The sequence below is a fragment of the Cucumis sativus genome, chromosome 6, assembly GCF_000004075.3.
Source record: "Cucumis sativus cultivar 9930 chromosome 6, Cucumber_9930_V3, whole genome shotgun sequence".
Taxonomy (NCBI): Eukaryota; Viridiplantae; Streptophyta; class Magnoliopsida; order Cucurbitales; family Cucurbitaceae; genus Cucumis; species Cucumis sativus.
Genome location: NC_026660.2, coordinates 21,430,836 through 21,490,332, shown reverse-complemented (window position 1 = coordinate 21,490,332; position 59,497 = coordinate 21,430,836). Strand labels below are relative to the sequence as shown.

The window sequence follows — 59,497 nt, the reverse complement described above, 5'->3', positions numbered from 1 at the left end:
ATTTGGTAGTGGTGTTACAATTGGCTGGTGTTGTTTCTGTGTTGGAAGAGTCTCGTGGGTTTAAAGCCATGGCGAAGAGTAGGTTGCTCTTGAAGGAAAATATGGTATCTGCCACAGTCATCGTGTTGACGATTTATTCTGGTTTTGGGATTTTACTATGGCTAAAGGCTCTTACTAAAAAGATGCTTTTTTCACCATCAACGGTGCCTATTTGGATGTATTTGTTGGGCAGCTTGTCGTTAGACTTTTTGATTTTGGTTTTCCTATTATGGAGGCTTGTGTCAGAGACAATGATCTATTTAGTGTGTAAATCATATAACCATGAGAGTATCGACAAGACGACTCTCTCAGATCCTGATCCAGTTCTCTTAAGAAGCTCAGAGTGTTAATTGTTTATTTCTATTGTGACATAAATATATGTATGTGATATTTAATCGGTAAAACACCAATGTAGTTTCATGAAAAATATAAGTCTGTTGAGATTGGAAACTCTCTATTCTCTTTCAACTATTATGCTCCAGTGTGTATGTCCTTGATGAACTTTATGGTTTTACCCCAATTTCTGTGAGGAAATAAATAAGAATGGTTTGTATGTTTTTTTACGAGGAAGTATTGAATTTGGATTTTATTTAATCATAATGTTAAAATGATTGGCCAATAATCTTCTCAGTTCTCATGTTTCGTACTACAGTGAAGTACTTAGACATGGGATGACTAATTGGAGGTGATTGGAGAATCATGCTAGAAGTGGCCAGCTTCACTTTGAGTGTTGTATATAAAATCTCAAAATGAAGAAATTGGGAATGTATAAGCAATAAAGATTGATATATACTAGATTTATGTGCTTTATTTAATAATGTATTATCTACTGCAGTCATTATGATTAAGGAGGAAAGTTGTCTTATTAACAGGGAGATATAGATATATGTAGAGTGTTGAGATTGTACTCACATAAGAGTTATGGTGTGCGGTGGAGGGTATGTCGAGGTCTTGAAATAAAAAAAGCAATCTACGTGAGTTTAGGCGCAAAAGCGCTTGCCATGGCATGATACTCGGCTTTTGCTCTTGATCTTGCAAAAGTTGTTTGTTTCTTGGAAGACCATGTAATGCAGTTTGAGCCAAAATAGACACAAAAGCTTGTGGTGCTATGCCTTGTTTGGTGCATCCGGTTCAATCTGCATTATCACAAAAGACATAAAAAAGACTAAAGATTAGAATTACTATTTCTCAAAATGGGGAGACCATAATTCATGGTTCCTTGTATGTATCTGCAAAATTCGTTTGGTAGCTAGTATATCTTTCTCAATAGGAGTTTGAAGATGATGACTAACATGATATTAACAGACTGTGAGAGATCAGGACATGTGAATGTCAAATATTGCAGTGAGTCCAACTAAGCTATGGTAAGTTTGAGCATACTATCGGAAGAATGAGTAATTAGGGTGGTAATAGTCATTGGGTATACTAACTTTGGAGCCATTGGGTACTAACTTTGGAGTCCTCCTAACATATAACTTTTATGAGTATTTCTTTGGCATAGAAATATACCTTGGTGAGTTCTAACTACTTCTATTCCATGGAAGTAATGGAGAGGACCAAGGTTTCTCAAGGCCAATTCTTTGCCAAGGCTAGTGATGAGTTTTTAGATTTCAACCGGGGTTCATAGCCAGCGATAATTGTTAGAAGAGAAAGGGAATGTGGATGACACAAATGTAGAGAAAGTGACGTATGTATTGATCTAACTAAACATGTGCCTTTATATAGGTTTAGAAAACGTAACAATAGAATTTGAATGGTTAAGAAACCATATAAATATTACAGTTTAATCTTCATATCTTCTAAAAACTTTCAAAGAACTCAATAGACACACTTGGATATAAAAAAACCAAAGTTACAAATTGAATAAAGAGACCTAACTCAATTTGAATTGAGATATAGAAATACCTATACATTGGACAAATACAAAGAACCTACCACATTAGATATTAAGCATGATTTGTATACAAAAAAATTAGATTGTAGAGAAAATAGAGGCTTACTCTCGTTCACGTCTCCGTATCTACTAAACACCGAAATCAATTCGATGATTTTTCTAATGGTTTTTTTTTCATTTATCTATTCTTCGTTCAAAACAAGAGAAACAAAATCAACTTCAACATACTTGGTAGAAGAAGTTTATGACTCTAGCTCTTCTTTTGTCTATCTCTTGGTAATGAATAACTTCACAATTCAGATTGTTCTTCTACTATTTTTTCTTGCTTATTTTCAACATCTTGGCTTTCAATTTCTTCATTTGGAATGTTAGATTTTGAGTTAGGAATGGACTCCACTCCAGTTTGAGTAGAATCGTTCTTGAGATTTTCTTCATAGTTAAAGAGACATAAACATCTCGATGTTCTGTGAAATTCATAAGTAAAGACTAAGGTTGAACTCTTAAGATCTAAAGTTCATAGCTGTCAGGATCTAAAGAATATAATTCACTGAAAATTCAAAGACACAAGCAAGTCAATAAGCGAGATCGATCAAATATAATCATTTAACTAAATATCAATCATCCAAAAAATATCAATAAATTCAAAGGTCAATTCTTCAAAAGATCGACAAGTCAAAGGTTGATCCAATAAGATCAATAAATTCAAAGGTCGATGATTCAAGAAGATCATCAAAATTAAGATTGATTATCCAAAATGATCTACTAGAATTTTAGAAAATAAATTTGATTTTGAAAAATGTCGTCAAACATTATTAAATTTTTGAAAGAACTTGCTTTTTCAGCTTCGTGGAATGAGATAACAGTGTACTAATTTATTGCAATATTTTAGAAAAAAATAACTTTCTTTTCGGGCATTTTCTTTGATAAATATTCATATTTAATTATATTTTTCTTAAGGAGATTTTGTTTATACGTACGTGTGTGTATATATTGCAGTGGTAGAAAGAGTGAATTGAAGAAGAACTATTGAATGGTGTGATTTTCTATATGAACATTATTTCTCTTTAGATATTGGGATTTGCAAATTCATTTAAATTTTGTTAAATAAATGACATTTTTGTTTTATTCTAACCATAGCGATGGCGTGGTGAAATAAAATCGTGAACTAAACTCTTTTAACATGTTGATGTAAGAATAATAGAGGTTAATTAGTTAATTCCCCTTTTACCTTAGTTATAATAAACTCTACAAATATATGAGTCTTCTCCTCTTATATCAAACACATTATTATTCTAATAAAATATCTACAATGAGGATTACTTCTTAAGATTACTTTATTTGCTATATCACATGTCATATTATCATTTGAGATAGATAACGAGGTAAGCATGAATATAGTTTAAGTTTAAGTGCTCAAATAATTAAAGTATATACAATCATGGTTAAATGTTGAATTCCTCTCACCTTCCCCTACACCTTTGGTGTTGAACTCAAATGAAATCATTCTCCAAAAAATGATTTCGAAATTAACAGTTACACCTCTACTTATACTATTGTAAGAAAAAAAAAGGAAAAGGAAATAATAATAATATTACAGTTTATAAACAAGCCCTCTATTTTAAGATTTTATATTCTCCATGAAAATAGAAATTTACATCATGGAAATTCATAACCTTAAACAAGAGCCAGGCAAAGCTGTGGTCTGTGGGCTTAAAAAGGAATGCTGTAAGACTTTGTCTTACACATTCAGCAGCACAGATACGGATCGAGAGACCATATTCTTTACGTTGGATTTTGGCAAAACTTAGTATTGTGGGGGTTTTACAAATTTGTAATTATATACTTACATTCATTTACTAATTTTTGTTTCCAGTCTTGTTAATAGAATTGGATCTTACTAGATTATAATTCTCCTCTGCCTCCAGATCCACATTCGAACTCAACGAATCACTAGGGAAATCGTCCAACGATAAACTGTGTGTAGGGCTCAATTGTTGCCAAAAGTGATTTCTGAGAGCTTTCAATTTGGAATTGATGGCTGAAAATCCTGGATCAGAAAGAAGTGCTTGAACTGGAGTTCGTCCTTCGAGCATGCTGACCACTTGCGACATTAGAGGCCGAAGAGTTGGGGATGCGTTGGTGCAGAGGAGAGCCACATTCAGCATCACCATTGCTTCTTCTGATGAATAATCTGACCCCAAGGTTGGATCCACCAACTCCAATAGACTTCCTTTTTCTTGCAGAACAGATGCCTGGAAGAAGCTTAAACATTACTATTACGAAGACTCATCTCGATACATTCAAAATTTGTTGCATTCAAAATTGTGATTGGGATGCACAAAAGTGAGTATAGTTTAGGAATACATTTGCTGTGTTTTAAGGGATTGGAGAGTGGAGACTCTTGATTTGGAGGAAACTGTTTATTTGTGAAATAGAGAACTACGTGGCATGCCCTAGTCAGTTGATTATAAAAATCAGTTAAGATTTATGTGAGAGGAAACATTAAAAACAAAATATTAAGGCAAAAAACGACTCAGCATGATCCGGTGACCATTGAAAGATGACTAATATTTTTAGAACCATGCACCATGCAGTCGAGGCCTCATATTTGTTATCTTTTCTAAATGAAAACTTCAAGAAAAGAGCAGGAAAGAGGCTAAATGAAATTGGAAAGAATTGTAAGGTAGTTGATTTTACCCAATCAAGAAGGTAAACAAAATCCTCTTTAGGCATGTAGTTGGTATTGCTTTTGCCACTGACAATTTCCAAGGCAACAACTCCAAAACTATAAACATCAGCTTTGCTGGTCAAGCATCCACGCATTGCATATTCAGGTGCCATATAACCACTGCAAAACAATGGTCCAAGAAACCTACATACTCAGCACCCAAAATTAAACTACAATGTCTACAAATCAAATCTCCTAACAAAGAGTGGCCAAAAATGTTTTAAAGTGATTAGGTGTAAAATGAAGTAACAAAACCTTTTCTAAAAAGTAAAAAAAGAGATAGATAGAGATAGAAAAAGACAAATTTTAGTCTTAGTTATACTTCAGTTGTAAAAAAAATAATCTACCGTTGGTTCCATACTCAAGTTTGCAGCCATGATTTAGACCATAGTAGAATTTAACACAAGACTTACATGGTTCCGGCAACTCTAGTACTGATATGGGTATTGTCATCTTCATGAAGCTTAGCCAAGCCAAAATCAGAAATTTTAGCACTGAAATCCTTATCAAGCAGCACATTACTTGTCTTGATATCCCTATGTACGATTTTCAGTCTCGACTCCTCATGCAGATAGGCCAAACCTCTAGCTATTCCCAGACAAATTTTCTGCCTGGTTGGCCAGTCCAACTTCAATTTAGAACCTGGGTCATTTCCTGTATACACAATCCAAGAGATGATAAGTATTTTTTATTTTTTTTATACTGATCAAACTTTTTTCGAACTAACAGACCTAAAAATTGCAGAGTGGAAATTTTACTCACTGAAAAGTGCACGTGATAAGCAATTATTTTCCATGTATTCATAAATCAACATTAGTTGGTTCCCATCAATACAACATCCATAAAGCTTCACAAGATTTGGATGTTGCAGTGCAGATATCATGCCTATTTCATTAACAAATTCTCGATTTCCTTGCTTTGATTTTGACGACAGCTGCTTGACTGCAATTATAGTACCATCTGACAAGAGACCCTGTATCAAAATGAAGAGTCCCAAAATCCCCATTAAATTTTGTATTCTAACCCCGACTTTCTCCAGCAGTTAATGCCATAGTTTTATTGCAAAATCAGCGTATGTTTGACAGACCTAAAGGGACAAACGTCCGTACCCTGGTCTTGATAATTTATGAAAATTATAAGTAAAACATCATATACTTCCGGGAAGTGTAATAAACAAAGTTAAGGAGCTTAGAGACGATGAAAAGGTGAAAGTCCTTTTTAACGGATTTCACCTTAAGTAGTACCTTTCAATACGATATGGATTTTTTTTTGTCAATAAGGACTTATCATTAAAAGCATATGATCTAGACAATCGAGATCTATAACCAAAGCCTCCATTTACCTTGTAAACCGCACCAAAACCACCTTCACCAACTTTGTTTGCAGCATCAAAATTTTTAGTGGCTGCTTTAATCTGTCTTATTGTAAATAATCCTGTTTGCAGATCTATACCTCTAAGCTCTGCATGAAACAAACTTAAGGTGTCTGAGAAAAATGGCAATGCGCAGAAGTTTAACAAGAAAACCACGTCCAAAAGGAAATTTAATTGAAATATAACACATAAAATCATATGCAAAAGCCAAATTTGAGGATGTATTTTACGTGATGATATGAACTTTATGGGATGAATGAGTCAAAAGTTAAAAGACATACAAGTTGGCATTTTGTCTATTTATTCAAAAAGGCACAGAACTCAGAATTAAACAGCAAACTAGTAAAGAGATAGATATCTTTGAAGGAGAAAAATTAAAAAATTCAACAATTCAAGATTTTTGGCATCACAAAATGAGTTCTCGAAATGACATGACTAACTACAAAGCACCAAATGTTCCAAAGAAGTAGATAAAAGAGATGAAATTACAGAGCATAGATTATTTCAGTAGCTTAGATCATGTTCTCTCTCTCTTTCGTGTAGAAAACTAAGAGAATTCTAGTAAAGATAATGTTTTCTTTTTCTTGTATAAATAAGGAAAAAAAATAACAAATAGTCAGACAACATATATCTCTAGTTCTGATGAGATCCAGGAACAATTTAAGTTCATATCAAATGAAAAATATATGCAGCTTCAGTTTCCATTGAAGCAATAAATATGGTCAATTTAATGAAGATTTTACCTTTATATACGGATGCCTTGCCTCCCAGCCACCCTTTCCTCCTCATAATACATAACACCAGAAGAAGGAGAACAAAAGCTGCTGCTGCTGTCCCAATAATTATGATGGTGAAATCCTTCTTCCCATGGTTTTTAGGGGGTGTAAAATCTGTGAAGAGAGAAATTTTCCTGATTCAGAATAAAAGATATATTTAAACATAACCTTATATTCTACGGTTTCTGCATGCCGAGCATTGAAATATAAGGAGAACTAGATGATAAAGCATATAGATCACTCCTAACAGCCTTCCCAGATTCCAGACTAACCTTGAAACCTTCCTCTTAAGGTTTTTGTAACCATCTCAATTTATTTGCCTACTTACTATGATTAAAAATTCTGCATTAATCAAGAAAACTACAAATATCTGAGGTCCATGCAGAAGAACAAGAGTGAAACCTGAATAGGCTATTGAAAATAAGATATTATCGCCAAGGGTGATAGAAGGCAATAGAGAACAACCAAATGAATTTCCCTACCGAACGTATATGAATCAAGGCAATCCTAATGGAAGTATTATAATCTCTATCAAAATAGAACTGAAGAAGTTGCAATCCTATGAGTTATGTTTATCTTTTAAGCACCCGCTATTACTGCTATCAATCGTGGCTCAAGGTTTGCGTGTATTGAAGCCACTCAATGTGCGAAAATAACAAATTTAATATATAGAAGAAAAAGGAAAAGTAGAAGGGCGTCTATAATTTTTCCATTCATCTAGAAATAGAAGGGAACAGGTAATGATTCCAATTTTTGTCACGACTAGGGAAAACTTACTGGGATCTACAGAAATAGCTGATATCAGAGGACCATAATTTCCTCTAAGTGGAATTCCTGTTGTTCCTCTTCCAGCCCAGTAGAAATGGATCTTCAATGTATGACTTGTGACAGCTACAGTAATTTTTTTTATAATGGGCTTACCTGTACCCCCTGCTTCATGTTCAATATCAAAATCTTTCAGGACTAGCTTTTCCTGCAATCGAACAAATGAAGTAGTTTTCAATATCCAACTCTACGATGAACTGACATTCTCATTGTCATAAATTTTCATTCACCAATACCTGAATGTACACATCAAAAACTCGCCTTCCCAGGCTGTTGAATGAACTGTCATTTATAAATACAATCTCTGCAAAGTGGAGTTTAACAGTATAATTCCCATTTATGAGACATAGCCCATAGTATGTAAGAGATTGAGGAGAGTTTCTCGCTTTTGTATACAGTTCTGAATAAGTCGCAGAGACGTTAGAAAGAGCAGATGTATTTGTTACGATGTAGTTATCAGCATCAACATCATTGTCCATAAAGCTTCCGGTGCTGCTAAAAGCCCAATTCTGACCAGTATAAAACATTGAAGCACCTTCTCTATCTGCTTCATACCTTTCACCCCTTATAGATGTTTCTTTACCGCCACAGTTAATGCGCAAGGAGTAGTGATCTGATAAAGTTTTGACAACTTAAAACAGTGAGAAATCATTGAATTCATGTTATCGTAATAAAAGAACGGGTTTCTTCAAAACTATCAATAAAACATAGGCTTTGAGTTTTTTTATGTCAGATTTTATACAATCACTCATTGATATTTTTTAAACAGGTTGTGTTCTTCCAACATAAAGATTTGATGAGTGTCCAAATTCGAAGCCAGAGTTTTATACTCACGCTCTTCCCTTGATGCAGAACATGGAAAGTTCCTTTTTAGGCAGGGATGGATTCTAGTTCTGTGAGCATTCAAGAAAACTGAGCATATCATTTCAAAAATAAGAAGAATGGAATCTAAGCGGTCAATAAATTTTCTTCCTGGTACAGAATCCTTACAATTTTTCTGCAGACGGTGAGTATGTCTCAACTAAATTTCTGTTAAAATAAGAATTTTTTTTCTCTTAGTTACTATGCAAGATAATCCACTGTACATAGAAAGTTAATGATAACTTCATAATACTCACACACTACCACGAGGACACTCAGCTGGGCTTGAGTTTTCCCAGGTGAAATTGTTGTTAGAGAGATCTCTGCATAAGAAAGATAAGAAAACGGAAGCAGTTAGCTAAGGCTAGGGTACATCAAATGCTTTCACAGCTGACATTTAAGTGAAGATTAAGTACGAAAAACTATTATAAAGGAAAAGGCATACACGTTCTTGTTGCTCCCTAAAATCCAACCAGGAATAATTCCATTGAGCTTGTTTGCTGTCAAAAATCTTGAGAAAGACTATATATATTATAACTACAATAATACACAAGGGGAAAAAAAAAAGAAACTCATGCTGAAGAAAGATAAATTTTCAAAAAGAAAAATGTGTCGTACAATTATGTTATTGTTATTGTTATTATTTTGGGTGGGATGGGTGGGGGCAAATTGGGAAGGATAAGTCCACTTACATGTAATCTATTTTATCCAGTCGTTCAAAAGTTGCAGGAACTTCGCCAGTCAAGTCATTGTAGCTGAGGTCTCTACATATAAATAAAGCAGGGTCTCATTCGACTTCTTAAAACTAAGAATCAAACCAGCAGAGAAATGGAAATATTACTGAGCGGTTGACGAAACGAAAATAGAAAATTAACATCTTACAGAGTTTTTAATCATCATCAAAGCAAATCTATCATTACTACTTACAAGTTTTTTAATTTTTTCATATCCCCGATGTATTTCGGGATTTCACCAAAAATGAAGCACTTCCTCAGTATCCTGCAACCCAGCATCGAAGTCAAGTCCCTGAACAATTAAGTTGGAGAGTGGTAGAAGAACAAAAGCAAAGTATTCAACTAACAGTGTCTTCATGGATTTTATATTGCTCAACGGCGGAAAAGGAGACCTTCCACCTTTTAAGTCAGATATTCTCCTGAAATTTCAATCAATTTAGAAATTACTAGTGGAACTCAACATGCTAAACGAATTACATTGTCAAAAATGCATACAGATCAGTTAAACTTGTCATTGTGGAGATACTTAAGGGTATAGGACCCTCGAGGGAGCAGCCTTGTATATGCCTGCAAGGTGGAATAGATTTTCCTGATCACCAATTATAAATATTAAATATCAGATGAAGCAGTTAAAAACTTAAAAGCCACATTCATGGAGCTTACAGTTTTTCAATCTGTGCCCAGTTACTAATGAACTCAGGTATCTTTCCAGAGAAGTTGTTGTCACTTATTCTCCTTAATGATATAAGAAAAACAACGATTAGTTAAAAAATGGGATGTAATAAAACTTGAAGCAACTTGCATGACTTCGCTGATCGAGAATGCCAAAACTGCTGAAGCATTGAGTACTTCTGGAGATCCTATTATTTATGTTGCATTAAAGAAGCTGAAGATCTCATGTGAAGGATGATCAAACTAATGCCAGAAATTTTTTGAAGCTTTAAGAGTATAGTACAAATTCAATTAATCCAGAAATGGATAGCTCGACATGAATTCGCAATTGCAACATTAATCTAAAAGAGATTGTGGATTTTTCATTCCGAGAGCAAAACTATTTTTTCAGAAGACAAATAATAGAAGATGGTTGCTTACATATCAGTTAAGTTCGACAATTTCGCTAGCCCTTTAGGCAATTCTCCGGTGAGGCCATTTGATGACAGAACTCTGAAGAGAGAACATCACGATGTTATGTGTGGGTTAAACATTTTGATATATGTGCGACTTAGCAGTCAGTATGTTTGTCCAACAGACTTACAATTTTTCCAAATTAACTAGTTTTCCAATTTCTGGTGGAATTCGGCCAGAAAATTGATTTCCTTCGATGCTCCTGTAACATTTTAGGACAAGAAAGTACCATGAATGTTTTGACAGAGTTCATCAGTGTCAACGAGTTAATGACCTTTGCCATTATTGGTTTGATGACACAAGTTATATGTATTTATATCATGCAAACAGAACCAGAGGCAACTAAAACTAATATCATATACGCTTACAGAAGATTCTAAAAGTTAAAGATTTGACATACAAGTTTCTGAGGGTGGTGATATTAGTAAGAACTTTCGGGAATGGCCCGGACAATTTATTTCCCATGAAAGAGCTGCAGTTCAATCGAAGAAAGCATAAAATCAAACGGCAGTTTCTAGAGAATCTTCAAAAAGTGACAGGAAGAAGTAACTGAAGATGCTTACAGTTCTACCAATCGCATGGTAGCCCATTGTGAAGGAACAAAACCAGTGAGGCAGTTTCGACTGAGATCTCTGACAAAAGAGAACCAAAGAAGGAATTACGAGTCTTTCAACACAAGTTTAACAGATTATCAGGTCCTATATAACGTATCAGGATACTGGTTTCACACTTTTACTTACAGCTGTTTGAGGAACCGAAGCTTGGAAAACTCTGGTGGCACAATGCCTGATAGATTCTGGGACTTCAAAGCTCTGAGGAAGAGATAAAACCAAATTAGATTGCAAATTTACAAACACACCGAGAAAAACTAGCCCAAGGAAGTGATTGAAAAGTCTACAGCCAGCAACAACAGAACGACAATGCAATCACGATGCGTATTTAATTATCAAATAAACGAGTACGAGAAGAAAAAATAAACTATAGATGCAAGGTGAAAATGCAGACATTAACATTCAGCAAGGAAATTTCAGCATCAAGAAAGGTAGTAGAATTTATTTCACTGGAAAGACTATGAAGGAGAATTGATAATCAGAAGCTACAACAGGAAATCTACAGTATCTACATCGAAATGCAACCACACGATACAAGAAGATGAAGAGTCAGAGTGATTACAGCATAACAGAACAATGGTTCAACGTTCACTTAAAATCAGTTCAAACGTCAAGAGCCGAAAATGCGATACACTGATCACAAAACCTATTTGTTATTAATAATGTAGCCTAAAACTGTCTTAATAAACATAAAAGCATGAACTCAATCTCACAGGAAGCTGAATTTGAGATATCTATAAGAGGATCTAAATGGAACTCCGACGGTATCAATATCAACAGAGGCTTCCGAGAAGCTCCGCCATTGCAACGCTCCATTTGGAGAGTGGATAAATCTCGTAAACAATTTGACCTATGTAAATTCATAAAAACTTCATTGATCCACATTCTAATATTGGTTTCTTCTCGATCTCGCGCGCCAATGCACGAGGTTAGTGATGGCATAAAACGCAGTTCACACTTCTCAATCATTAAGCAAAGTGGCTCAAATGGCGGATCACTTCTTTCGTATTACTGCATGCAGCAACCAAACTTTTCCCGGGAAATTTAGTCGGGTCAATGATTTTGATAATCCCAATATCAACGTGGGTCTAACACCGGTCCGTAAAGGGGTTTGGGTTCGGTTCGGTTCGGTTGGTTTGTTTGTTGATTATTTTTAAACCAACTACTCAGATACTTCCACTCAATTCGAATTAGGGCTGACTTGGAGGTTATTTATTAACTTTCACGTTTTAATAACTAAAATTTCTTAAAATTTAAATATTAAATATCAAAATTAGACCTATTATAAATTATAATATTTATATATATTTTTTACATATTATAAATTATAATATTTATATATATATTTTTAATAATATTAAAAATTCGAATTATATTGATCAACTCACACTTTTAAAAATATAATACGAATCCAACCTTATATGTAAAAAATATTTAACCTTACAATTTATATTGGATAGTTTGGGTTGTTCGGTTTTTTGAACAACTATGAACCTAATTGATTTGATAATATTTTAAAAGGTTATAATTTATAAGTTTTTATATAAGAGATTGTAAAAAGTGGCAAAATTGACAAAATACTTAAGAGCATGAATTTTGAATTCTATTAATGATAGACTAAATTTTAACTAATTATAAAATATAAAATTAACGGTAGTTTTTAAGATGAAATTTAATTTAGGCCTATTATTATTATTTTGAAATGTGCAGCTGATAATCAAACAAGGTAAAATAAAGTATGGCCCTACTTCTCAATTTATAATTATCATGATAATCTTTTTCTGCAAAAAGAAAGGTACAACTTTCAATCATTTTAGAAAATTAAGATACCAAGTTGGACAACTTTTTTTATTTTATATATATATATTTTATTGAGAGCAACAAAAGTATACTTATGTATATAAGAGAGTATGGTTGGTTACATGATATAAATATGTATTATTATAGTAAAAGGAAAGATGATTATGTTATAATAAAACTTTATGTAAACAAAAAATCACCGACTACTCACGTGCCTAAACTATAGTCTTTTAAATTATCATAACAAAACAGTGTCAGTGGACAGTGGTAGGTTGTAGGTCAATGCTCAATATTCAACACTAATTTAATTAAGCTTATCATTATTGGAATAATTAATAAGGTAAGAAATTAAATAAACATTATAATAACATGATCTCAAATATAAATCTTTTAATAAAATGTAAGAAAGAAAGAATAGTTTGGATTGGTGATTGATAGATAGAAGAGAGAGTGAAGAAGAAGAAGAAGAAGAAGATTAGAGATGGAGATGGAGATGGTAAGACGACATACATGGCGACGATGTGGCAAGTGGAGTTATGGTTGAAAGAGCAATCACAGGTGACAGAGCTTTCGAACCCTTTTCTTCCATTAACAACGTGCCATTTTCCTTCACCACTGCAAGGATCTATGTTAAAATCCCAGTCATTTTTCCCTAATTTCTTCTCGATCTCTTTCAACGCTTTCACTGCAACCAACCAATTTTCACAACTTTTCAATCATCAATAATCAATTCACACCACATATTTTTCAGTTCCCAAACCCAATATGTCATTCCTCATGATCAGATTAATTCCACTTTTCCCCCCTCTTCCGTACCTTCTTCTCGGTGAAGCTTGGCTGCGGCAGCTAATCCGAAGGTAGCAAACTGCAACAGAAGAATTGCATAGAAGAAATGAAGTTTGGCAGATCTGACTCGATTTGGATATTGAGATTTGACCCCCATTGAAGCACAATTTGTAGCTCTAAATTGCAGTACGTCTCTTCAAGAGGGGGCGGGGGGAGATAAGAGAAAAAGCTAAGAGAGTACTGCTGTGGGATAAGATATATATACACACAAAAGAAAAACAGAGTACTGCTGTGTGGGACCTTGAAGGGTGATTCTATATACAATATATGTTCTCTCTCTTTCTATTGAATAATGACAAAATATTGGAAAGTGGGAACTCTTGGATCGTACATAGAGTCAATTAAAAAACATGATTCAAAACAAAGAATCATTACAACGCACTTGCAAAAAGAAGCTAAGCCGAGGAATATAATGGGTAAGTATACACTTCAGTAACTTCGTCTTTTGAGTAAATGATGAAAATTATGATGGTATAATGTGAGTTAGGACCTTAATTATTATATTGGAGGGAATTAAACATGAGTCATGATAAAAATAAAGAGAATGTGGAATTTGTATAATAATAGGACGGAAGACGATTTCCACTTTCATGTTGTGTGATTATGAAGAGGATGGCATGGCAGCTTTGTGCACATTGACGGAGACACAATCCACCACCTGTCGTTTTATATTTGTATATAAATGTAAAGCTCAAATGCCTTCCTGCCCACTGATGCGGATGCGTACCTATTTGTGGGAACCAATTATTGAATCTCTCACACCTATACACAAACTACGTTGATGTATACATCAACCTACTTCCGTCAAAAATTCAACGTTATAAAAGTTGGAGAGAATCAAACTTTTTACAAGATAGATAGACTATTTATCTCATAGTTGATTAATTTTAAGATAAACTGAATATGTTATTATTCATTCAAAATTAATGTTTATACATTTAAAGATAGTTTGTGGCAATGATTATCTAGAACTATAATAACAATCTATTGTATAATACTAATCTCTTGCAAAAGTAAATATATTATTATAATCAAATTATAATAACTTAAGACTATAATAACTCACTCTTTGCCACAAAACACTCATTTTAACACACTTTTCTTACCAACAAAAACTTAACTCAACTCAATGTATGAATCTAAGGATGAAAAGTCTCATATTTAAATTCACAACCCCTAATTTATATTACAAAATTTATGTCACCAAAATTAATTTTAAATGGTCAAATATATGTTATATAAAGTGATTTTGAATCACATATATCCCATTTCAAATTGTGCAAATTTATATGCAATATAAGATAGCACCTAAATATTGTAGATATATATAAAGAAAGTACGAAGAGAGGGAGAAGAACGACATGTCGGACCCAGTGGGAGTGGGCGAATGTGGGGTAATGATAATGAAAGCGGCTGGCTCATCCCATTCTTCGCAGTACGTAAAACCGCGTTACCGGATGGCCACACTAATAATTTTATTTCATGCAAACCATAGCCTTTTTTTTAAAAAAAAAAGTTTCTTTATTATAATATCATAAATTTCAAACTTCTTTTCTTATAATATAATAATAAAATAGAATTCAACTTTCATCTTTAATTTAAGAATTAGACGGTGACTCTTTTTAACATTATCAAATGTGAACGTTAGGATTTTTCTTAGTCTCAATTTTTTTCTCTAAAATTTTGATGTTTACATCTCAAAATCATTCCGACTATATAAAAGTTAAAATATTATTTTAAATTTAATGTGAATATATATATTTATGAAAATAATTAAAAATAATAGATGAAGTCCGAGGAGGAACTACACTCTTGTCCTATATTTGGAATTGACGTAGTTTACATCCACTCAAAAGTCAATTTAAACTATGAAATTTTGTAATTATATAAATTTACTCCCTCTTATGTAAAGTTCATTTTATTTTTAAAAAGTTAATCGAATTTGAAAGCCATGTGATCAACAACTTTTTATCTTGACCAACATAAATTTTGAGTAATTGTATATATAATTACTTAAAATAATTTACTATATATAAATATGTTCGATCCATAAATGATAAGGTAAAATATGAGTTTCTTTTTATTATTCTCATAATAAATTATTTTTAGTAACTTTTTCTTTTGTCAACTTAAATTTTGGATACTAATAAGAAGCAAAATAAACTGTTTCAATCTTTTTTTATTTTTATACTTTTAGATATACACTAAGTCAATTTAAACTTGCACTCTCAAAAAGAAATTATTTTCATTTAATTTACAATATAAATTATAAGTTAAATTGCAGGATAATCCCGTTACAATTTTACAATTTTTATTTTTATTTAATTTCCAATTGTAAACTTCATTTTTTTCTTTTACAATAATATATTTTAAGACATATTTTTAGATCACAAAAATTTGAATTTTATTAAAAAATTATAGAAATATAATATTAGATTATATAAATTGATATTCTAATTGTACATCAGTTCTTAAATTTAAATAGTTTGAATTGATATATTGGTATGTAGATTTTTTTTTTGAATGATAATGACATGGAAACAAATGGGTATCATTGAATAACAATAATAGGAAGGGAGATGGAGTGGGAGAAGAGAAGTTGAGAAAGATGTAGCCACTAGTCAGACATAAACGCAAAGATATATGAAGAATATAATCAAAAGTGTTACAAATTTCATGCATTTAATTTATACATTTTGCATGCTTATTGGTGTCTAGCTGGCATTTCTTTGTCCACACACATAATTTTGGAATCGAAGTATATAGTCAATGCCTTTCACGACTACTCATTGTATATATATATTCTTCAGATTCGGCTACTCCTAATTGTTGACTTTGACTCTTTCATCCTTTCAATCTCAGCCCTTCCTGGTCAAACCAAATCAGCTCCTACGCGCTTTATTTATTGATCCCATCCATCAACAAAACTCTAACTCTTCTTTGGTCCATTAGTTTAGAATTAATGAGTTTGGCATTCGAAGACAAACTCAAAAATTAAAGATTCCAAAACTCATGAGTTTGGAATATATTTTTTTCTTTTTATCGTTGAATGTCATATGTTTTACAAAAAATTTCACTTCAACATCTTATCTATGATCATTGGCAACAACTGTTGACTAACTTTCACGATCAACCACGATGATCAATCATGATCGTTCGACGGTCATAACAACCAATCATTTTAACCGTTGACTCCAGATCGTCTTAATCGTTGATTATCAATCAATATTGTTGGTGACCAGTCATCCTGATTGCTTGTGATCTACAACTTTAGATGTTACTGTTGTTGGGTGAACATCTTGATCAACGACAATCAATCGTTATCGTTAATTATCGATCTCATGCCTATTAACAAGCGATCATAGTGATTGTCAATGATCAACAGTCGTCATAACCTTTGACGTTGATTGCCATGATGGTCGACACTAACCAATCGTCTTAAATTGGCGATCGTTGATCGTCTTCACCATTGATCAACAACCGTCTTCACCAAGGCTTTCTACACTATTTCTCACGGGATTGAATAATAAACACTATTCAAGTTCATGGGTTACATTTTTTTTCTAATTCAACCAAGAAAAATCATTGACAAACTCCAAACACCACTCCTAGTGACCATTGTCGGTCGACCACTAGGTGTCATTTCTGACAAACTCGGTTGACGAACTTTCGACCACCATTTATACAACTGCTACAAACCTTGAAAAATTAATAAAAATAATTAGCATGACATCTTAGTTTTTAATCTAATTATTTTGGAAAAAATATTTGAGTTCATTTTACGTTTTCTAAAAAATTGTAAGATGATCCATGAAAATGTATGTAACTCATTTCATTTATTAAATTTACTTAAATTTTATAAAATCAAGCTTTTTAGATTTAGCAATGATTTACTTGGAGTAGATTTAAGAAATTCCATAATTAAATGTGTATATATATGTGTGTGTGAAAATTAAATAATTTATTTCTATTTAATACTATTTAATTGATAGAACATCCGAGCTTGTTGAGTTCTCCTACATTTCCTATTATATTATTAGACGAAAAACAATTAATTGCATATCAAAATTTAAGCTAAAAGTTCATTTTTATGTGATAAAGAATATTCAACTCGTATAAATAAAACATGAATTTAAAAACAGATTATAATCAACAAGGGTAAGTAATGTTTTTTTTTTCCTTTTCCAATATTTTATTTGATGTAAATCATACTTTTGTACATATTTACCTGTTAATATAGGTAAAAAAAATTCACTTTCATTGATATTTCTTAAGTCAACGTAAAAATGAGAAGTGAATTAAAATTGCATAAAATGATAAAAAAAAATCTAATTAAAAAACATAAGTAATAAGTAAAGACTATATCAGCATAAATAACAATATTGTATTTTATAAAGTTCGTTTAAAATCCTTATTTATTAACATAACACCATTGTAACTTATCGTAAAATTGAGACAACAACATTAGTATGTTGTTCTTTTATTTATTTGAAATTGATCAAAATCCGTCCACATGAATGTGAGTATATATGTCGTTTTCCTATATGGTAAAAGAAAGAAGAAGAGAAAGATGAGATTATTAAGGTGACGGCTGTTAGTTATTAGGAAGGAGAGCAGCGTATAAGAGATGGTTCCAAGTATCAGGAACTCCGGCGAGACACCAGTGGCTACAGTCCATGCCACTGTGGCCACCGAAGCCGTACACGGAGGGGTGGCCGTCTATTCTCAGCTGTGATAAAGTGGTGATATTCAGCAAATAAACTGGCTTTAACATCCCTTCCAGAACTCTCTCCACCGTCTGCTCCGCCGGATGTGGGCCCCCTGGATACTCCGGCCCCAACATCCACGTTTTCCCGCTGCAGTCCCCTCCGGCCTCCCCCCACGATTTCCCACTGTTTCAATTACCAATACACACAATTATTCGTTTTATTTAAAAGCTATATATTTTTTTTCCTTTTTCCTTTTTTTTATTTCTCACTTTTTACAAAATCTCTCATAGTTCAAAGAAATATTAGTCCACTTTAACTTTTTTTTTTCATCTCATATTTGGTTAAAAGTTTCGATTCTTTTTTTGCTATATTTACAAGAATTTCTCTTTTGAAAAAATAAAATTAACATGACCATAGACAAAATAAAATAATAAACACGTAAAAGGAATAATCTAAAATAAATCAAAATGGGAAAATTCAAAGCTATAGATAGAGAGGGGTTGTATTTGCATAAATGAGAATCAATCCATACATAATTGTAATAATTTTTGGAGCAATTACGTTTTTAGACCCTAATTTTAATATATATATATATATGTATATATGTATATATGTGATTGATCAAGTTTGGATAAAAATACTTTTTAGACCCTAGGTTTATATAACAATATAAATGTTCAGTTTCGTTTCTAAGTTTTCAAAATATACTTTTTTTTGTTGGAAGTTTTTAAAAATATACTTACTATTTTCTAGAATTATTTTTTGTTTGACTTCTTAAAAACAACGGTATGATATTTAAAATTAAAAAAAAAGTAGTTTTACATTACAATATGATGTTTAGAAACAAATTTAAAACAACATATAATTATTAATAAAAGTATAATTGACAACAAAAAGGAAGAGATGATCGGAGAACGTACTCAGAATGGTCAGGGGAAACGCCTTGGAAGAAGACCTTGGTCTTGGAAGGATCCACGTTTTGGTCCACCCATTTAGCCCAAGTTCTTAGCCCTTTCTCAAATGCCAACAATCGGTTCATATCCTTGTACGTTCTTTCTCCCTCTTCAACCAAATCCCATCTGCATGCAAATCATTTATCTTAAGATTGGTTGATTTTCTTTCTTACCAACAACTTCATTATCATTGTTTTCATTTAAACTTTTAATAAAAAATTTAAAAGAAAAAAAAGTTGATTTGATTGTATAATTAGTTGATCGTACGGTTGCTTTCTTCCGGTGTGCAGCCACCAATGCCAAGAATTGAATATCAAGACGTCAATTCCTTTCCACGCTTCTGCCGACTCTATAGAATCAAGTTTCAACACTCTCCCCATTTTGGTGCTTATAATATCCACCAAAAATGCATTCCTCGAAAACATTATTTCCAACTTGTATTCCTACGTACATTCACAATCACAATGTATTAGATTGCATTTTTGTGTTTAATTTGAAAAATAAGTTATTTTTTAAAAAAATTAAAGTTTTCAAAAATAATTTTAGGAAAAATAGTTTTAAAAAAAAGAGATACTTGAAAAATATTTTTTCTTAATTCAATACAATCAGACTCTCAATCTCTATTTCATCCAACTTTTATTAATTGTACTTTAAACTTTTAATTTTGCCTATAATATGCCTTTAGACTTCAATGAACGGTCATATATAGTTCCTTAAACTTTTGATATTGAGTTAACGAGTTTCTAAACTTATAATTTTGTAGTTAATAGATTATTTAAAGTTAAAAATAGATAAATTAAGTTGATGTACAAACATAAATTCAACACTTGATAGTAGTTCCAAAAAAATAACCATAATAAGTTTCTTCCTCTTTTTAAGTGTAAAATCAATTATAATAAGATGAAAAAGTGCAATTAATTAAATGCGTTGTATTAATTTTGAATGATTAAATATATATGTTTTAGAGTGATTTTGAACGATTTTAACTATTTTAAAGTCACTAAAAACACACTTAATGTTATATCAATACTCTAATCTAACCAAGTTTCATCCACCATAAAATCCAATTTTATGTATAATTTTATAATAGATCTATTAATTTTTACCTATTATCCGACATAAAATCGAAAGCTCGTAATTCAACCAATGAATCATAGAAAGTAATAAAAGAAAAAGGAGATCAGAATACTTACTGGAAAATTAAATTTGGACAAGGCTCCAATTCTAGTAATGGTATAATTGGCTTGTGGAACAAAGTTGTGAAGCATACAAGTAAGAGATTGCCACTGATTCAAACTCAAGGAGTCTCCCACAAACATTATGCTTTTTCCTCTAAATTCCCTCAGGAACTCTTCACCATCAAATCTGAATTAATTAATCAAAATTTACTTCACAATCAATGGATGTATTTAATAACATGAACTTGATTGTGTTCAACTATCGTATTTCATTCGTATGTTTAGATGGCACAAACGCAACTTAGTGGTTGTACCCTCCTCTTTAATACTCCAAAACAAACAAAATCAAGTTGAGGGCTCAAATTTGCGTCTAAATTAAAAACTTGTTCTAATCAAGGCACATGTTTTTATGATTTGTCGGTATTGGAAATTTAAAATTATACCTAGTTTTGAGTTTAATATGCAGAAGATGGAAAGGGAAAAGCCAACTACTAGTAATCTTTTGATAGAAGATACAAACATGTATGTAAATATCATATTGAAGAGAGAAAAAGGAAAATAGGGGACCTAAAAATTGAAAATAGAGGGCAAATTAAACCAAAAGAGGGGTTGGACAAGGAATATAAAGGAAAAGCATTTAGCCCCACAAGTGGAATTGGGAAAAGTGGTTTTCTTTTTGGATATAGAAGATTCCAATTTAATTCATATATTGGTTATTCTTATGAATAATTATTAGTTAATGTGTCAAATTAAATACTATAATTTGGATTTTGCGTCCATTTTTCTCTTTCTTTCTCTACCTAAACAACTTGTTGAGTTGTTACACACATTCAAAATATTTATACCTCTCAATAAAAAAATTGCAAATAATGTATCAACAAATTATAATTGAGGACGATATATAAACATAAATTCATACTAAATTAAATAGCTACTAATGATCAAGAAAAGCACTAAGAATACTTATACATTCAATTCATTTCTAGAAATTTAATGGTTTTATCAATTTTTGTTAGGAATATAATTCTGAATAAACTACCCTTTTTAATTTGGTTCTCATACTTCAAATCTTAAATTTTAAATCTAGTTGTTTAATATAATTTGAATCTCTTTAAATTCGATTTTTCAAAAATTAGTTCAAACTTAAACAATAACAATAATTATTGTTTGTTATTATATACATTGAATATATATAGTTTTCAAAATTTAGAGAAAAATACTAATAAAAAATACATTATAAAAACAAAAAAATATTAAAATTATTTACAAAATATAGGAACATAATTTTAAAAAAATCTTGAAAACAAAACGAACTTAAACGTTGTTTATCCTACAAAATGCTATCAAACATGAATTTACACACATATATATAACAGTGATTCAAATTTCAACTTGAAAAATAACTTTTCTAAATATGAGAGACTCAAGATTCTCAACAATTTCGTTTTCTTGCTAATTATAACTTACAAAAGAAGGGGACGGGGGAGGGATCTGACCTGGGCAAGAAGCAGCCGGAGGGCTGCCACCGGTATCGGAGATAGAGTTTATCGAGGCGGCCATTTCCAAGGCAATCAAATTGTTTCTCAATAAAAGGACAAGCCGACACGTCGTAAAGAGGGTACGACGTATCGGCCAACCATCTCCCTTGAAAAAGATCGCATTCACCAATCACCGGCTTTCCTTCAACTAATTCTTGAAAAAGAAGAGAAGGCAGTAGAAGAAGAAGAAGAAGAAACAGAGCAACACAATCTTTTGCAGAGCCACTCATTTTAATTTTGAATCTTTTTTTTTTTTTCTTTTTCTAGTGAAGAAGAAGAAGAATCATATAATTTTCTTTTTCACAAAAAAATGTGGGGATTAGTTGTCTCTTTCATTCATATTCATATAGAGATGAAAATCGGGACAGTCTTATTAATTATTATTGGATTTTATGGTAAATGAAACTTTGTAACTTTATATTATCCTCATTATTGATTATGGTATATGTAATTATAATGTTATATATTATATGCATTATGAGCTACGATTTCTTTACTTATTTTAGGAATTTTTTTTTTAAATATTGGAGTTGAATGTCAGTTACAATTTCTATATTCTATTTCCTTTAAACGTCTTAAAAGAAAAATGAGGTGAATTTAAGAAATGTCATGGAAATAAAAGTGCAATAAACTTTGCTTGAGCTGACACACAAGCCAAACAAATGTTTGCATCTCCTCCCTCTTATATTATGATTTTATTGTTTTTAGGCAATCCAACCCATATATTAGTGTCCATGAAAAAGAAACTAGTGTATTAGAAGATGTGTTTTTTTATAAATATGAATTTTGTTCTGAAAACAAATTTGTCAAATATTTTTACATGATATGATATTGTATATTGTCTACTTTGGATATACACCTTAATGAGTATACATATATATGTTTTGATTATCTAAAATTTGTGGTGTTTATTTAAGCGACCGACGAGGTCAACTAGTATAGGGACAAAAGAAAATTAATCAATAATAAAGTTTTGTTGGTATAACCTTGGAGGGATATACTTCAAATGGATCTCTCCACTTAATAGAATGAAAAGTTTGATAAGTGTTGCCTTTGGTTAACACTCATGAGAGTGATAGCATAATAGACTATGTATATTCCACCCCTATGACTTAGATTTAGATCTATTATTAATTTTCTCTTCTTAATTATATGATAGGGCAAAATGTATTTTTACCCGTTACTTTTTAGTTTGTAAGGTTTGAAAATTTAAAATTTATTATAATTTGTAAGTAAACTAAAGTTAGTTTGAACGTTAGTTGACTAATGAAAAGATGATAGAATAAAATTTTTAATGATATTCTATTATATTTTTTATTTGATGATATTTTCATTATCGTTGGAGTAAGTGATAGTCTAATTCTACGCATTTAACGCAATAATTAGACATATATTCGTGTAAAGATAGTTTAATCGATTTGTTCTAATAACTTTGGACAACCACATATGTTTCTTTAAAAAATTGAATTAGACCGATAATAAATGATATCGATTGGATGAAAAAGATAATCAAAGGAGACAATTAGACATTTTTCCAAGTTATATTGTTGAATGAGTTAGGAAAATTACGAGTGAAGATTTATTATTTTCATGCATATAGTAATTCCTTGCTAATTGACTCGTTAAAGTTTAAGAGATCACCAAACATTCGAACTTTGTAACAAGAGATATATATGAAATTAAATTGATGACCATACATCTGAAATGCGTTCTTGATATCTAATTTATGTACAAATATTAATTTAGAAACACCTCGGATTTGGTATTAATATACACTTACAATCTAATTAATGGGAAATGGTAAGAAGGTTTCATTGGGATTATATTAGAGAAAACTCCATTAAGATGCTAATAATTAACAAATTAAAGCATTCTGATGTGAGTACTGTTCTTACCATGGTAAGTAGAGTAGTGAACGAGCAAAGGAGGATATTTTGGTGAGTGAATTTGATGTCAAGAAATTGAGAAGGTCGAAGATCCTCAAATTATTTGGTTTATCTTGTAGTTTTGTTATCGCTTATTAGGGTTCTATCAATTTCCCCATAAGCACACGAGAAAGGAAAGAAGAAAATCGGAACTAAAATATGATATAACATAAGCCAACTTCAGCTACAGGTCGAATACAAAAACCATCATAACAATAGCCAAAAGGAATTTCCAAAAACAACATTGCACAACCAGATATGTCACAGAAAAAAGATATACATATACAGATATATATTTCGACAGCAATCCACATTGATTTATATGAATATTGTAGATGTATTGAATAAACTGTCTTTGGATGTTTCACATATGGGATGTATGGATACGAAGATACTGGACGGTTTATGTTGAGAGCAATTTGGAGCATACCATATATCTTCACATATGTTTGCCTGTGAGAAAAACAACTCAGACTTTTGGTAGAGTAATCCGCAGTAGTCCGTCCCTGCATTGACATGAAAAGAAGACATCAACACCGAGTTATTAACGAGCAAGTGAGTGAACTATCAAAAACAACTGTATGAAAGTGAGCAGTTTGCCTGTGTATAATACAAGTGCACGAGCAAATGGTAAAAGAAACAGCATTGCAAGGACATGTGCATAATTAGCCTCGTAAAAATACTGGGACGGACAGCTTGAAGTTGAAAGATATTCAGGCGTAACGTTACAAAGGACTGGCAGGTTGCTACTTACCAGAACTCAGCTAATACTCCGTCCTTGTTAATGTTGATTGGAAGTGGCCACACAACCTGGTAAGGTCCTTGTAAGATCTCTTTCTTGTTATATGAAGAGATAGAGTCGCTTGAGTATCCTACCACTTCACAGTACTGATTTGAGCGTTTACCGATTATAGTCAACCTGCCAGAGAACAGCTTTCCACTGTCAGATCAATGACATTGTATAGTCATATTTAAGTTTACTTTAGTTGTTGGATTCTGTAGTAATTTATCGTGACATCAAATAGAAAACCTTGCTTGTAATCATCTCATGTTCGTTAGGGATGGTATTAACTTTTAAGATAAGGTATTAAAATGACCCACAAGGTTGAGGATGATAAGACCATTCTGTCCCAAATCCACACCATTTGCATTCCTATATTTCATATTATAAGTTCATATATAGACCACCTCATGGTAACTAACATTCAAACATGAATGAAGCGAAGACTATTGAGAACATAATGAAAAGATTGAAATCCACCTTGGTTCCAGTGATGATCTAATTAATAGGAATTAAGATATCAAATGCTTGTCAGCGCAACTTTAAAATTGGAATCAAGAAAGACTTGGGAGTTGGGTATGCAGTTGAGTTTGGAAATTTTGAAAGATTAACTATTAAATTTCTACAATATTTGAATATCATATTCTCAACTACAAATGTCAAAGAATTTTACAAAATCACTATCTTACTTTTGGTCATCGACCTCAACTATAATGTCATTGATCTTGACTCCTGGAATTTCCACGGTCAGTACATAACCTCGTGTAGATTCTGCCACATCCATCCTCGGAGACAATCCACCAATTCCTGTGTTACAATATGAAAAATAGAACTAAATATTTAAGCCCTTTTCAATTCACGCTAAAAGAGGAAGAAAAAGGAGTACAATCTCTGCTTCAGTATCATGTGGCCAAGAGCCTGAGGTACATTTAGCTTTATCTATTCATCAATATATATAGCTCAATAACCAACCATTTGATCCAGAGGACGGTTGTTTTGTCTCCGGAATGAAATTGTTATTTTGTTCATTGATTCCCAAACATGCCCTTGCAAACAGGGGAGGTTCAGATGCAATCAAATTGAAATTCTGACTTAGAATCCTTTCTTCCTTTACAGGTCTTGAATACAATGGTCTTTCAGAGACATCCGAAAACGCCTGAGAATTAGAACGTTGCTTACCCTGAAAGATCACTTTCAAATAAGGTCAGAGAAAGAGAACAAAGTCATATCTCCAGAAAAAGAAACTTAAAAATTCTAAAAGAAATGTGAAGTGTTGAATCACTATCACAGTGAATTCAAATTCATCAATCAATCAATCACCTCTGTAGTTGAAGCTTGCCTCATATAGGCACCACAAGCTTCAGATCCTTGTCTTGCAAAGTACGTCTTATTATCACACCTTCGAGTGACAGAACTTCCATAGCTACAGCAATTCTAATCACCCCCAAGAAAGAAAGAAAAAAAAACACAAAACATGTTAAGCAATCAAACAACCCCAATTCCACAAACAGAAAAAATGGGTACCCAGAAACATCGATCAAACGTGTATCAGGAAATTTCAGTAATAATATCATACGATCTACAGTTTACACCCAGAAAAGAAAAGGGTTCGATAAACAGAGGAGTACCGCAGGGAGAAGGTGGCCATGTGCGGGAGAAATATCTCCGGCGGGAGAGAGGTGAGCGGCAAGGACGTCGAGCCTACGTTTTCCGGCGTGCTGCTCCATGAGAATATCACCGAAAAGCCTGAGATAAAATGAAACTGTAGCGGTTTATAGAGGAAAGTGTTGAAGGTCTTTGTAGTGAAGAAGTGATCAGTGGTTGGCGCGAGGAGGTGAAGAAGGAAAAGGTGAGAGAGAGATGAGATTTTTTTAATGGTTAAAATGTCGGTTTTGACCTCAATTATTTCGTTGAGATAATTGCATTGTATCTTTGTGTACTCAAAATTGAATTTGTTCCAATTTTTTTAAAAATAAATTATATCACATTTGAAAATATTTACGATATATAACAAAAAAATTCAATTCTATCCGTAAGTATTAAAATTTAGTGTAGGGAAAAAGAAAATATATAAGTTTTCTTTTTCATTTGGAAAGCAACGAAAGTGGGGGAGATTGGGATAAGCAAAAAAAGTGTACGTTTAAAGAGGAAGTGTTGCCACGTGAGTAAGGAGGCAAAATATCAGCCGTAGATATTAATATCCAATCACCGTATTTTGTCTCATCGAACCAAAATTGTTAATAATAATATTACAAGATATTTTCCCTTTTCTTTTTTTCTTTTATACATATATATATATTTCGGCTCTCTCTTTTACCTACTGTTTTTCTAATTTAATTTCAAATTGTTTGATGTAACGTAAATCCTATTATCTTAATTTTTTGTGCTATTTTTGTAATTTAAAAAATGTAATGAGATAGATTCTATTATTATAATTTTTTTTTGTTATTTCTGCCAACATAAAAAAACTATTAAATATAAAATAAAATTACAAATATATATATAAATAATTGTATCTCATTTTAAAAGTTAATTATACTTCAAATACTCCGTCCAAATTAAGTGAATTTAGATTATTTTAAAATAGAAAATACACATGCATGAAAACTATTTACAAAAATAACGTCCTTGAGAAAACTTATTACGAAATATGATCCTTTAAAAACATATTACGAAAATAGGATGATTTTTGGGCTCGACCTTTATTTAAAAAGAAAAAAGGAAAATGGCAAGTCTTAAGACACACCCTATAGGTTTATTTAAAAATAAAAAATAAAAAAATCACATATCAAACGTTTAAAACTCGACCTACATCAGAGACACATACATATGGATAGTCTTTTCCCTAACTTTCTCGTGCAAAGGGTGGATGCTCGTCCTCCTTTCTTTAAATCTTCTTTTTGATATCACTAACGGTTTATAAATTAATACAATTTTTTATATTCAAATTTAGGGTTACCGTTAGTTTTAAAATGTTTCTTTCCTTTTTATTTGTTAGTTAGTTTCTTTATTTCAAGTTTAGTTATATATATGTGTGAATATGTGATAATATTTAATTTATATTCTTATAAATGAATATTATATCTCCAAATTATGGATGGATTTTGAAATATATTATTTTATTAAACATTTTGAAAGAAGCAAGAGTTATAAAGTAAATTAGTGTATATAAAAGACATAATGAAAAAAAGGTCTCTAATCATTTTTTTTCCCATTTAGGTAAACATATATATATATATAAAGTTCATTTTACTCACCTCTATAGCTAAACAAACAACAAAGAACAATAGCTGTAAAAAAAATTAGAGAGAAGTAATAAAAGAATTTATTTCTATATATGATTTCCAACCGTGTGCCTAACATATGAGAAGTAATAAATATTGTTTCGTTGCAATTTTTTCTCACTTAACAATCGTTTGTTGCTTCAAGGATACATATATTTATATTGAATAAAAATTGGTAGAAAGTGTGAGTTAGAGAATTTTAAAAGACTTTGTTTGATTTATTATCATACACGTAAAAACTATTTCTCTATCATGAAACTAATTGAGGCAATTGATATTTTTCAATCAAATATTGAAAATGTTAGAAAAATAGAGAAAAATAATTAAAATTCACCTACTATTCATACATTGAAGTTAAATAACAAAACTATAATCAAATGAATAGCAAAGAACAACACTTATATTCAAAATTGTAAAATCGAATGATTTTTTTTTACAAATAGAAGCTTTTGTATATACAATTAAAACAGGTAATAGTTGTAAGGTTAGTATATAATTAAGAGTACAATATCATTTTTAAAACAAACTACAAATATAACAAAGTTCATTAACGATAAGTTTCTCTTAGCAATATAATGTATTACTAACCGACTTCTAGTAGAGAAATAACTATTTATCACTAATAAATTTTGAAAATTAAATCTAAATTTTGCTATATTTATAAATACATTTCTATTATATACTCACACTACATGTATGATTTGTATCTCTACACATATGCCATGTTAAAAGATGTCACGATATCATGTATGGTTTAGGAAAATAAATATGGTGATCATAAGATAACGTAAGCTTTCCTAAAAAAATACATAGTGGCTTGTCCTTTCTTTAATTAGTCTACTAATTATAGACTTAAATTATATCTTCGGAACCAAACAAATGGTCAGCAAAGCCGGACCCACCCGGGCGAACCCCTCATGGTCGGGCTCATGGTTGTGTGTACCCTTTGCCGCTGGGCTACGCTACCGGCCACCGAACCACGAACCACCAAGCGGCCCCACCCGTACGGTCGGACAATAAAGGAAATAAAGTGGAGTAAGTAGCGTAGATTTTATATTATTAATTTGTTTTACCTTTTTAGAAATGGCCTTTGACATCGTTCGCCATTCACCACCCACATCTAACATTGAAAACAGACGTTCTGATTTGAGATTTCAACCCCTCCAATCGCCATTTTCAAGACCTTTAGATCTGATCCATCCTCATCCACCTTCCTTCTTCTTCGAATTCCATCTGCATATTCTCTCTCATTTCCTCAATTATTTCCTCAGATTCTTCTTCTCAGGTCACCTGTTTCGGTATGTTGAGAATTGCAGATTCTTTTCTTGTATTTTGGAAATGAATTTACGCTTGCTTGCTTATGCACGATAATAATGCTTGTTCTAGTTAACTGATTTTGAATTGTTATTTTTATTTATTGTTTATTTATGCATTCTTGTTACTTTGATTGAGCTCGAGTTCATCCTTATCGATGCTTCATCTTGTTGATCACTGTTTGTTTCTTTAATTAGTTGCGTGTATATTTAATTAATTTGAAGTAGCGAGTCTCTGGAATAGTTTTTTTGAACTGTGCTATTTTGTTTACCTCCATGTGTGCAAATGTTTGCTGTTATGGACGCGCAGTGTTCACGCGCCTCGTTCATAATATCTCTTAAACGACGCACTTGTTGTGAGTCCTGATAACCGCTGATGCTAAAGCTTGATATTTAAGCCTGACTCACTACCTTAGTTTAGTTTGTGCTGCTTCTCTGAAGAATTATTGGAGGCGGGACGGAAGTAATAGAGAATCTTAGGATCTGTGCTGAATTGAAGGAAGTGATGGAGACCATGACTTATTATTGTTTGTTGGCTACTACACTTTAATCATTTGTAGACGAAAATGTTCATAGATCATGAGTTTGTACTTTCTTTTCCAAATTTGTTACGATTGGGAAGTTCCATGGAAGTTGGGTTCTGTGTGTATGTGTATTTAAATTTTGTTTTGGTTAAGAAAGAATTGTATTGAAAGATAGCAAGGCATGGCAAGGAGATCAAGGATAGGTTCTTTAATTTAGGGGAAGAGTTGCTACAAATCTCTGAAAGAGGGCCTGTCTTGGCATTATCATTATGCAATGAAGTCTGCACGCGTCTGTATGACTGGTCATTTTATATGTTCTGTACTCTGTATACCGTACAAGTCTTGTTCGACTCAATCTATCTTTATTTTTATTTCAATTCTTTATTGAATTTCACACAAAGTTTACAACGTGCTCTAGCCTGTCACAATGCATAAAGTTCCTGCTTTCTGTTTACTCATTTGCATCTGTCAGTAATTGTGACGAAGAGCATAGATGGTTTTATCATAGTAGAGAAAAGGAGATGACATGAAATTCTTTGGGTACAGAAAATCATAAACACGCAAGGGTTGATTCTATTGAGCCTGTAAGTCAAGAAGTCAGTGGTTTTCATAGAGTGCCATTTTTTCGAAGATGGTGTGACATAGAGGTACTGTCTCAGTGGATGCTCCATTAATCTATGCAGATTCAAGTGCTCAACACACTGGTTTCAAATTGTTTTCACTTAAACTGGGTCAGGTATTATAAACTGGCGTTTTGAGGAGGAGATAAACCACTATATAAAGTGACAGCAGACAAGTATGCAGTCTAATGATGGGGAGACTGACGCCCATTTTCCCATTCACGTTGATGGAATTGGACCTGAGGAATATGAACCTTTAAGTATTGAGAATAAACTTGGGAGGAATTTTAATGGCGATGACTGTGAATCCTTTCACAGTGATAATTATAATTCACTGCAGCTAGATGCAAAGAATCCTCTATCCACTGCCAATGTGCTGAAGACATTATTCTTTGTTCTTGTCTGGTATACTTTCAGTCTTCTTTTGACCTTGTAAGTTCTCTATTCAAATAATCAACAATTAATGTTGCAATGTTCATTTAGAATGTTCAATTAACGGAATTTCTCCTGGATTGAGCAGATATAACAAATCTTTATTAGGAGATCATTTGGGTAGGTTTCCAGCTCCATTGCTCATGAATACTGTTCATTTTACCATGCAAGCTGTTCTATCCAATTTGATCACATGGATTTGGTCTAGTCGATTCCAATCTTGTGTTACTATGACATGGAGGGATTACTTCACGAAAGGTAATCTTGAAACTAATGACTTTTGTTTAGATTTTTCATGATGCGGGTAGACATTCTTCAGTTGACATTTTCATCCTACCAAACTAATGTATAATGTGATAAGGTTGCTGGCTGTTATAAGTAGTAATACATCAAGGCATTTACTCAAAATTAACTGAATAAAATCATGGATTCATGGATGAGTTCTCTATGATTTACTTGTAAAAATGAATGTGACATTTTGTCTCTTTGGTTAATTGTTAATCCAGTTATGTTTTAATTTCTTTGGACAGGTTTTCTTTAACCTAAAAAGTTCACAATTTTTTTAGTGTGTATTTTTTTTTGTTTTTTGTCATTGCAGTAGTTGATAAGAATCATGACTTTGCAAATGATTAAATTTGTGCGCTTTTTTCTGTGAAATTTTGTGGATGGTGTTTTTTCTATTAATTAGATGTTTGTTTACATTTGTTCGAGCCCTTAAGGACGTTTGCTTTTATATTGTGTGTAAATTAACTTTTCTATCAACTAATGCCACAGATGGACTTTGCCTTTCACAGTTGTCCCAACGGCTCTTGGAACAGCCTTGGATGTTAATCTAAGCAATGCATCCCTTGTCTCAATATCAGTCACATTTGCTACCATGGTTTGATACCTTTTCTTCATGCTTATTTGTTAGTCAAGAAAATGTATAAGCTGTAAAAATATTCTACTTTATACTTCATAACACTAATTCTGTCTCTCTTTTTGATTGACAGTGTAAATCCGGTTCTCCTATATTTCTTCTCCTGTTTGCTTTTGCATTCAGGTGAGCTGTACAACTAAATTGTTGTAATGTGGTTTCTTATGTGTGCCTTTATATAGATAACTAGATCCAATTGCATCCAATTTTAGAGTACCTCATACATTTGGGAAGTTTACCGTGCTTCGTTTTTCTGATGTTCTATGATATATGAGAATAATGTTGAGTAACGGAATATGATCCTGGCTTTACTTTTCAACCTTCCTGAAGATTCCTTAGCTGTGTGTTATTGAGTATGAGTTATTATGTATATAGAGAATGAATTTTCTTAATTATTTACTCTTTTGCTATAAGTTTAGGATTCCTTTTTTTCAAGTAAAATATATTTGAAGAAAAATATATTCAAGAAAAAGGAGTAAAGCTTTAGGGATGAGGGATTCACAGGAATCAAGTGAAAGACCTCCAAGCTAAATACATGAGAAAAGAGATCAGCTAGCTTGTGATCGATTATTTTTAAGATTGTAGTGATCGTGATTTTTTCTTTCATTTTATAATTTGATTTAATTGAGTATGACTTGATGAAAAGTATCCTATATTTGGCCCTTAATCAGAGGGTTTCAATATAATGGTTGGACATGGCTTGCTGATATCAAGTGTTAAAATTTAAAATACTCCATCTTCTCTTTTGCTTCATATGTAATTAGATTTCTTACAGAAGATATAATTTTGGGCTTTTAAAGATAATGTTATTGTAGATTAGTTGTGTTGTAAGAAGAAGAGAGGTTAATTGGGGTAAAAGGTAATATTCTTGGTTAATTCCCTTTTTACCCCGTTTGTAATAAACTTATAAATAGGAGCCTTTGTCTCGTATATGAAACACATTATCATTCTAATAAAAGATCCACAATCTTGATTCTTGGAGGATTGACCATTGAGGCTATTTAGGTTGGGCTAATGAGTAGATATTAGTTATTTATCTAGTTAGTTACTTTTATTTTTATTTTTATTTTTTTTAAAGTTGTATCTCTCTTAGATATCCATAGGAACCTCAATTTTTTAATGGAAAGAAAACTAATTCATTTGTCAAGATACCTTTTAATTTTTTTTTTTTTTGTAAACTTACTAAATTACTTATCTTTGTACCTATTAGGGACCATCAATTCCTGTCAAAAAAACTATTTCATTTTATGTGTATTTTGTTTAAAGTTGTTTTGGGGATTTATAATTTTTTTGTTATACTGCTAAGTTATTTATCCTAAAATTTTTATGAACAACCAACGACTATTGTAATGTGGTCAATAATAAACTTTCATTTTCAATTACTTGCTATGTTGCGTTACCATTCTTCCTTTTGCAGCTATCACAGTTTCATATTAATAGGCTAGTTTAAGACACACCATAATTTGATACGGGTTCTTGCTGATTTGTGGTCTATGAACATTTTCTGTTACACATATTATGAATATTACTTTCTAGGTAATGTACGTCATATCATAATATTTTTTTATTATTTACTCATGTTGATTGAAACGTCTTGTTTCAGGTTGGAAGCTCCTAGCTATAGACTTGCGGGCATCATCTTGATTATATCTGTTGGAATCTTATTAACAGGTATCAAGCATCCTTATTCTATTCCTAGCTGATAATGTATGAATTTTAGAATTTAAATTGTGTAGTTCTTGATTATACTCAAATAAAATTGACCACCGTTTGTCAAATCAATTGAACTGAGCTGTCAGTTGTATAGGTTTCAGGTTTGATCTTGCGCTCTTATTATTCACCTACCTTACATAGGAAGGACAGTTCATTTCTTATATTTTCTATAATGTCAGTATTTGAGCCGCATTATGGTTATTTCACACCTTAGTCACTCTTCCAATATGCTATATGATCACCCATTCAAGGCTAAGCTACTAAAGCTCATTTTTGGTCTTTGCTTAATTAGGGTTGTTTTGTGGAAGAATTGGGATGAAAGAAACATAATCTTCCACAACATAGAAAAAGATGCTGGAGAGGTCCTCGAGTTGGCTATTTTCAATGTTTTTATGTGTGTGTGTGAGAACCCCCATAGTCTTCAAGTCTCATCTCAACCCTTTTAACCACTACAAGCCAGCCATGAAAGTTAGGAATAGTTTTTTGGAACTCACAGTGGGTTTACTGTTTACCTACGGCACATACTCAAGGAAGATTGAAGTTGGAAGTGAAAGAGTTAGGAGCAAGTGAATGGTTGCTGTTGGCTCCTTTGTTTTTGTCCATAGCAACTTAAAGCATTCCATTACTTCTAAGTTCTTACATTGTTTGATGTAATAATTCATTAAGGAAAATCTAGGCTAAAATTCTTGATTAAAAATGTGTTTATGCCACAACGTTTGACCTGGCTTTGTTCATGCAGTTGCAAAGGAGACAGAGTTTGAATTCTGGGGTTTTATTTTTGTTATGCTTGCTTCGGTTATGTCTGGCTTCAGGTGGTCCATGACGCAAATTCTTCTGCAGGTATGAATTTTATTTTTTTTTCATTCTTTTTCTGTGTATACTAGTGTTTTATGCCATCAGAAATCATTTTGTTTTCCAAGCAACTATTTTGTCCGTTTCTTGCTTTATATTTGTTGGCTTGGATCCTGACACTTTTCCCTGTATGATGTTTTGTGCCCTACTGGATATGAAGCGAGAAGCATATGGTAAGTGTTTCGGGTGCTGTTTAGTTTTTTATTATTGCATTTCCTTTGGTTATGTAGTGGTGGATTTCTGCTAGGCTTCAAGGACAATTATGAATTTGTTCTTGCAATCTTGAATTTTCTCCAAAAACTTCCAGTCTCTGTAGATTATATGTTATTTTGTTTCATCAAGTGAAATAGTTTGCATATCAGGCCCAGTGAATTGCCATTTGAGTCGATCCATTGTTTTCTACAAGACCATTTTATATTTGATGCTAAGTCCTTTTGGCAACTCTTTGACTATGTTTCATTCAGATTTCAATTGTTTTCATACCAAACTGGTGCAAATGCTATATATGTGGTTCCCTTCATTTCAGGTTTGAAAAATCCTTTTACCCTGATGAGCTACGTGACACCAGTGATGGCCGTTGTGACATTGATGCTATCCCTTGGTTTAGATCCGTGGAAAGAATTTACCAGTAATGGGTATTTCAATAGTATCTGGCATGTTACTCGGAGTAGCTTGCTGATGCTTTTTGGTGGAGCACTCGCCTTCTGTATGGTAGGAACCTATCTGAATCTTTTCTTTTTGATAAGCACAATTTTGCTGGATGAGGATTGATTTCTATCAACTTCACAGTAGGTGTAGTTGGTAGAGCATTTATTTGCTGGGAATTTCATTATATAGTTCTGTCTCCCCTTCTGTCCTAATATTTTGGGGATCAAATCTATTGTTTGCACTCATATGAAAATTTATGTCATACCTTTACAGGTATTAACAGAATATATCCTTGTCTCCGTAACTAGTGCTGTCACGGTTACGGTTGCTGGTGTTGTCAAGGAGGCTGTAACTATACTGGTATGAGATTTTCTGACCATGGTTATTGTACTTTCTAATCAAGATGTACTGAGTCCTTCAATTTTGCTTCATTGTGGTCTAGTATCTCATCTCAATTTTGCACTTCTCTTGATGCATATCTTTCTGAGTTGTCATGACTTCCTACAAGTAGTTTTGAGCTTGCTCATCAAGAGCCCTTTTGTGCGAGATAATGTGCTGCATAACATAGTATTTATCTAGCCATTTAACATAGTATTAATCTAGGCTTGTAGGATAAGTTTGCTGAAAACATACATCTATGCTCACTACAATCACTTAAATGTATTTGAAAAGTTGGCTGGCCTTTCTTTCCTCTTTCAATCTCTGTCATTGCTGGCTATAAGATTGCTTGTTTCAGTATTATTAAAAGGAAAAAAAGTAATGGTGATTTTAATGAAGTTGACACTAGGTTATGGTTTCGCCAGCATCCCACTGCAAGGAAATGAGCTCGTTACATTACTGTCCTTCATTATATACTACTGCAACGACATTCAAAATCTTGTAGAAGGGTGGCATGAGTTGGAAGGCATCTTGTCTTCCCTCTTCCTCTCTGATTTCTCTTTTCCTTTAATAAAAGCATTTCTTATAAAAAAAAAAAAGGTTAACGTGCATGGTAGTGAGATACAAAATTTTAACTATAAGAGCATTGTTATATCCAACATTATTGGGGTTATTGATCCCTGCCCGGCTAACTACGTCTTCTAATTAAATATTACATTATTGCATTTTCAGGTTGCAGTCTTTTACTTCCACGATAAGTTTACCTGGCTTAAAGGTTTTGGTCTCATCATAATTATGATTGGGGTCAGTTTGTTCAATTGGTACAAGTAAGTTGTCAAAATATATATATGAATATATATTGTGTTTAATTAACATGCCTGACCATTTGTCAAATTTTGTTAATGAATTGCATCTAAACAAGTAAAAGAATCTGGTTGTGGGTGCCTTTTGTGTTAAGTTAACATGTTTTAACTCCAATTACTCATCAGATACAAAAAGCTACAGAAGAAATCTAGTGAAGATAAACTGGTAGACTCACAGTCAACAAATGTTGCTAGAAAATATGTAATTCTTGAGGAGACTGACGAGGAAGATGCCCAACGTTGATTGCCAAATTACATTGTTCGAATCCTAGTCAATTCCAGTAAGCTCTCTTTAACTTGTCTTGCCTATTTGTCCTGTTCAGCTTAAATACATCTCTACTTAGTTCCACAATTGATTTAAAACAACAAAACAATAAAATAACACCATTGAATTACTGTTTGTCATGTGAGATCTGCTTAAATTTGATGATGGCCGAAGCAAATTTTACATGTTCAATTACCATTCTAGCTTCTGATATTCAACGTGGTTACATAAACCTTTTTATTATAATCACCATTCAGGACATTGTTAATTCCAATTGTCTCTGGTTTGTTGTTCCTACAGGGCCACGGTAATTTTGAACAGATTTACTGGAAGTTGTTTCGTATTACTGCTATTGATGGAATTTTTTTGTACGGCCTCTCTCTAGGCGCTGACCATATTCAAGTATGTATCATGCCAGCATCTTTGTGGCTCTACACATTTTGGATTTAGCCTAAAAAATTTGTATCAATTTTGTAGTGAATGCGGTTCCCTATTGTTTTATGCGGTTTCAAAGGACTACTGCCTTTTGAGTGGATCCTCTACTCAAGCTTTGTATTCTAAAGTATTCATATGTTATTCTATTTTTTCCATTCATGGTTTGAATATCAACCTCTTGGAGATATCTCAAAGCCGTTTACTATTATTAAAAGTGACTAATAATTCTTCAAATATAAACCATAATATTCCATCCTGTTCTTGAAACCACCAACGGAAGGAATAGGCCAACCGCAAAGTCTCTCCAAATCCTTCACCGATTTGTGGCTGTCCTCAACATCAACGCTCCGCTCCAAGTCCTCCAAGGCTTGTCGAGCCGCTCTTCTTATTTCTTCAGTTGAAGTCAGAATTGGAGTCGGAGGTAATTTCATCTTCCTCCACAAAGCCCTTTGGACAACTTCTCTAGTTGGTTCTTCATTCGAATTCGTAGTTGGAGTAGTCGTAGCCGTAGCCGTAGCCGTAGCCGTAGGTTTCTTGTTCCTCCACGAAGCCTCTCGAGTGGCTTCTCTCCGTTCCTCCATCGGAGTCAAAGCTGGAGTTGGAGGTTTCTTCTCCACATTGCACACCTTCCTCTTGCTTTCAGAAAGTTGCTGCTGTGCTTTCAAGATGGTACTCGCGAATCTACTCTTCAACATACTCACTCGATAATGTTTATCGTCAAATGTGATCGCTGTTAATGGAGTAGTTTCCATCGTCGGCGTTGGCTTTGCTTTCTTCGGCTGCTTCATTATCGTCGTTACCTTCACCTTCAATGGTTTGATGGAAGTTGAAGAATTGCACACCATTCTTGTTCTCCCAAACATCTAATAATTCTCAGAAAGTAGAAGAATGTTAAGCAATTATGTGATGATGAACTTATACTTGTCTGGAGAGGAGTAATTTCTCGGATTTCCTAAAGAAATTACGAAAATCTTGAACGTTATATCCGTATGAAGATTGGATTATATTGTTCGGAGTGTGTTCCGTCGGAAGTGTATAGAAGCGGTGATTATTTTTGGAAAAAAAATCACTTTTTTCCAATGATATATAAACACGTGTAGATTTATATAAGAAAAAATTCTTAAACTATAGTGTAATCTACATGATCATGATACTTTGACTTTTTCCTGTTATAAAACGCATTAAATATAACTCTTACCAAGTTACTTTAGGAATTTTGATCGTAACTAAAATTATTTTTGAATTGCATTGTGTTCAATCCGATTTAATAAGTTGACACTTCTTTTTTTTGTAAATACCTTATATATATATATATAATTAATTTAAGAAAAAGATTGATTAAAATTTCTTTTGACACCTTTTTTTGCAAGCTCAAACAAAGTGTATCTTGAAAATTTTCCAACTTACTTTTGTATACATTTTAGTACTAATACGAGGGAGTGTGGAAATTGATTGGTCAAATCGAAGTCGGTCGAAGAATGATGGGGGCACAACCACTATACCAAAGCCAGATTATAATAAAATAACACATTTTTTAAGATATATTGTAATTTGACACCTGGGAATGAGTGCCTCTGGTCCCTTAATAGACCCGTCCATGGGATCGGTCATGGTTGGTTTGGGAAAGTTTCAAATCAAGAAATTTCAAAAGAATTTCGTAGTGTCAAACCAACTAACTGACAAAAAATCGACTGACCACATATATATATTTATTGATAGTTGAGATCGATTTGAACATTTACTAAATTGACTATAGTTGATTCGATGGTGATTTGGTCGAAAAGTTGATTCACCGACCATCATCCCTAATAAAAATCTTGGTTCTTAGCGTGTACAATCACTTGAATTTTTTTTTTTTATCAAAATAGTAAAGATTACAATATATTATATTTAAGTAATTTATGCTTTAATTAAGAAAATTAACAGTTTCATAAAAATGATACAATTAATGTATGAGGATTGAAAAGAAATTTTGGACTATTTATGAATTGTCACATTTTTTATTAAATTAACAACAAATTTGTAAATAATAAAATTTGAGACTAATTAAAATATGTCCTAAATTGATATTGAAGGTGTAAATTGACAAATCTTGATTATGCCATGTGTTTTATATTAATCGTTAGATTAAATTAATTATTTTGGTTCAATTAAATATCAAAATTTAGACTAAAGTCCAATTGAACCGGAAAATAACCTTAATTAAATTATTCCAATTGCTATATTTACAACTATTCCATAAATAGTGGAGTTCTCTTCAGTTGTGAATATAAAAAAATTTAGACTTGAGAGCCGTAGAGAGAATTCCTCACAATTGGAATACTCCTTAACTCCTCTACCTGATTACAATGTAATTGACCACACTTGAAGCTCAAGTCTTTTAGAGATACAAATATACTTTCATGACTCTGCCTTCAAGAATATCAAACATTTCGCTTCTATACATTAAGCGTGCACATTCAATCGAGAGAAAACAAAAAATTCATTAACTAGAAAACAAACCATATCACATCAAGTCAACATCAATACAAGTTCAACTCTACAAAACACTTTCTCTAAAAACCTTGTGCGAACAAATTGATGTGCTTAGTGGGTCATCTCTCTCTTGTCATCTAAATCAACAAATCAACAAATGACAACAAAAAAGTCACATCCAAAGCCACCGTCACAAGTAACTACTACATGGGACCTTTCAGGCTATCCCTAACATCCATTCAAGGGAGATCGTGTGAACAAGAATAAGGTTATATCCTCGTGAAGGAAAGTTGGGAACAAGTGACGAAATCTCCTGAAAGCAAGATCATCATCAGAGCTCTTCGCTTGACAACTTTGCTCCTGCTTCTAATTCATTGGAGAAAGAATCACACCCTTTTGTTGGTGATATATAATTAAATTTGCCTTCAACCACTAGCTTAAGCTTTTGGGTGAATCGGTGATTTAATATGGTATCAGAGCAGGTGGTCCAGGGAGGTCTTGGGTCCAGGGAGGTCTTGTGTTCAAGCCCCTGCATTGTCGTTTCCTCTCCAATTAAAATCATTTTCCACATCCAAAAGCTTAAGCTGGTTGAAAGGCCTAACAAGTGGAAATTGATAGGAAACGACAATGCAGGGGCTTGAACTGAACACAACCTCCCTGGACCACCTGCTCTAATACCCCATATTAAACCACCAATTCATCCATCCCCCACCTGCTCTGATACCCCATATTCAACCACCACCAATTCATCCATCCCCCACCTGCTCTGATACCCCATATTCAACCACCAATTCATCCATCCCCCACCTGCTCTGATACCCCATATTAAACCACCAATTCCTCCAAAAGCTGAAGTAGCATCTATAATGATGACACATGTAATAACTGTGATAGCCATGATGGAGTTGGAGAGGAAAATAAATCTTGATGAGTAACATGGAGAGATGTATGTAGAAGACCAAAACCAATTTTTTGATTAAATTTCGATATCGATCTCGTTCGAGATGGACCGAGAAAAGAGTATTTGAACGTAAAAAACGTGCTAGCTTTTATGGTGAAACCTAATCTACACTATTGTTTACAAATTTCAAAAAGTTATTTTCATTAGAAGTTAGGTACGATTTAGGGTTTACGTTGTGATTTCTATTTCATTGTCACCTAATTGTTCTATGATTGTAATGTGATTTTTATTAGATATTTTCAAATTATTTTGTAATTTCTATTTATGACATATGATTTGATACTTTGTTTTCTGAATTTTTTTTGGTTAAAAACTATAAATTATGTGAAAAACAATATAAAGAAATTATATGGAATCAGAAGTCAATAAGACAAATAAAAAGCTTTCCTATCATAATCAAATGAAAATCAAATGACTAAGAAATAACTCTCTCAAACTAAAAATTAGGTATGATGAAGCCCTTTTTTATTTTCTAGTTAACAAACATGCATGAAGCCTTAAGAAACTCAAAATTTCAAGTCAAACTTTGAGAACGATGATTTGACATTCAGTGTTGGCGAACCCATGAAGTTAAAGGAAACAAATAAATATACGATCTATATCAAATAACAATAAACAATTAAACAATAATAAAATAACAAATAAATACAATAGCAATTAAATAACAATCAATAGCAAATAGCAAATAAACATGTCAAAGAATAGAAACTAATCAAATGACAATTAGAAGGCAATCAAACAACGTTAAAAATTATTATGACAATTAGAAAGTAATGAAATGTCTATATTAGTAGAATAGCTAGAATTGAAAGAAAAAAAAAAGGTAATAAAAAGACAATCAAATGGTAACCAAATGATTATCTCACAACACTAACTAAAATTGAATAAAAAATAAAGTAGAAAGTAATCAAATGAGGATCGAATAACAATCAGATTTCACATGCAAATCCATGAATCAATTAGAGTATTTAAGACTTTCCAATTTCAATTTTGATGTCCATTTTTACTATTTTGAAAAAAAAATAATAATAAACAATTAGACTATGTATCTAATTTCTTGAAATGCTGAAAAATTACATCAAATAACAAAAAAAATTAGAAAAAGAACCGTTCATAACACATCTTTTTGGATATTGTAAAATTGATAAATATGATTAGTAATTGATCCTATGAGATGATAATCTATTTATAAACGACATGAGTTCTGTTATCATAAATTATAAATTTGGTGTATTTTGCAAACTCCACATTTTTATTTTTTGATTGTTTGTTTAAAAAATAGAAATTAAAAAACTCAACTTAGGGGCCGTTGGTTATGTGAATATGGAACAACACCCAACAATTTGGCTCTCATCTAATTCTTTCCTTTTCATTTCTTGGTTCTCTCCCAATTTCTCCTTTTCTCAATTCTCAAACCTAAATTTGTGAAATCTTCAATCTTCCTTTGTGATGTTAGTTGTCATAAAATCATCTAAAACCCCACAAACCTTATTCCTACTGAGATAGATGAAATTTAATATTTTAATTCATATAATTCCCACGTTCTTTTTAAATAAAAATTCGACAAACTATTTACATTTTATAGAACAAAACTACTAAAAATAAAATTAATTATATCTAAACTATAAATATTTTTTCATAATATTTTATTTTTGTACAATTTTTTTATATTCATTAGATTTAAGATTTAATAAAATTATAGATTAATAGTGTGTTTGTATTACATTTACAAATAGTTAATTTAAAATATAAGTTATTTTGAAAAGAAAAACTAGAGTGTTTGAAAGTCGCTCAAAATAAAATTTTAAATGTATTTTAAACAATTTGTAAGAAAAATAATTAAAACAAAAATGAATTTTTTTAAATACATTTTTTCAATCGAACCTTAAACTAAACTAAGTTTCTATAACTTATTAGAAGTATTTTTTAAAAATAGCAAGATAAATTAAAATATTTATAAGTGGTAAAAGAATTATTAGCGATAGAATTTTTTTTGATGATAGTAAATATTTTGTGAAATTTGGGATTGAAATTGAAGCAAAAGGAATATTGTATTTGAACTAAAAATGGATAGTGTAAGATATTTTTGAGTAGCAAGTATTGATTGGGGTCACGTTTATCGATTAAAGGTTCGATGAGTTAGCTTAGTACACAAAAAAAACACATGCCTTGCCGCGGCACAAGAAAGCAGCCGGACTCTTCATCTCTGACGGTTAAATAGTTTCCTCCGTCCTCACATACTTGCTACCCTCTTTCCCTTTCCGGCATGGATGCTTTCAGCGGAGGCAATGGCGGCCTCTGGGCCTGGAACTTCCTCCTTTCTCATTCCAAATCTTCTCGTAACAACAAGAGAAGATCATTCGAGCCCAAATCCTCTAATTCCTTGGAAGCAACTGGTGGATCTGGTTTTCGTTTCCCTCTTAAGCAGTACATCACTGCAGGCTGTCTCACTCTCTCCGGCGACACTATCGCTCAGTTCATTGGCCGGTATCGTAAAGGAATCGCTTTGAATTCCACTGCTCTCTCTGATTCTGCCTCTGCCGACAAGGTTAGCTTCCCTCTCTTTGGTTCTTCACTCCAATTGATTGTTTTCTTGTAATTTTGAATTTCGAATTGTTCTGTATTTGGTAACTTAGGGCATGCTTGGTTCTTTGTTCGTAATTTGTATTGTGCATGTTTGTGGTGTCTGCTCAAGTTTTCTGGGCCGCCACTGTCAATTTTACCTGTTTGGACTTGAATGGGCCAATTTTCTTGGACTGAACGGTGGAACTGGAACTGTTGCTATTAAATATATTTGTTTTTCATTCTGTCTATAGTAGATTTTTTTTTTTTTTTTTTTTTTTGTGATGCATTTCTGATGTGGTCTCTAACCGTTTATTTTTCTTGGATCAAAATTCTTTTTCCAGATGAACATATTTTCAGAACATGATTGGATCCGGTCTTTGCGGATGGCTTCTTATGGATTTCTACTCTATGGTCCAGGATCCTTTGCATGGTACAACTATCTTGATCATGTTTTGCCTAAGAAATCGGTGGAGAATCTTATTCTTAAGGTACAGTTGATTGTGTGTTTAATTCTTATCTTAGTGTCTGAAGTTGAACATCAAGCATATACAACAAGTTCTATGAAATTTTTTCATAATTGTTTCTTCTTCAGGTTGTCTTGAACCAAATTGTTCTTGGTCCAGCAGTTATTGGTGTTGTATTTGCATGGAACAGTCTCTGGCTAGGAAAACTCTCCCAGCTTCCTGAAATGTACCGAAAAGATGCTCTTCCGACATTGTCATATGGTAAAAAAAAAAACGTCTCTGATTAGGGCCTTTTGTTGCCTAAGAACACAAGTGTAATGAAATCACTTTTTTTTTTTAATCTCTTTTGCAGGGGTTAGGTTCTGGATTCCTGTCAGCATATTGAATTTTTGGTAATTATTCTTATTTAGTTACCCCCATGTGGGTTCTCTTCCTATTACTCACGTTTTCATTATGAAAAATGGCTAACCTTAAAAAGATGGTCGTTTGTTCTAGTATTCTCTCTCATCTTTTGATAGACTTTTTGGATGTTGTTTTGTCTACTGCTTTTTCCGGAACAGGGCCTTCACTCAATTACATTGTCCAGAATTTTGTTAATATAGTTAACCTATAGTAAATGAGTCAAAACAGTAACACAATATCATCTTTTAAAAATCTGTGTATATAAGACAGACATCACTGATCTACAATGTTTCAAATCTTTGAACCACAAAATTATTCATCTGATCTCCTTCTGATGGGCCCGATGAACCTGGTATGTGTTCTATTCTCATGAAGAGTAAAAACTTGAGGATTTGAGAGTGAGCCATTCTCTGTTTATAACTCTTGCAATTGCATGTTCGTGTTTTGAATTAGTGAGGACATTATCCTGAATTTGACCGAACCATTTGTGACATCTTACAGGGTCGTGCCACTCCAAGGTCGGGTGGCATTCATGTCTGTGGCCTCTATATTTTGGAACTTCTATTTGTCTTCAACCATGAGCAAGTGATTCAGTCTAGGAAAATTCTTAAGCTCCATGTGCAAGAGCAAGGCTGCACTTAGGAGATTTTACAATAAGTTGTGCGTTATGCCATTTATTATCTATAGTTCTAGTTATGAACTCAATTCCCAGTTAGCTGTGGTAGATCAGAAACACATTCAATAGCAAATGCTATCATTTCCAAATGCTTTTGCATTTAATGGATTGTGCTTCAGATCTACTAAACATAATTTTGTTTCCTAAATGTAGACAATAATTGCTTTGCTCTTGTTGAACAGCATTGCAAATATATTTCCTCTCTCCCTTTTTTACCTTCTTCCATCCCATTGTACCAATCTTCATTATCTGTAGTGATTGGATATTATTTTGATGTAATATTTTGGTTGTGAAGTTCTGTGTTAGTACTTCAATTTGAGGGTATTTTCTATCTATCAGCTTCAACACTAAGGTTTTCTTTTTGTCTTGGGATTAACATCTGACATCCTACCAAAAGCTTTTGCTGTTTAACTAGAACTGAATAATTAGATTGAATGTAGTAACATATATATAACCAAAAAAAAATTAAAAGGCAAACAATTTTTTTTTCTAGAAATAGGTGCAAGTATAACAATTATATTCAAATTATTGGTACATATAATAAAATTTTAAAAAAATTACAAATATAAAAAAAATGGTCAAAGTCTATCACTATAGATTATATTGGTCTATCAACCATAGATCATAAGAATCCATAAAACGATATAAGCTTATCATTGATACACTTGGATATATTTGCTGGTTCTAAAATGTCTTTATCAACATGAGCTCAACTTAAGGTCTGTTTGTACCTAAGGACAAGAGTTCTCGAGTTTGAATTTACACTATAGTTGTATTAAAAATACCTCTTTAAAAAAAAGTATTACCTCTAAAATTGCTATATGTTGTGGTTACTAATAGACTCGGCTACCAAAATATTATTTTTCTAATTAAAAGTATATGTGAATCCAATCTATACTATAAAATCTTTTCATACACACTAAAACCAACTTATCTACGCTTGTAGCAAAATGACTGAAAATTTTCCATTTTGTACTTACGGCTATAAAATAACTTTTTACTGTTACTTCGGCTTACTTCTTTAAATAATTATTTTAAATGATGAAAATATTGAAAATATTTACAAATGTAGAAAAATGTTACTGTGATGAACTGAGTGTCTATTGATAATAGATGATAGTAGACTATCATAGTCTATCTGTGTCTACTGCACAATAATATTTTGTAATATCAGTAAATATTTTAATTTATTTTGCTATATTTGAAACAATAGAAAATAGTCTACAAAACCTATTTTGAAGGTCTAAAATGACAAATGACCTATTTCTTGAAAAAGTATTTGTGAAATGTCGACTCGATGTTATGACCACATGAAGTTACATTATTGCCCTTTTTCCTCCTCTTCTCCAATGTTCCCCCTCCATTTTTTCCTTTAGTTGTGTCTTCTTCTTCTTGGTGGTCGTCTTCTCCTTCTCTAATCTTCTTCTTTTTCTCTAGCACGAGCAACTTCGTTGAACCAACTACAATGAGCTTTGAGTAAGAAAGGCCAAGACTGAGAGCAAGAGAGAGTGAATGATGATCAAGCCTAACTAAGAAAGAGCTAAAGCGATCACGATTAAGTGAGCATGATGATATGTGAGTGAGAAAACGAAGAGAGAGCAAGAGAGAAGCGATACTAAGATTCTTTTATGCATGTGTAGAAGTATATTTCGACACCGACAAAAGGTCATTTAACATATTTCGTCGAATTATTTAGGTCATCCATCCAACATACTCTTGAAACAATCCTATTTTTTTCTTTAATTTTATTTAAAATTAAATCTTTAAAAAATATTGTATATTAGAAAATTATAGCAAATATTTACCAAATATACAAATATTCAATAGACTTCTACTGCTATGCAATACACTAATAAAAGACCATATTTGATACATTGTTATATTTTGTGTGTATATACACCCACATATATACACACATATATACACCCAAATATATACACCCACATATATACGCACATATATACGCGCATATATATATATATATATATATATGTATGTATTTATTTATTTATTATTTGTTAATTTTTGAAGCCATCTTCCCAAGGAGGTGGTGCAGTCACATATCCAAATCCTTTTACTCTTGTGTTTTCCTTTCCCATCGGAGACCAATTAAACCTCCCCTAAACCCCATTTCTTCTTCCTCCAATTCCTTTCACAATCTTATGTCATTATTTCCCTTCTAACCCATTACAAGATGCAAATTTCTATCCCCATTTCGCCTCTCAGACCTCCTCAAGTTTTCCCATTTCATCAACCTCTTTTACACACACCCAAACCTCCGGGAGTTGCTCTCCAAAGTCATCTGAATCCTGTAAATTCCTTCAGAGATTCCGGTCTTTTATCTACAATCGGCGTCGAAGAAGAGTACCGGAGAGCACGGTCACAGGTTAATCGTAAAGGGGTTGATTTAGAAGGGTATTCAATCGAGGGAATCTCAGTTGGTGGGCAAGAAACTTGTGTTATCATTCCCGAATTCAAGTGTGCATTTGATATTGGGAGGTGCCCATCCCGTGCAATTCAGCAAAACTTTGTATTTATCACTCACGCCCACCTTGATCACATTGTAAGTTTCCTTAGTTGAACTAGTTAACCTTATCCTGCTTCTATTATCTTTGATGTAACTTCACTAAAGGTTTTCTTAAGTTACTATCTACTATGCGGTATGCACTAATTTCTACCCAGTTAAGTATGTGCTATTTGTAATCTCTTACATTAAGCTTAGTTGAAATCTCTTAGACTAATTTCTTAACTTAATATTCACTATGGGAACTAAGAATCAGATTTCTTCAAGAATTATGAACTTGTTCTTCATCCAATAACCAACACTATCTTTACAGATACTTTTTCGGTTTGGGGTTTAAGCATTATCAGCTAATTTTAGTAACAATTATTGACAGACCTACTAACTAAGAATCGATAACTAATATAAAAACTGAAAAGGGACTGGTGTAGACTGCAGTGATTTCTGGTTAAAGTTATTTTCTTCTTCTTCTTCTTCTTCTTTTTAAAATTTATTTATTTTTTATTTTATTATTATTATTATTATTATTATGAAAACGATAAATTTCATTGAGAAAGAATGAAAGGATACAAGGGCATACGCAAAAAACCAGCCCCACAAAACCAACCCATTAAAAGACAGACCTACTAACTAACATTAAAGTTCTTAACTTCATTAGATTACTGAATTAGCTCGTGAACCCATTTTACAGACAATTTATGTTAATGATTGTGACTAATCAGCTCCAATTTATGTTAGTGATGGTGATTTTCAACTTGTTCTGGTTCAGGGTGGGCTACCAATGTATGTAGCTAGTCGTGGCTTATATAGTTTAAGTCCTCCTACAGTATTTTTGCCTGCTAGTATTAAAGAAGATGTGGAAAAACTACTTGAGATTCACAGGAACATGGGCCAGGTGGAGTTGGACGTTGATTTGGTTGCACTAGATGTGGGTAGGTTTCTTATTTTAGCTTAGTTGTTCCTCATTTTAACTTAAGTGTGCATTTTCGTTTGTATGACGTGAAAGTAATGATGCATAATTGAATCCAGGAGAAACATATGAAATGCGTAATAATCTTGTCTGCAGAGCATTTGAAACTCATCATGTGATACCAAGCCAGGTATGACCTCCCTGTCTCTCTTTCTTACTAGAGGGGAAAGAGTTTCTTTGAAATATTCAACATTCAAGGATGTTCTATTTTCATAGTATGCCATATTATTTGTTTTATACATGTAGATGGGGATCTTAGAGATTCTAGAGTACTCAGGAATTGAGGTCTATTCAATTTCTCGTTTACAGGAAAGGAAAATAGATTATAGGGTTCTTGTAGTGAACAGGTTCTTCATGTGTAAGAAATAATTATTATATGGCGGAGTAGTTTGAGGAATTATATTTCTTATAGCTGATTGTGATTGCCTTCTTTAGAAAGAATACTTGGGTAGCAAATCCTATTGCACGAATGTTTTTGGCATTAGAATTGTAGTGAGGACCATGTTTGAATTACCATATTCATTTGACCCAAGTGGTAGCTGTCTTTTGGTTGAGGTCAGTATGTGAGCAGTGACCAATGACCAACTTTTAGGATTGTACATTTTGTCTGGTTACAACAATTAGCTGGGTTTTGGTTTGACAATGACAGTTTTTATTTTTTGATGTTCAAAATATCTCTCATGTAATTGTAACTAATTAACTTTATGCAGGGTTATGTCATTTACTCAGTTAGAAAAAAATTGAAGAAGCAATACATGCATCTTAAGGGGAAACAGATCGAGAAGCTAAAGAAATCTGGAGTTGAGGCATGTATTGCACCAACAGTTTGGCATCACTATTTAGTCTTTCTATATTTGGCACTGGTTTGATTTTGAAATTTTTGTTTTAGATTACAGACACCATATTGTCTCCGGAGGTGGCCTTCACGGGTGATACAACACCAGATTTTATGCTTGATCCCCGTAATGCCGATGCATTGAGGGCAAAAATTCTTATAACTGAGGTAGAGACTGTCAACTCTGGTTCAGCTTGTTTGCAATTTCTAAACTATCTTCAGTACTCCATAGTAATTTCCGATGAGAAAATGACTTGTTCCAGCAATTGCCATGCGTGTGAAATGTTTGCTCTGCTTTTGGCATTTTTTCTTTTTTCAAGATCTGTTTGGGGATTCCCATCATGATCTGACTATTTGTTACAACAACATGATAGTAACCCTATAGTAAGGAGATTGTGATTGTATTAAAAACTTGAAGGACAAGAAAACTTAAGCCTAGATGCACACCACTCTCAAAGCAAACCTAAGCCCAAAATAATCACAGAATTACCCAACTTCCCTTGCGACATTTTCAGGTAAGTAACAGTAAGACTTATAGCAGCAAAAGGTGCTATCATCATTGAGGGGTGGTATCTGTACATAGGAACCACTGGTATCTGAAAATGTACTTTCTCAAGGATGGTTTAAGCCATGGGCTAAATAATTCTTTTCTTTTTCCCTTTTCCTCTGTCTTCTGCCACAGAGGTGGGATATCTCAACAGCCTACCCTCTTCAATTCCCATGGTCACTTGGGAAGCCTTCTCTTTGCTGTACTATTTGACGCTTATACGTGCCCAGGTGTGCTAATCAATCCCTCTGCTGCTGATAATAATCCTCATTTCACCTCAAAAATCTTGGAAACATGCACAGAATTTGTGTTTAGGCCTTTAGGGACTCCCGGCTTGGCTCTCAAAATTTTTGGGACAACTTTGCTGTTGGTTTTCCACTCTCCAATCTTGCTTTTGCCAAATTACCTACGTACTGTTAGCATCCATGTTGTGTGTCTCATTTGTTTCCATCCACTTTGACCCTCATCCTTCCTTCAGCATTATGAGAACTAGATGTTCCACGTCCTTCAATTGACTTCATTACAAAGTAGTTAGTTGGCTATCTGTCTTGCAAGACTAGTCCTCGAACATTTTTGTTTGTTAGATATGGATAGGAAAAACCCCTCCATCTGTTTGACTTACTCTGGGAGAAAATTACATGGTCTAAGCAATAGGCTAGCTATGTGTTAGGAGTTTGTCATGAGTTAAAACAAAAGGATGCCATGGCCATGTGTGTGAAATGGAATGCTTTTTTGTAATCATCAGTATTAAGGATAGAAAGGGCAGGAGGGAAAATTAGCTGGTTGCTCAGTTTGGTACACAAGTGTTATGGGCCTTCAAAAGTATATGAACTATGCTCTTCCTCAATCAATTTAATAGGCATATCACAAAGGTATCTATATCATTTTTCTACTTTTTAGAAGTATCACATTGAATTCCTATTCATAGCTCATAGTTGGAAAGGAATTCAATGTTTTTCTTTATTGATTCTCCAATATTTTGAAATTTGAATAACTTAAAATTTGAATCGTATCATGCTTCAGTATACTCCTCCATGGCCAGAATGTTTTTTCTGTATCCAGTTTGGCAGAAAAGATTGCAAACTGTATTAGGAAGTTTCAGAACAAGAAAACTTCAAATCGCGTAGTCAATGATTCCCAGCAAACTTAACGACTCCCCCACCCAGTAAAAAGAAAAAACAATGACTCTAAGTCCTATCACCATTATTAATTGGCTTCAAATGGTCACGCAGGATAATTCACGTCTAAAAATAAAAACAAGGCAAGACACTGACATAGGTGTTATCTTCTTTATCTTATTATTATTTTTATTATTAAAAAAAAAACTTCCTGATATATATATCCTCTTTAAACAGGCAACTTTTCTGGACGAAGCAGTTAGCATAGAACATGCACGGCAACATGGTCACACTCACATATTTGAGGTATTTTAAGCATTGGCTGTCTCCTTTTATGTGATGAATTGCCCTTTTTGTTGGTTACACTATTGACCATTTATTGTCATTTATGAAATATGTTTTCGTTTTATGATGAGGAAAATAAATCCTTCCCAATTTTTGTTCTAATGTTCCGTTCCATGGATCATCTTAGTTTTGTTCAAGTATCTTCGTCCTATGGTTGAATCATCATTGTGGATGCAAGAATTGACTCTATGATGTTGCAAAATTGCAGATCATTGAAAATGCACAGTGGATTCGAAATAAGGCTATTCTTCTTACTCATTTTTCATCTCGATACCATATAGAGGTGAAACTTATTTTAATGAAGTTCATTTTGTGCTGCATTCTCATGAATCATTGTGATAAGTCTCTAACGTGCATTAGTTCACTTCACAACTGCGGGCTCAGTACTGGATTTATTGTATGCACTCTCTATCGGGCATGTTTGATTGATTAGCTGGATAGTCAGTTTCCTCTCTCAAAACAAAACGTAATTGAAATTCTACCATTTAAGCTTTCAAGAAGTCATAGTTGGAGCCTAAAAAGAACATTCACATACACGCAACATGTGAGATGGTGACATGCTAGTAGGACATGACACCTGGGGACGCTTGAATTTTTTTAATACATGTGTGTGTGTGTATAGTTTGACATATTATCAGATTTTAATACTTTTTAGAAGCAGATTTCAAGATTATCCAAAATTGCTTTTAATCTTTGAGCTGAGTCCTAATAGTATTATTGTCATATTTCAGCAAATCACTGACGAGTAAATGTTTTTTGAATTGCAGGACATCCGTAAAGCAGTATCAAAGCTGCAGTCGAACTTGACGGCAAAAGTGGTTCCTCTCACTGAAGGATTCAAGTCAGAGTATTAGTGTAGGATATGAATCGATGGTTACAAAGTGTAATTATTTAACCTCAAAACAGAGAAACAGGAACATAGGTAATTATTTCTCTGTAAATTTATTGTTGGTTTCTTTAGCATTAGGCCCTTAGCAACATCTTTACTTTGCCTCATTAATAGCCATAGTGACACATGTTTAGGGTTATAATGCATATAGAGATGGAAGCTGGAACCATAAAAGTCCAAAATTCGGGTTTAAGTTATTCATGTTGGTCAGTTTGGTTTTATATGAGGTCAGGTACAAAATTTTATTGACTGATTGGATCTGAATAGACCTGTCCATTTCTGTCAGTTCAGTTTTGGTTGTTTTTGTTGGTTATGATCAATCAGTTCATATAGAGGTGGAAGCTTGAGCCAAAAAAGTTCACAATTCGGCTCAGTTGGTTTAAGCTTATACATGATGGTTAGTTTGGTGTCATATAAGGTAAGGTACAAAATTTTTCTTGACTGAACTAGGATCTGACTAGACTTTTTCCATTTCCGTCAGTTCAGTTTTGGTTGGTTTTGTGGTTATGATCAGTTTTTCTCATGCAACAGTGATGTCGGCGTCAGTTTTTTCTTACAACAATAGGCTGAGTTTAGCCAGAAACTGAACCAAAAGACCAACTTACAATCTTGATAGTTCGTAATAGAATAGTCATGATTTCTTTCTACCCATGGACCTCTGTGTTCTGTATCTAGTTGAACTTTTACTATCAGCAGAATGAATTATCCAGTTAGGAGGTGAAAACCCGAGATGGGTCAAATGGAAGAAAGAGACAATTTAAGAACTAAAACAAAGACCAGACAAGGCAGCTGAAGTTCCTGCCTTGGTAGTACACTGATGGAGTTAGCCTGGACCTCTCTTCCTTTACTTTTCCCTATAACCTTAAAGCACCTCCAAACCACAACACATGCATATTAATGTACCTACAAGACAACCAAGTACACACCGTCCCACTCTCTATAGTCCCCATCCTCATCTAAATTAAGATATCTTTCTTTGCTGTCGGGTCCTCGAGTGAAGGAATAAATTGCTTGGGACAATCATGCATGAACCTTTCGCTTTGTTTCTTCTCGACGTGGTTCGCTATCGCTCATTGTACAAGAGATGAAGGGAAGTTCCGTTTTTGGCCTTTGTAGTCTTAACATTTAGCTAGCATACATCATTCTAGTTGAGAGACATCACTGTCACAAGAATGAGTATACTTTCTTCGTTTTTATGAGATTGTATTGCACTGATGATTTTAATATGCAACATTTTACAGATGTCTAGATTCATTCATGAATTAGGATTGGTAAGATCCCACTCGTAAAGTCAAAGAACTTGAATCAAAGCCAGCCAGGTTGAACACAAGAAAAATATCAAGGCAATAGCTTTGGCTTTATTTAGAGTTTGATTGATGCAAACGCTTCCTAAACCCCAACCACTACTTTTCTTCTGATGGAGATCACTTCTCCTTTTATTAGCTTTATGTTGTAAAGAAGACTGTTAAAACTATTCCATGAGTGTTTCTTAAGTAGTAAAAATAAAGACACCCAAGTGGTGAATTGTTTTATACAGATTTTGAAATCATTAAAACCATTTCAGTAAAAGTGATTTTAATTACATAGTCTACAGATAAAACTAAAAGAATCTCACCCAATGCGTATAAATTACGTTTGTGGAAAAAGTGAATAAAATTCTTTGCCTTGGATATGTGTGGGTCCAGAGACGTGGAACAAAATGATTGGATCTTTATTACTCATAAGTTGGATAAACCTCTCAGCTATTCTAACAAAAATATGATTTCTTTTCAGTTTTCTTTTTCTTTTTAGATGGATGTAAATCTTTAATATTTGGCCAAATATTTATTTTGTCCATATGATTCACAAATTACATTTTAGTCCCTCGAGTCCAGAAACGATATATACCCATCTTTCATTTTAGATAGTTTAATATGAAAATATTTTAAATTGTCTTTTTTTTTTTTTTTTTTGTTAAATATCGAACTATAAAAGTATTCATTTTGAAATTTTATACCTTACACGTCAATTTAAAATGACAAATGATGTATTTACTTCTCTAGAGTAATAGTTGACGATAATAGATAGTTTGTAGCATGAAAATAGCTTTTCTTTTAGTATCAATACGAAATAAATTGGTGTATGATTATGATTTAAATATAATGACGAGATCGGCACACCGCTAAAATTGCATATAATTTATTATTTTGTAAGGATTGTATATTCTTTCAATTTATAGTATTTGTTAGATGTGAGTGAACTATGTGTAATAAAGGTACATTTTAGTACTATTTTCTTAAAAGTGTTACGTTGGAACTTTTTTCTAATATCTATGAGTGTTTCTTGTAAATAGCTCGGTTAATTTCATAAGACAACTTGTACAACTTTACAATATCTAGAGTTAAAAGAAACCCATAACATATTAAATCTTATTTAGTAATTACGAGCATAGATTGAACTTAAAATTATTTAATCCTTTAATAATGTAAGACGTTATTTATCACTAACTTAACTCAATCGATGATGGTTAGATGAGTTACATCATAACGAATGATATCGGATTCTATTAAAAGTTTTTTTGTTTTTTTTAAAGTAATAATCAGATTTGGAGGAGGGGTTAAGTTTATATTTGGAAATGAATGTTAATAATTGCTAATTTTTAATGAGATCAACATTAAGGAAAATCAATTGAAATGTTTGAAAAACATTGATATTAAAGTAAAGTTACGAAGCAGTGAAAAACCAGAAGATCGAGAAGAAAGAAAAGTTAGTTTTTTTTTTTTTTTTTTTGGTTTTGGTTTTATGGAGTATATCACATGTCCAAGCCAACGCATCTGGGGAATCTTGAAGAAACCCTGCGTTTTGTGATGTCATCTGTCTGTATCTGGCGATTTCATATATATAATAGCTGTTGATCCATTTGCGTTTTTGTTGTCAGAAGCAGAACTCAGGCACCCAATTTCAAATACTCTACCTCACGCAATCTAATTCAAAGAAGCTTCGTGGTAACGCCCTTCTGCATCTGCTACCTGCAGAAGCGCTTTTGTTTAGTTTTGTTTTTCCCTTTCTTCTAACAACCCATCTTTCGAATCCCCTTAATTTTGTCTCTATCTCGATGGGAATTGATATGGATTTTGGGTTTATTCCCTTCTTGTTTAGTCCGATTGTGATTGTATTCTAATTTGGGGGCTTTCTGTTTCATCGGCCGTAGTGTTTGTTTTTCTCATCTGGGTCAGAGCTAAATCTTGGTTTTAGACTATGAGGAAGAGGGAAAGAGAGAACCCTTGTGGGGTTTGTGGCCATTATCACAAATATGAGGAAGGGGAAGTTTGTGGGATTTGTGGTCATCGTGTTCCTGCTACATCGGAGAAAACTTCTCTGCAAGTTAGTGCTTTTCCTTCTGAGATCTTGCCGGAGTTTCTTTATTTGGGAAGCTATGATAACGCTTCACGCTCTGAACTTTTGAAGACTCAAGGAATCTCCCGCGTTCTTAATGTACGTTTTCATTTCATCATTCTCTTTGTCATTAGATTCTATTCTTTCCCTTTTTGAATCAAGTACATACATTTGATTGAGACTTTAGGTTGTTATAGTGCTTGCCTTTTTGTTTTTCTCCTCTAGGTAATGGATTTAAGCCTTTTTAGACTGTTCTGTTATCTTATTGTTTTGTATCTTTTCCATTTCAACTCTGATATGCGTGAACTGGTTTGCGAGTAATTTGGGGGAGACAATCGATTGATTAGATTGCTTGTTATGTTATTGCTCATTTGGATCTTAATGGGGCAGTTGACCATTGAGGTTAAAAAATAGGTAGGACTGCTGTCTGTGGGTGATGGGTGTTGGTTATCTTGTTTCATATAGAATCCATTGGAATGAAACAGTTACGGTAAAAAATTGGTTGATGAGCATACCTTTTTTGTACACGCCAATAGATTGAAATATGTAGCATTGTCAAATGGATGGGTTGAGTTATTTTTCTAATCGATTATGTATTATCTACAACGAATGCAATGATATCAAGTTGTCAGCTTCCATGGATATAAAAATAAATTTTATCGGGTTTATGGTCATTCTAAAAAGCAATTTCATTGTAGAATACATATCACGGTTATCTCTTTCAGATGTCGTAGAAGTCATGCATCATCACATGCCTTTGAAATGCATTGGACGATCTAAAAATAAATGCCTGACATTCGGTTTTCTCCACTCTATGTTTGCAGACTGTGCCTGCTTGCCAAAATCTCTACAAGAACTCCTTCACATATCACTGTCTCCAATATGATAAGACTTTACCTTTTGATGACGCGGTTGAATTTCTAGGTGGCCTTTCTTTATATTCCCAAAATGTACTATATATGCTAATTCATTTGTTAAGTTGGTCCATGTGTTGCAACATTCTTCGTTCAAATTTGACTTTAACAAGCGATGCATAATAGTCTTTCCATGAGTATCTTAGCCTGTTACTTCAATACAATATAAGATTACACTGAACAAATGACTTTTGGTTAAGAACATGTCATTAGCTTCCTGTCATTCATTTATGCCAAAAGTCTAACTTTCACAACGTTGCTTGTGATTTTCAGAGCTATGTGAAAGAGACAAGGCTCGGGTTCTAGTGCACTGCATGTCAGGAAAAAATAGGTTTGAATTATTTGTTTTTGTTATCCTTTCCTATATTCTTGGATAAAATTAGAACTCTGCAATTATGTATTCCCAGTCAGACTTGGGATAAAAAAAAATGGTCATATGATAGAAGTTTAGATCTGCATAACCATCCTCTCTAATAGGTTACACTTATGTATTGCAGGTCTTCAGCTATTGTTATAGCATTCTTGATGAAATGTAAAGGTTGGAGACTTGCTCAGAGTTATCAATGGGTGAAAGAACGGAGGCCGTCCGTTGAATTAACTGAATGTAAGTATATCACACATTATCCTGAATTTTCTGTCGTATTTTCTGCCATTCAATTCTCCCTAAATCTCTGAATAATTCAGTCTAATGCCCGTTCCTTGGTTTACAAGGTGCCATAAGACATGTTTTTACCTCTACTACTAAGTTACGAACCATGAAGGTGCTCATATGTTAATCTGTTTTCTTACCAAATGGATTGGAAGAAACAAATTGTAATCCATTTCTTCATTTCTGTTCATCACATAGGTTTCAACTGCATCCGCTTGCTCTCTACTGAAGTACTATGAATTATCCATGTTCTGATTGTTTTCCTTTTCATTCATTTTTGATTGTTTTTCTTCTTTTTCTTTCATTTTCAATGGTTTCTATTCTTTTTGGGAACGTTTCCGCAAATAATCTTAGACTAACATTTTTGGTCTGTGAAAATAGCTATTCTTCAGCAGCTGCAAGCGTATGAGCAGAAGGTTTTCGGATTACCAGAAAACTCCCTCCCAACCCTGCCAATCCTCCCTCCTGTTGGTCTGCCTTCGTTTGGCTTTGGCTTCCCGAAGACTGGCGACCCAGTTCCTATAACTCCATTCAACACCATTGGTGCAACATCAATCTTCTCCCGCCCGACCATAGATGTACCCTCCCACGAGTTTACATTTGGTGCTGGCCAAACTCAAAACAGTTTCTCTTCAAATCCCTTTGGCGCTAATCCACGAAACTCAACCAGCAGCAACATCCAAATGGACAGTGCTTAAAACTCTCAAGTCAGTCATCTTAATAGTTTTTGCAAGATCCCATCCATAGTTCTTTTTTTTTTTTTTTTCCTTCACCTGCAAACAAGTTTGTCAGTTGTGATGAGTCTTCCTGAATTTGAGGGGTGAAAAAAGTGGCAAACTTTAGGTTTGTATGATGAATGGGTGTGGTATTTCTTTTTTTATAACATTACTCTTTGGGTTTGTTGTACCTCAAATGCAGTGAGATATTGTTGACTCATCACTAATCTTATACAATATCATAAATATCAGCAGATATCTCTACTTTTTCTCTCTCTCTCTCCAAGTCTTTTTAGCCTTTTAGTCTAGATGAATGTTATGTGGTGGTTGTCTTTTGTGGTATGATGGGTTTGTTTTAGAATTTGCTTTATCAGAATGTCCAAACTATACTTTCTTTTTTGCAACTTGAAGTTTTGTTCTGTTCTCTGTAATGCTTTCTGAGAATGCTCAGCCTATTACTACCACTGTTGCTTCTTCTTTCACTTGCCCTTCACGTGTCCTCCCACGCCTTCTCCAATTTTGTTGTCATCTTTGGACTCTTCTTTTTCTGTCCTTTTACTTTTACTTTTGGTTTCTGTTTCTTTTTGCCAATTCATGTTTGTTTTAGTTTTCATTATTATTCATTTCCAATGGATTGAAATGAACAAAAATTGATAGTATAAATACTAAAACAAACACAAATTCAATTTCTATTACCATAGTATAACTAAAGTTTCCATTTTTATCATATGTTTTCAAAATTCTGCTGCAGGTGAGAATCTTCTCTCTTTTTTAGCATGGTGAAATGATTCGGTCGTCTCATTTTGCTTTTGATAATGATTTTTTTTTCTGTTCATGAAGATGTACTTCGTGCGGTAATTCCATTTTTCTTTTTCAAAAATTTAGTTAAAATAAATAAATAAATGATCATCTGTATGTTTAAAAGTCATATATGAAGTTAAAGCTAAATCTTATTTATGTTTTTTTTAGTGTGTTTTGTAGTAATTGTTTTTTAAAATATGGTGTTTGAAAATCTAAAACATGATTTTAGAAGAATAAGAAATCACTCTAAAATTTATTTTGAAGTATCACCTCTCTAGAAATTGTGGGAAGATGATTAATTGAAAATCACTACGATATTTTATATAGTTTTTCAAAAAACCCAAAATACTCTTCTTGGTAATTTGATAGTTTTAAAAGTTTTAAAATGACTTTTGTATAAAAAATCATTATTGAAAATCAATTTTAAAAGTTCTTACAAAACATAAATTTGAATTTTGATGGTTTAGAAATCGATTTTAAAAAAGGAATTGTACCTATTTCTTTTTTCCTTCTAAAATTATTGCTCTAACTATTACTCTCAAACACACTTTTGAATGTTAATTTATTACATGTTCATCTCAAAAAATTACTCATCTCTTTGATCCTATTTTGATTTATATATTATTTTGTTGGGGTTTGGTCCACTTTCCTTTCTATACTTTCAAAATGTTTATTATATTCTTCATTCAATTTTTGTTCGATCACACACTTTATATATATATTAATATTCGAGAGTGTTCACGTCAACTCAATATAGGTGCACTCTAGCTAATCCCAAATTTTCCATTTCAATATATTTGCAAAATTTTACTGATTTTATACCCTATGGAACTCTTTTACTACAAATTTGTATAAGGTAAATGAATTGAAATGTAAGTGTCATACTATTTTTTTTATTTATTAAAAAGCCATGATATAAAAATAAAAATAAAATGGGATAAAAGGAACCATTCTTAAAAGTATTGAATATTGAAAATACATCAATCGAAATAAATGTTTTAATCTAAATAATCTCATATATATACATGTGTGTGTGTTTCCAACCAAAAAAAGGAAAGAAACAAATTTGAGGGTTCAGAGTCCTTAGACCATAAAGAAGAAAAAGAAAAAATGAACATAAGTTGGGATAAAATAATTGTGATATTGACCACTAACTTTGGGTAGACCTTAGAAGATTAAAATATGAAATGACACTAAATTCACTTTCCATATGGAAAATCTTGAAAATGACTACAACAACAACAATAATGTACTTCTCAATTCCTATAATCTTTGTATCAAATTTCCACGTTCACTTTATTCAAAACCTCCATTCAACCCATCATTATTAATTACC

At 32.7% G+C, this 59,497-nt stretch overlaps 7 protein-coding genes across 12 annotated transcripts; 4 read left to right on the top strand and 3 right to left on the bottom strand.

Annotated features, from left to right (window-relative positions):
- Positions 1-3,316: 3,316 nt before the first annotated feature.
- LOC101219400 (probable LRR receptor-like serine/threonine-protein kinase At1g07650) lies at positions 3,317-13,785 on the bottom strand. The gene is made up of 24 exons (XM_004140199.3): positions 13,582-13,785; positions 13,276-13,450; positions 11,095-11,166; positions 10,918-10,986; positions 10,755-10,826; positions 10,485-10,556; positions 10,322-10,393; positions 9,893-9,964; positions 9,725-9,796; positions 9,577-9,648; positions 9,423-9,494; positions 9,188-9,259; positions 8,941-9,006; positions 8,753-8,818; positions 8,625-8,663; positions 8,469-8,527; positions 7,871-8,247; positions 7,587-7,782; positions 6,777-6,923; positions 6,004-6,122; positions 5,424-5,634; positions 5,075-5,315; positions 4,631-4,781; positions 3,317-4,185 (listed from the first exon to the last, which is right to left on the bottom strand). The coding sequence occupies exons 1-24, from the start codon at positions 13,706-13,708 to the stop codon at positions 3,790-3,792; spliced, it is 3,087 nt and encodes a 1,028-aa protein (XP_004140247.1). The 5' UTR covers positions 13,709-13,785; the 3' UTR covers positions 3,317-3,789.
- Positions 13,786-18,050: 4,265 nt separating this feature from the next.
- LOC101219162 (protein trichome birefringence-like 43) lies at positions 18,051-22,272 on the bottom strand. Its single transcript, XM_011659255.2, has 5 exons — positions 21,948-22,272; positions 20,467-20,638; positions 19,541-19,716; positions 19,241-19,399; positions 18,051-18,503 (listed from the first exon to the last, which is right to left on the bottom strand). Exons 1-5 carry the CDS (start codon positions 22,217-22,219, stop codon positions 18,206-18,208), a joined length of 1,077 nt encoding a protein of 358 aa, XP_011657557.1. The 5' UTR covers positions 22,220-22,272; the 3' UTR covers positions 18,051-18,205.
- Positions 22,273-24,052: 1,780 nt separating this feature from the next.
- Positions 24,053-26,555, bottom strand: LOC101211982. The gene is made up of 6 exons (XM_004140086.3): positions 26,324-26,555; positions 26,016-26,129; positions 25,668-25,875; positions 25,385-25,502; positions 24,669-24,833; positions 24,053-24,420 (listed from the first exon to the last, which is right to left on the bottom strand). Exons 1-6 carry the CDS (start codon positions 26,420-26,422, stop codon positions 24,384-24,386), a joined length of 741 nt encoding a protein of 246 aa, XP_004140134.1. The 5' UTR covers positions 26,423-26,555; the 3' UTR covers positions 24,053-24,383.
- A 2,470-nt stretch (positions 26,556-29,025) lies between these two features.
- LOC101211745 (probable sugar phosphate/phosphate translocator At1g06470) lies at positions 29,026-37,112 on the top strand. 5 transcript variants are annotated; one of them, XR_004217611.1, is made up of 14 exons: positions 29,026-29,277; positions 30,363-30,868; positions 30,957-31,126; positions 31,663-31,748; positions 31,861-31,910; positions 33,388-33,455; positions 34,237-34,337; positions 34,510-34,522; positions 34,876-35,060; positions 35,271-35,357; positions 36,108-36,202; positions 36,365-36,519; positions 36,804-36,905; positions 36,981-37,112. XR_004217611.1 is itself a non-coding variant. In XM_004140085.3 (14 exons), exons 3-13 carry the CDS (start codon positions 30,615-30,617, stop codon positions 36,480-36,482), a joined length of 1,227 nt encoding a protein of 408 aa, XP_004140133.1. In that variant the 5' UTR covers positions 29,026-29,277; positions 30,363-30,463; positions 30,553-30,614; the 3' UTR covers positions 36,483-36,519; positions 36,804-37,097. The 5 variants fall into 5 exon arrangements, 4 of the variants coding, with proteins under 4 accessions (XP_004140133.1, XP_011657553.1, XP_011657555.1 ...); XM_004140085.3 differs by having other exon boundaries at positions 30,363-30,463; positions 30,553-30,868; positions 36,804-37,097; XM_011659251.2 differs by having other exon boundaries at positions 36,804-37,097.
- A 5,358-nt stretch (positions 37,113-42,470) lies between these two features.
- LOC101211500 (protein sym-1) lies at positions 42,471-44,814 on the top strand. Its single transcript, XM_004140084.3, has 5 exons — positions 42,471-42,922; positions 43,281-43,427; positions 43,532-43,664; positions 43,756-43,795; positions 44,307-44,814. The coding sequence occupies exons 1-5, from the start codon at positions 42,641-42,643 to the stop codon at positions 44,392-44,394; spliced, it is 690 nt and encodes a 229-aa protein (XP_004140132.1). The 5' UTR covers positions 42,471-42,640; the 3' UTR covers positions 44,395-44,814.
- Positions 44,815-46,510: 1,696 nt separating this feature from the next.
- On the top strand, positions 46,511-53,242 carry LOC101211250 (tRNase Z TRZ2, chloroplastic). 2 transcript variants are annotated; one of them, XR_004217456.1, is made up of 9 exons: positions 46,511-47,044; positions 47,772-47,934; positions 48,032-48,102; positions 48,683-48,778; positions 48,862-48,975; positions 50,710-50,778; positions 51,026-51,100; positions 51,585-51,739; positions 52,948-53,242. XR_004217456.1 is itself a non-coding variant. In XM_004140083.3 (8 exons), the coding sequence occupies exons 1-8, from the start codon at positions 46,676-46,678 to the stop codon at positions 51,669-51,671; spliced, it is 1,044 nt and encodes a 347-aa protein (XP_004140131.1). In that variant the 5' UTR covers positions 46,511-46,675; the 3' UTR covers positions 51,672-51,996. The 2 variants fall into 2 exon arrangements, 1 of the variants encoding a protein (XP_004140131.1); XM_004140083.3 differs by lacking the exon at positions 52,948-53,242 and having other exon boundaries at positions 51,585-51,996.
- Positions 53,243-54,504: 1,262 nt separating this feature from the next.
- Positions 54,505-57,636, top strand: LOC101211000 (protein-tyrosine-phosphatase IBR5). The gene is made up of 5 exons (XM_031887315.1): positions 54,505-55,180; positions 55,906-56,005; positions 56,269-56,326; positions 56,493-56,599; positions 57,026-57,636. The coding sequence occupies exons 1-5, from the start codon at positions 54,944-54,946 to the stop codon at positions 57,340-57,342; spliced, it is 819 nt and encodes a 272-aa protein (XP_031743175.1). The 5' UTR covers positions 54,505-54,943; the 3' UTR covers positions 57,343-57,636.
- Positions 57,637-59,497: the final 1,861 nt, after the last annotated feature.

Excerpts from the sequence above, each read along its gene's own strand:
- LOC101211500 (XM_004140084.3), top strand. The coding sequence starts at position 42,641 with ATGGATGCTTTCAGCGGAGGCAATGGCGGCCTCTGGGCCTGGAACTTC. Across the intron at positions 42,923-43,280 it reads ATTCTGCCTCTGCCGACAAG|ATGAACATATTTTCAGAACA; the intron begins GTTAGCTTCCCT and ends TTCTTTTTCCAG. Across the intron at positions 43,796-44,306 it reads GTCAGCATATTGAATTTTTG|GGTCGTGCCACTCCAAGGTC; the intron begins GTAATTATTCTT and ends GACATCTTACAG.
- LOC101211982 (XM_004140086.3), bottom strand. The coding sequence starts at position 26,422 with ATGGAGCAGCACGCCGGAAAACGTAGGCTCGACGTCCTTGCCGCTCAC. Across the intron at positions 26,130-26,323 it reads ATGGCCACCTTCTCCCTGCG|AATTGCTGTAGCTATGGAAG; the intron begins GTACTCCTCTGT and ends GGGGGTGATTAG. Across the intron at positions 24,421-24,668 it reads GGAGTATTAGCTGAGTTCTG|GGACGGACTACTGCGGATTA; the intron begins GTAAGTAGCAAC and ends ATGTCAATGCAG.
- LOC101211745 (XM_004140085.3), top strand. The coding sequence starts at position 30,615 with ATGCAGTCTAATGATGGGGAGACTGACGCCCATTTTCCCATTCACGTT. Across the intron at positions 35,358-36,107 it reads AGGAGGCTGTAACTATACTG|GTTGCAGTCTTTTACTTCCA; the intron begins GTATGAGATTTT and ends TTGCATTTTCAG. Across the intron at positions 36,203-36,364 it reads AGTTTGTTCAATTGGTACAA|ATACAAAAAGCTACAGAAGA; the intron begins GTAAGTTGTCAA and ends ATTACTCATCAG.
- LOC101211000 (XM_031887315.1), top strand. The coding sequence starts at position 54,944 with ATGAGGAAGAGGGAAAGAGAGAACCCTTGTGGGGTTTGTGGCCATTAT. Across the intron at positions 56,006-56,268 it reads TGACGCGGTTGAATTTCTAG|AGCTATGTGAAAGAGACAAG; the intron begins GTGGCCTTTCTT and ends TGTGATTTTCAG. Across the intron at positions 56,600-57,025 it reads GTCCGTTGAATTAACTGAAT|CTATTCTTCAGCAGCTGCAA; the intron begins GTAAGTATATCA and ends CTGTGAAAATAG.
- LOC101219400 (XM_004140199.3), bottom strand. The coding sequence starts at position 13,708 with ATGGGGGTCAAATCTCAATATCCAAATCGAGTCAGATCTGCCAAACTT. Across the intron at positions 9,649-9,724 it reads ATGACAAGTTTAACTGATCT|GAGAATATCTGACTTAAAAG; the intron begins GTATGCATTTTT and ends TTGAAATTTCAG. Across the intron at positions 9,495-9,576 it reads ATAAAATCCATGAAGACACT|GATACTGAGGAAGTGCTTCA; the intron begins GTTAGTTGAATA and ends GCTGGGTTGCAG.
- LOC101219162 (XM_011659255.2), bottom strand. The coding sequence starts at position 22,219 with ATGAGTGGCTCTGCAAAAGATTGTGTTGCTCTGTTTCTTCTTCTTCTT. Across the intron at positions 19,717-20,466 it reads TGTCCAAATTTAATTTTCCA|GAATACAAGTTGGAAATAAT; the intron begins GTAAGTATTCTG and ends GAATGTACGTAG. Across the intron at positions 18,504-19,240 it reads GTTTCCCCTGACCATTCTGA|TGGGAAATCGTGGGGGGAGG; the intron begins GTACGTTCTCCG and ends TAATTGAAACAG.
- LOC101211250 (XM_004140083.3), top strand. The coding sequence starts at position 46,676 with ATGCAAATTTCTATCCCCATTTCGCCTCTCAGACCTCCTCAAGTTTTC. Across the intron at positions 47,045-47,771 it reads ACGCCCACCTTGATCACATT|GGTGGGCTACCAATGTATGT; the intron begins GTAAGTTTCCTT and ends GTTCTGGTTCAG. Across the intron at positions 50,779-51,025 it reads GTCACACTCACATATTTGAG|ATCATTGAAAATGCACAGTG; the intron begins GTATTTTAAGCA and ends GCAAAATTGCAG.